A 72,089-nucleotide genomic window follows, 5' to 3' on the forward strand; every position below is an offset into this window, starting at 1 on the left:
AGTGGAATATAGAGTGTCCTTTATTGTAAGTCAAGTTCATTTCGATCATAAAATCATTGGATCCGCCCCTGGAAAACATCACTTAAACTGACAAACCTGATGGAAACACTTGCACTGCCACAAGGAAAGAAAAGGTCAATTCAGATCAGTTGCATTTGAACATAATCTGTAGTTATTTCAGTCTAATTAATTCCTTTTCCATCTCGATCACTATCTCAGAAATAGTTTAGTTCGGGTGCCGTACGAATATAATCAGACAGTGATATCCACCATAATGTTAGAACGGGTTTTAACGATCAGAGTATGCCATTTAATGACATTTTTAGCGGTAGTCACTTATTCAGCAACTCATTTGAACGGAAGCGATTTCATCTGTGGTGATCCAAACCGCCACAACTCCATTGTCCTTCATAAAACACTGATGCCTGGTTTTTAAATTGTAGCTGATTGACATCCGTCCTTACCGAAATATTAGATGGAGTCTCTTGTTTGCTTAAATCAGCAATCCTGCAAAAAAAAGTCTTTCTGATTCTTGGAATTTGTCCTTAACGACTATTTTGGCTTCGGAGACTACCTAAGGGCTGAGTTAAGTATAAGATAGTACTGTATCCCACTATTAAAAAAATAAGATAGTATCCCATAATTTAACAAAATAAGATAGTATCCCATAATCTTAACGAATTAGCTAGTATCCTAGACACTCGTCACCGGCTATTCGTTGAGGGGATGATATACACCCAGTGTGGGTGATTCTCTCATATGCTAGTCGAAGAAAAAATTACAATTATAAGGAGTGAAAAGATGATGTGTTTCCCGATAATTTTCAATGAAATAAGCCATTTAACACTTTCAGAGTATACGTTCGGACGAAAATTATAATACTGAGAATGACTTTAAATTAAGTATACTTGGAAACATTTGGAGGTTAACTCTCTAGCTCTAAGATCCAAAGAGTCCTCGAGATCTAGAACTGTTTGTGACTAGCAGTAAAAATAATGAGATCTGATCATGAAATACCTGAATTGAAACTGTCTGAAGGTCACCGATAGGCTTAGATAAATTTTACCGGCATAATTTGGGGAACAATGATTAACATACTTCCGGTATGAATACTAACATTCTTGATCGTAAATGTGTCAAATGCGTTTCTATTACTTTAAAAAGACGTTTTGGGGTCCTTTTCAGCATATAAGTTTCAAACGCCACTTCTCAATACTACTCTTCTCACACTTTTTAGACTAGGTTACCTTATTAAAAGCTTGGCTACTGCCTCGCTTGCTCAGTAAGACATAAATACGTGTAGCCTAAGAATTTGGTTCAATAAAATGATCATTTTTCGTGCGAAGTTGCAGTAAGCCGCTTTGAACACTCTGTTTTTATTACCTGTTAGTGGCTTTAGGCATAATACTACATTTTGAGGGGTCACGTTGAAAAGTACAATGCTCAAAGTTTCGAATATGATATATCTGGCCGCAATCACTGATTAGCTGCTCATTTATCGTTGACGTTAAAATCGTTCTTTTTTGAAAGGTTTAGTTTTCTGACGTTTGACTGCTGACGTAAACACTATTTCGACACTGTATTGCGAGACTGCTAAATATGCCGTGTTTCTTTGCATGTGATCAGGGAGCCTTCGTGAACGGCTGTGACTTTTATTTCTGTGGAACGAATCGTATTTCCAAGTTACTTTGGAGGCTCTTTTTTTACTATTTCATGCTGAACATTGCTGTATTTTCTTTACTGGCTGTCACTGGGCAGAATGCCCATTGTCAAAACGCACCAGTTTTGAGCGCAATTTCGACTGAACGTCTTCAAACTAAAGTGGATAAAGTTTCCCTTTGGCCAATTTTCAAAATTAAAACAGATTCTGTTAGAGTAAAGACTCATCAGTCTGTCATTTGCCGTGCGTTTATTTTTCGAGGATAGTAATGTTTTTCAGAAATCGCTCTTGAAAATGACTTTCACACTAAAAATGCCCGAGTTTAGTGTATTTTCAAGAGTAAAATGACAATACTTCTACTTGAAATAAATCGTTTATTTTAGGTGTAATATTGTAGATACATCTGTAATCTCAAAAAAGCCGTGCGCTCATTGAGAAGCAAACAATTCTAAAACTTGCAAGAATGAGTTTTACGAACTCTTGTGGGCTAATTTTGTGGGCTAAACTTTTATAGATAACGCTTAGTTTACGCTGGACTAAGTGTCAGCAATAAGGCGTTGGTTGGCACGATTTGATTCTAATCACTGTTCTTTGAGAAATTTCCAATTCACCTGCACGGCGACTTATAGGAAATGATCCATCACTTTCATGTTTCAATCTTTAAGGGCTTCCTTTTTACAGATTCCCTCTCATTCGATGAGCGCTCAATAAGCATATGGCATGGCCAAATTCGGAAGTGTCAATCACACACATGATATACCTTTCCTCAAATTTTATTGCTTCCTCTTAACTTCGACGAAATCTATCTCGCTGTGAACGAAATATTCAACCTTCGAACAGGAGCGCGTGGGTCAGTGTGTAAAATGGTTGTATCAGCATCCTGAAGGCCTCAAAAACCCAACAGTTCGCAATCTGGAATGAAGTTTAGCATTTAGGGGAACTCAGCGCATTGTAACACAGAGCTACACAGGAGAAAGGACTTTATTTGCGGCTGACTGCCATGGTAACGGCACAAAACTATTCTATTTACAGTGTACGACACATCACTCTATTGACATTCTCGATCTTCGGAGCAAGCAATTTCCAAAACCGCTCCTGTGAAACGGTGTTTTCACAAAAAAGAGTTGCATTTAGGTAATCCTACCCCGCGGATTGGTATCGGATAGACAAATTCCACAAGCACGAAAATTGCCCAAGGTCAGCTTTGCAGTTTTTGCTATGTCACCAGCGTTGTAACAGACTAGGAACGGCAGTTTTATTGAGTAAACTGGAAGCGAACTCATGCGGTATCAGGAGTAATTTATGGACGGTGTAGCTAATCGCCAAATTATAAAGTTGAGAGGAAACAAATTATGATTTGATTCTTGGAAGTTGTCCGTCATGACTGTTTCGGTTTGAGCCTAGAAAAGTGCTAATTCAAATAAAAATTAGATAGGAAGACGTTTCTTTTAATATCCCAGATATACGTGCCACTTTATTCGCAGAGGGGATGATATACACCCAGTCTGAGCGATTCTCTCGTATGCTAGGCAGAGAAAATTCTAATTGTAAGAAGCGAAGAGACGGTGTGTTTCTAAATGAAATGTGCGTTTGGGCTAAGAATGATTTTAAAGTTAACATATTTAGAAACATTTGGAGACTGACCTCGCAGTCTTCAGATCCAAAGAGTCTTTGAGATCCAGAACTAACGACTGTAAAAATAGTGAGATCTGAAAGACCTTAATTCAAGCTATTTGACGGTCACGGTTAGGCTCAAATGAATCATACCGGCATAAGTTTCTGTATAATACCGTAGTCAGAGGATCGAGCGTGATTCTGGCATAATTACTAAAAAATTCTTGGGCGTAAATGTGTCAAACTGCGTTGCAAAAAGTCAGTGACATCTTGACTTATTTGTAAATATATTAACCTTATCAGGGAATCTTATCTTTAGAAGTTGCATGGCTACTTTCAAACCTGGTCAACCAATTATGTTTAAGGCACTTCCTAGAATAAACGCTTGAGCACTTCTTCAAAATCTTGGATGAAAAATGGAGAGCTTATCGGAATGAGGGTGCTTTATAGGAGTGGCAACTTATTAAGAAATTATTAGCTTGTGCAGATTCAGCTGTAAAAAGTTGAGGATAAAGTGGTGATAGAAACAAGTTTTATTTGCGTTAAAGAAAGCGAGGGAGGAGAGGAGGTGGGGGCAAGTTGAGAGCTTTATGTAACAGCGCATTTTAAACTTTCTCACTTGATGATTCCTTTTTAACTGGGTAAATAAAAGCGAGAGTTAAGTAGGTTTCGGGCGCATTAATCATTACGTGAATTAGTTTAATTCGTCTTGGTCACAGTAGTTTCTGCTTCGCTGAAGATAATCGTTAATTGATATCACTCAATCTTGCCCATCAGCTTAATGTGGACTCTACTGTAATGTAGACCGCGAAATAGGTCAAATGCTCCCCAATAACAGCCTTTTGCGAAGCTGAAACATGTGTTCATGAGCAGGCGACACATGAAACGGGCGGCGGTAATGGATGAGATAAAATATTTTCTAGCGTAGATAACTTGTATCGCTCTCCTCTTGTTTCGGCTTTACTTTATTGGAAATTTTCAGAGTCAGTCTTAAAAATATACAATATTTCACTGATTTCTCTCCCTTTTTTTTTGTTTTTGAACAAACGTAATTCCAAACTCGGAGATGCGTTTGCAGTGAAACGTTGTTTTCTTTTTTTTAGGACTGAGTCTGGCAATTTCTGAGGGTTTTCCCGGACTTTCGTCTAAGACCTGAATTTATATATTTCGTTAACAGTTGTATTGCACCGCACAAAAGAAGGGAATCATGATTTATCACGTTTCCCAAAACATTGAGATATGAGTCATGTTCTTCAACTGATCTCTGGGTTTCAATGCCCAGAGTCTGTGCAGCCGAGGTATAGAAGCAATCCCCGTATTCAGGCGGATTGAATGTCACTTCAAACCCTAAATTCTCCAGTTTATTTTCAATATCTAGCATGCCAGCTTTCAAAAGACATCCAACAAATCGAGACAAAGATTAATTAGACAGTAACACACTGACAAAAATCCTTCCCCTCGAACTTTATAACGCACTGAAACATGCGCAAGTAGAAAAGAAGACACGCGCGAGTTAACTTTCGGACATTTCTGACATGTAAAAATAAGAAAAAAAAAAAAAACTAAATGAATAGATAATAGAGAGCGATTACTCTTCTTAAACCCTTGACACTTTACCCTTGACTTTCGGCAAAAACCTAAACTAAATTTCTTTGGAGGCCGCAAACTTGATGTCTGTTTCAGTTAACGAATTCAAAGGGTATGTAGTTTTATATGTGCACGATCCTTCGCAGTAAAGCACTATTTGAGCAATAGTGAAAATCTTGATCAGCAGGGATTTGCTAAAGCAAAGGCATAGAAAAAACCAGGAAAGATTTATTACTCGACGTTTCGGGGTCATCGTGACTCCATTATCAAGAGACTAGTTTAAAAACATGCAAATAAGGAAAGGTACAAGAATAGCATAAATTAGACTGAACGGCTTAAACAAACACCTTGGCGCGGATGGAATCCGTTTGCACGTTCAGTGTTGGCTTACGCATGCGAATATACAACATTTCATTAACAAGGCAATCAAATTTGCCGTTACATTTCGTGATGACGTTGAATTGCTCGATCAAGCGTTCAGGCATTTCACTATTGTGCTGGAGGTGGTAGTGTTTGTAGATAGAAGATGATTTCCTTTTGTGCCCTTCTACGCGCTCGTGTAAGTGACCACGAGTATAGCCCACATACCCTGCATCACACAGGTTACATTTAAATTCATAAACGATACATTGTTGGTTAACAATAGGGGGCTTAATTTCGTGTTGCTTAAGCTGTTGATCGAGCTTAGGGCTAACGAACACTGGTTGGACAGTCACGCTTAACTTCGAGCTTAGACTGTTCAGTTGTTGTTTAACATGATTAGCTGACGACTGGTCCTTGAAGGGTAACACTAATCTCACAGTCTCCGATGGTACGTCTGGTGATGGACAGGGTTCTGCAGATGAAATCCTTCTCTCAACGAACCGCTTGATTGTAGTTTCAACCAGTGGCTTTTGGTATTTTAAGTTATGAAAAACCCCTCTAAGGCGGTCACATTCCTCGGAGAAGAAAGACCAGTTAGAAGATAATCGATAAGCGCGATCCACCATGGTGTTAACTAGGCTGCGCTTGTACTTAATGTCAACATGACTCTGGAAATGCAGAAGGAGACCCGTGTTGGTTCTTTTGATGTAGACCTTGCTCTCAATCTTTGGTGCACGGTTAAGCAGTTCAGTTCCTAGAAAGGGAAGGGATCCTTCCCGTTCGACTTCCATGGTAAACTGGAGGGAGGGATGGGTAGAGTTAAGGGTGTCTAGAAACTGGCCAGCGGTCACCCTATCAGGCATTACGGTCAGGGTGTCATCGACGTACCTCCGGTAATAGCGCGGAAGTTGACCGTGTCGTTCGAGGTTTTCCTCAATCGAGCACATGAAGACGTTAGCCAGCAACGGTCCAAGGGGAGAACCCATAGCGACCAAGGCTCGAAGTTAAGCGTGACTGTCCAACCAGTGTTCGTTAGCCCTAAGCTCGATCAACAGCTTAAGCAACACGAAATTAAGCCCCCTATTGTTAACCAACAATGTATCGTTTATGAATTTAAATGTAACCTGTGTGATGCAGGGTATGTGGGCTATACTCGTGGTCACTTACACGAGCGCGTAGAAGGGCACAAAAGGAAATCATCTTCTATCTACAAACACTACCACCTCCAGCACAATAGTGAAATGCCTGAACGCTTGATCGATCAATTCAACGTCATCACGAAATGTAACGGCAAATTTGATTGCCTTGTTAATGAAATGTTGTATATTCGCATGCGTAAGCCAACACTGAACGTGCAAACGGATTCCATCCGCGCCAAGGTGTTTGTTTAAGCCGTTCAGTCTAATTTATGCTATTCTTGTACCTTTCCTTATTTGCATGTTTTTAAACTAGTCTCTTGATAATGGAGTCACGATGACCCCGAAACGTCGAGTAATAAATCTTTCCTGGTTTTTTCTATAGTGAAAATCAGACCTGAAAAAAATTTCAGGCCTGTACGGGATTCGAACCACTGACCTCTGCGATACTAGTGCAGCGCTCTACCAATTGAGCTAACAAGCCAACTGGGAGCAGGCCATCAAATTAATTCGACATAAACCCGTAGATGATAAATCAAACAACAACAAACATATGAAACATATGTATGAACTGCGGTTATGAAACGTATATGTGCACGATCCTTGTTGTTTGATTTATCATCTACGGGTTTATGTCGAATTAATTTGATGGCCTGCTCCCAGTTGGCTTGTTAGCTCAATTGGTAGAGCGCTGCACTAGTATCGCAGAGGTCAGTGGTTCGAATCCCGTACAGGCCTGAAATTTTTTTCAGGTCTGATTTTCACTATTGCTCAAATAGTGCTTTACTGCAAAGGATCGTGCACATATACGTTTCATAACCGCAGTTCATACATATGTTTCATATGTTTGTTGTTGGTATGTAGTTTTGTTAGATTTTGGCGAGAATTGGCGGAATATTGGTCGAAATATTTTCTTTTTTCCGACTTCACTATCGATCGATTCTCTCTAGAACCAATAGGAATATCAAAAAAGCCTCACATCTCTTTTAGCCTTGTCCAGTTTGTTTAGATGTCTGTGAAAGCTTGAAGGCTGGTAATTCCGTTAAACAAACGCCGTCAATTTTATTAGGGTTTCACCGGCCGAACCAAAAAAAGAAAACCATCAAAACTCTTGTTATTTTCAAAGTCTATACGCTATAAGCACTAGTTTTGGAAGCGCGTTCATAATTTCCTCATACTGTTATTTAAGAGTTTGTTTCTCACTCATTTTCCTGTTTATATGAAGAATATGTTTTCACTCCGGTCCTCTTCCTATGATCTTCATGGTAACTAAATTCTTTCACTTAGTAAACCTAAAACAACTACCTTTGGTCTTAATTCCTTTACTTACTTCTCAGCTAAGCAGTGGAATGCACTGCCGGACTATTCTCGTAATAATCATTCTAAGCAACATATGGCAATCTGCGGTCTTTCCTTATACTTAGGTAGCACGGAAAGCCGTAAAACTCTTCAACAATAGCTCATCTTTTAAACCGGCATTCTAAATCCCACAGGTATCAACGAACGCTTTTCATTCCACTAATTTATTCGTGTTTTTCTCGTTGCCATGTTCCCACCAATAACGTAGCTCCATTTTCTGCCTTTGAAAGGACATACAACCCACAATTCCTCTAGTCGCTCCGAGAGGGGCTAACACTCGAAACGTGAGCTTTTGCAATCGTTACAGTGGCCAATTTACCATTTCAACCTTGTTCATATATCCAAATTATTTCGTTACCCCCACCAACGCAGCCCCAAACGGTTTCTTTACGAACTATCAGCCTTTATACTTCACCACTAAATTTTCTCCGGTTATTATTGGATTAAATCGATCACGTGACGCGATAGTGTTCATCCGTGGAGAGACCCTATCAGCCCATAGTGCCCGTCCGCGGAAAATACCTGGATTGATAGTACTCATCCGTGAAAAGTTTTGAATAGTTTGACGGCCGTGAAGTTAGGCAGATCGAAAAACCAGCGACTTTTCAATTCTGACAGGTATAACGTATTATTTAGCCAATGTATGGTTGCGAATTATTGACATTTGTGACAAGCTGTAGGCGCGGAAGAAAATTTCGTGGTGAACAATAAAAACCAAAGAGTGTTTATATCTCGGAACTATCGGTCTGATAGTTCCCCTTGGAAATTTAATGTTCTTAAAACTAGCATATTTTGTAGCTGTCGTCTATTCATAAAACACACGCCTCAAGCATCTTGTTCTCCAATTTATCATGTGAAAAAACTTGCAAGTTTCTATGTATAGGCTATAATTCGGCAGGATTTCACTTGGAATAACTCACTGAACACTAAGACTAAAAACTTCAGGCAACCCGCACTTCTCTCCGTGTTGACCGGTAAAGGGCTCCCGATTAGCACGCTGCTTTTCTTTAATGGTGTATATGACAGAATTTTTACATTTTTGAGAAGATCTTGTTGTTTTTGTTGCTGCAGCAAACGAAGAGATTTATTAAACTGAAAATCAGCTTCTATACTGAAGACCACTGATCTAAAATTGCCATTTTTCAAAGCAGTTTCGGTAATGGATATACTGAACCGCAGGAAACAACCTTCACTCTGAATTCGTTCCATCGACTCTCTTCTACAAAATCCATGTGCTGGCAAATAGCTAAGGCAACTAGTTTTTTTTCTATCCACTTGATTTGAGAAATAAGTTTGTAGTTAAGTCAAGTAGTCCTACATGAGAGCTAATCAATTACTATTAAAAGCGGACACCCACAAGCGTTAGCTCTCTTCAGGATATTGCCAATAAGATAGCATTCGTACAAAGCATGTTGTTTCCATTTGTCTCAAACTTTTGTGGTTGAGAAAATTAGATGTAAACATCGCCAAAACTCACAGAAAAAGAGTTGACGCTGCCATATTCTCTTTATATAACATCTATAATTCAAAACCCCTAGCATAGTGTTTCATCACGTCCCCTACAGCCACCTACCAAGAAGGAAAATAGAAATAAAGACCGCTTCTTTTCTACCTATATCCTTTCCTTTCCTGCAGCCACCTGTCCATAACAAAATTATAAATGGAGATTGCTTTCTTTTTATCAATAATCCTTCCTCCTTTCCTATCAATAACCCTTTTCCCCTTAATACACGATGACAGTCCGACATGTAAAAGTGAAGAAATAAAGGGAACTGATTCAGTTGTATTTGAGTAATCTCTAGTTATTTAAGTCTAATAAATTCCTTTCTCATCTTGATCGCCATCTCAGAAATAATTAAGCACGGGTGTATTACAAATATAACCTGACAGTGACATTCCGTTGACAGTCCGATATGCAAACTTGAATAAAAAAAAGTGAACTGATTCAGTTTTATTTGAATAATCTCCAGTTCGTTATCGCTCTCTCAGAAATTACGAACTCTTGTAGGCTAATTTTGACTCATTCTTCTCTAATCTAGGACTCTTCACGTTCAAATTTTCCACTTTATCGTTAATGAATAGTTATTGACGTCCACGCATTCTGTCCGATGATAAACTTTGCATAAAAATGACAAACATTTAACTCATATAACCTGTCCAAGTATCCATGGCGTGATGTGGGACTCTGTGATGATATAAACACTAGGTTCCAGGCAAGCAGTTAGTTGAAATAGTCTCAATCCTACCGCACTTTTCTTCTAAGAGTTTGGAAAGCGTTAATTACAGAAATTACCTTGTTTTTGGCTAAGATTTTTCTAGGAAAACCGAAAGCTGACTTGTCCACATGCTACGTTCGGCTGAAAAAAGGGTGCGCATATTGGAATGAGGACGCTAAATGGAGGTGGGAGGTGGGGCGAGTTTAAAGCTTTACCTTACTACACATTTCTAACTTTCTGATGTGAACATTTCTTTTTGACAGGGACTTATCCCATAATCAATTAAAGGACTTACCCCCAGGAGTTTTCATCACTGTTCGGTATCTCGAAAACCTGTAAGTACCAATGAACATAAGTCTCTATTCACTACTGTAAACATCCACACAAGTGAGTCGAGGGCTCATAACTGTCTCATGCAGAAATCCAACAGCTGCAAATGATAAAATATACAATCGGGGGAGAAAAGAAATCCACAGTGAGCAATAAAATACCATCTCATTCATCATCTATCCTCCCCCTCCCCTCCCCACTTCTTTTTGCAAAAATCATCATCCGCCAAACGAGGACTAGAACTTTGCCCAAAAATCAAACTCAACCTTGTATGGGGGGGGGGGGGGGGGGTTGGGTAGGGAAAGCAAAGACCAAGCAACCAGGTAGGTTAAAGTGAACCAAGACTTTTTGCCATCTTATCTCAGGATATTAGTGGTTTTTAGCTCCCAAGAGCAGTCCTTACCAGAGCTCAGTTTCGACATGATAATCTTCTCAAAATTGTTCACCCAAGGTTACGGTTTCTAGAAAACTAACGGTGTGGATTAAAAAAAAAACCATTGCGTTAGAAAATATAGGTCAAAAAACGTTGTGAAATATTTTCCCTTCCTCAGTATGCAGTTACATCTGTAAACTAAGAGAGAGAACTTTGTTCAATATATTGATTTAATTAATTCATGATCTTTAAACAAGAGTTCTGTCAAGAGGTCTTGTCACATAATTGATTTCTACTAAATCTGCCCATTTGTTGACTGCTCATTTACAATGTCATAAAAATTTCACTTTCTAAAAGTAAAATTTTGTTCGGAACCTCATTTTCTACGGTTTCGTGGAGAGGTATAGGACAGGTCACCTTCCATAACGTTGAAGTCCTTTGGCAGACAAAGAAAGAGAGGGGTCAAAAGCATCTCCCTAAACTTTTTCGTGTCTACCTCAACACCAATCTTTTAAAACTGTTCACTGATTCCATATACGTTACTTTGGAAAAATTGTGGAAATTGTTGGGAGCCACAGGCATGTACAAAGTCGAGAGAAGCTCTTCGAAACATTTTCTTTTGTCGAACTTCAATAAAGATTCTCTCTGGAACCAAATGAAATATTGGAAAAGGCTCACATTCTTTTTTAGCCTTTCATCAGCTGAGTGTTACAGTTTAGTTTGTTTGGATATTCGCAGTAACGCGAAGGCTTGTAATTCAGTTCAAGAAACACCGTCAGTTTTGTCTTGGCTTGCTCGTTCAAACTCAAAAAAAACCTAGCTGTCAAAACTTTTGTTATTTCAGAGTCTATACGCCATAAATGCTATCTTTACAGTAATATATCCGAAATCGAAGATCCGGCGAGAAAATCTAGCGGATTCTCAGAATTGGACCGTCGTGACTGTTTCGGTTTTGAAGACTAGTAAAGGCTGAGAAAATTTAAATAGTAAGAGAGCATAAGGTTACTTTAATTTCATTTTCCAAAGACATGTGTCAGTATATTTGCTTAAGAGATGATATACACCTAGTCTGGGCGATTCTTCTTCCTGCTAGACAGATGTTGAAACTTTCCTTGCAAATCTGTCTAGAAAGATGTTAGCCTTAAATAACTTCAATTGGCCACACGAAAAGGTGCACTACATGGGAATTGTGACCATCGCTTCTGCCACAGTTAAATAGAAAGTCTCCTTGATGGAGAGTTCAATTAAAATCGATCATAAAATCACAACGGAGAAAAATTATCCAATGGGCAAAAAATTACTTGAGCAAATTTAGCGGTGAGAGACGATCAACTTCAATGATTTACAGCGCAAGAGTAATTTTCTTCTGATACATCGCTGATATATCCTCCCAAAATATCTCTACAACGATATGAAAAATAGCACACAACTTAACCATTCTTGCCAAAGTGGCAGCAATAAAATATTTCACGGAGGAGGGAGTGGCTTTTGAAGTGGACTATGATCTCTAATACGCTATTGACTTACTTATTTCTGTAGCTATTTAAAACAGTGGTCGATGATGAATGAGGATGAGGGGGGAGGGTAGGGGGGGTTATCACGAGCCGGTAGGTTCATATCCATCACGGTGAGACAAAAATGATAAAAGTCTAAATTTCCAAAAATCTTGAATTATCCGTCTAAATAATACTTCTAACAAAGAGTTTTATCTTGGCTAGTTGTATAACGATTCCAAATTCATATTCAACTAAAAAACCTTCCCTCAAATCTACTCGATCAATGTTTTTTGACTGCATGAAAAGCCGAATATAAGGAAGTGTAATGAAGTATCATAAATTGTGTATACGGAACGATATACTGATGTATAATGATTTTGTTGAATAAGGATTGTATACTGTTCAGTATATTTCTCTTTCTTACCCATGTGTGTACTGAAAATTATACTTTCCTTACACAAAATGTAAGGTGAAGTACACAGGTAATTTAACATACTTAGAAAAAAGCTCTTAACTGGGCATATTTAGTATATGTAGACTGTAAAATGGAAGAAGCCAAATGACCCTGTAGATCGTAGCAGTCTATAATGCATTCACTTGGGCTACATTGTACCTAAAAAATAGAAATTTCAGATTTTATTTTGTTGAACCGATGCCGAGTTAATAATTTGGGTAAAAAAACCATGTGAAGTGTTCTCACTTCCTCAGCATGCGGTTACATCATGATTACGAATCCCGCGGTTTGGTTAGTTATTTTAATCTTTTTCAATTTTATTTGTGTATCAGTTACCTTATACGTTGTAGGGAGTTAAATAGGTTTCGGGCGCATTAATCATCACGTGACTCGGTCACTCTTCTATTTTACTTGGTTGGAAATTTCGACGCAAACTTGGTTTACTAATTTTGAATGATCGTTGATATTGATTGATATTATTTAATCTTTCGCGGCAACTTAGAGGATTGTCCAAAATCACCGATCATAACGATTCGTAAGACTGAATTGTCGATTTGGGCGATCCGTGTGGGTCGTGTAATTTATTCACGAGTCGATAAAAAAAACCCTCAACTGGCGTAACTGTTAAAATTTATAGAAATTATGATGAGAGCTGAGCGACTGCGGCCATACTGGGGTCCATCTCGACTAGGTAATCATGGCGATATCCGGTCATAGCAGTGATGCAAGCCTCAGAAATTTTATCGTCCGCCCTTTGAGTAAACAGCTAAGAGCTTGCTCTGATATCCTTTCTGATGCGTTAAGTGCAAGGCCATATCGGTCACTGCAGCCGAGTTCTACGGCGCTATCATCCCGAGCATTTTTCACGTTCCTTTGAATCCAGCTGTCGTCCATTCATAAAACACACGGCTCGAGCATTTTGTTCTCCAATTTATCATGTGAAAAAACTTGCAATTTTCTATGTATAGGCTTTAATTCGGCTGGATTTCACTTGGAACAACTCACTGAACACTAAGACTAAAACTTCAGGCAACCCGCACTTCTCTCCGTGTTGACCGGTGAAGGGCTCCCGATTAGCACGCTGCTTTTCTTTAATGGTGTATATGGCAGAATTTTTACATTTTTCAGAAGATCTTGTTGTTTCTGTTGCTGCAGCAAACGAAGAGATTTATTGAACTGAAAGTCAGCTTCTATACTGAAAACCATTTAAAATTGCCATTTTTCAAAGCAGTTACGGTAATGGTTATACTGCACCGCAGAAAACGAACTTCGCTATGAATTCGTTCACTGGACTCTCTTCTACAAAATCCATGTGCAGGCAAATAGCTAAGGCAACTAGTTTTTTTTCTATCCACTTGATTTGAGAAATAAGTTTGTAGTTAAGTCAAGTAGTCCTACATGAGAGCTAATCAATTACTATTAAAAGCGGACACCCACAAGCGTTAGCTCTCTTCAGGATATTGCCAATAAGATAGCATTCGTACAAAGCATGTTGTTTCCATTTGTCTCAAACTTTTGTGGTTGAGAAAATTAGATGTAAACATCGCCAAAACTCACAGAAAAAGAGTTGACGCTGCCATATTCTCTTTATATAACATCTATAATTCAAAACCCCTAGCATAGTGTTTCATCACGTCCCCTACAGCCACCTACCAAGAAGGAAAATAGAAATAAAGACCGCTTCTTTTCTACCTATATCCTTTCCTTTCCTGCAGCCACCTGTCCATAACAAAATTATAAATGGAGATTGCTTTCTTTTTATCAATAATCCTTCCTCCTTTCCTATCAATAACCCTTTTCCCCTTCATACACGATGACAGTCCGACATGTAAAAGTGAAGAAATAAAGGGAACCGATTCAGTTGTATTTAAGTAATCTCTAGTTATTTGAGTCTAATAAATTCCTCTGTCCTCTTGATCGCCATCTCAGAAATAATTAAGCACGGGTGCATTACAAATATAACCTGACATTGACATTCCGTTGACAGTCCGATGTGCAAACTTGAATAAAAAAAGGTGAACTAATTCAGTTGTATTTGAATAATCTCAAGTTCGTGATGGCTATCTCAGAAATTATTCAGTTCGAGTGTCATACAAATATATCCTGACAGTGATATCCATTGAAATGTTAGACCAGGCTACAAAGATCAGAGTTTTACATTTCATGTCACTTGTGCGAGTGTTTCTCGCACTTTTAACGATCGCCATTTATCTAACAGCAAATTCGCATGGAAGCAATTTGAGGTTACAGAATAAAGAATGGAAACCACCGACACCTCTTTTAATTTGTCCTTAATAATACACTGACACCTGTTTTTTAAATAGTAGCTGATTGACAGCCGTGATAAGCTCAGATGAATTAAACCGGCATAAGTTTGTAATACTGTAGTCAGAGGATCGAGCATGATTCCAGCATAAATACAAAAATTCTTGAGCGTAAATGTATCAAACTGTGTTGAAAAAACTCAGAGCAATCTTGAATTATTTGTAAATTCAGTACTGCTACCAGGGAGTCATATCTTGAGAAGTTCAATGGCCTCTGTTAACCAAGTCTGTCTAACGTACTTCCGCGAATAAGCGCTTGGGCACTTCTTCAAAATCTCGGCTGAAGAAAGGGGAGCTGATTGGAAGGAGGGTGCTTTTTAGAAGTGTAACTTATTCAGAAATTATTAGCTTGTACTGATTCAGCTGTAAAAGGTTGTAGATAAAGTGGCAATGGAAAAAGGTTTAATTTGTGTTCAAGTAAGCGAAGAAGGGGGGCTGGGGGGTGGGAGCAAGTTGAAAGCTTTATAAACAGCGCATTTCAAACTTTCTCACTTGATGATTCCTTTTTAAACTGGGTAAATAAAAGTGAGAATTAAGTGGGTTTCGGGCGCATTAATCATGTCAATCGGTTTAATTCGTCTTGGTCGCAAAAGTTTCTGTTTCACTAAAGATAAGCGTTAATCGATACGATCATTCAATCTTGTGCGTCAGTTTAATATGCACTCTACTGTAATGTCTATCGGTATTTGTCATCCCGATCCGGCCTTGGTCTTTCTACTAGAATTATAACAATCCTTTAACAGTTTTTTCACTTTTTATGACTAGAAGTGAATTTATTTAAGCGTCTTCCATCATTTCAACATTTCTTTAAGTTACCCTAGCAACGCAATATATCTGAGAACTCAATCACTATGCACAATAAAGTGTTGGCTTCGAATGCGCAGCATCGCAGGCTCACTCGACTTTCATTCAGGTGAGCATTGTCAAACTCGCACCGATCTATATACCAAGAAAGAGAACTTTTTTCAATATATTTATGTAATAAATTCATGATCTTACAACAAGAGGTCTGTCACATATGTAATACTAATTGAATTCCACTCAATTTGCCCACTTCTGAGCTATTCATTTACACATGTCTTAACACTTTTATTTCTAAAAATAATTTTTTTTCCGAACCTCATTTTCAACGGTTTCGTAGAGAGGTATAAGACAGGTCACCTCTCATAATGTTGAAATCCTTTAGCAGACAATAAAGAAAGGGGTCAAGAGTTTTTCCTTTAACTTTTAAATCCTGACTATACTCTCAACAACAATCTTTTCCAGCTGTTTACTGATTCCATATTCATCACCCAGGAAAAATTGTGGAAGCTGTTCAGAGCCACAAAGATTTAGAGAGTCGAAAAAACCTCTCTCGACAGGGTAGAGACACACACCCTAGAAGTACTTTTCAAGGCAAATGATTGTGATATGGTACTTTCTGTCATGTCGATGTCTAATCACAACTGAACCCCCATAGCTAGTTTACCCATTTTCATATGTTGCAATTTCATTACTCGTGAGCTTTTGTGAAGGGTTTGATATTATATTAAGACGTCGCGTGTCAATCATTCAGAGAGTAAACTGCACTCTTATCGATGATTTTTGTTCATTAGATTAAGATTTTTGTTAATTAATTTTGACTGCACACCCTGGCACTCTGAGTAAAGCTTGATTTTTGAAACACTTGTTGAGAACAGTACAAAAAAATTACCTTAAGAGGTCCTTACAAATGAAAGAATGTTAACAGAACGGTAACAGAATGTTAATCTTTCTGTAGAGAATTGTGAAGAAATATCGTAATATGTCCTAATTGTAGTCTTTTTTGGAGCACAACCGATGAAAACTTTGCGGAAAAATACAGCGTAACGCCAAACCGATAATGTGTTGTAGAGCGTTTCCAAAGCTTGATATTTCAAGCATTTTTAGGTTTACCTTTTGTTTTATTAAGTCTCGCCTTTTCGCCCCTACGTGCTATTTTGATGAATCTATAGTTTTGATCATTTATTTTTAGTGTGTGCTTGAACTTGGCTCAGCACTTACCGTGCTAGACATTTTAATCCCTTGTTATGGTTCAAGATAACTAGTTTGCTAGGTGGTCATGTTTGAGTTGGTAAAACTGACCTTGAGTTTTACCCACACTGAACATCCTGTTTTGGAAGTTCCCACGGTTAGCTAACCCAAATATGTCTGTGATTTTTGTATTTAATACTGGAGCACTCCTTGCTGAAAGTAGTAGAAATAAGCAGTGGAACAAGAGAGAGAATAAAGAAGAAAATTACAGAGTCTCAGTACCTCTTGTTAATTCGTCAAGCGAGTGGTAAAACCCCTCAACAAATTTGGTGGAGGACCCGTCTTCAACAACACCGGTGGAGCACCCATTATCTACAAGTTAGTAAAGTACGCTTTTGGAATTCCTCGCTGTGAACGAAATATTCAACCTTCGAACAGGAGCGCGTGGGTCAGTGTGTAAAATGGTTGTATCAGCATCCTGAAGGCCTCAAAAGCCCAACAGTCCACAATCTGGAATGAACTTTAGCATTTAGGGGAACTCAGCGCATTGTAACACAGAGCTACACAGGAGAAAGGACTTTATTTGCGGCTGACTGCCACGGTAACGGCACAAAACTATTCTATTTACAGTGTACGACACATCACTCTATTGACATTCTCGATCTTCGGAGCAAGCAATTTCCAAAACCGCTCCTGTGAAACGGTGTTTTCACAAAAAAGAGTTGCATTTAGGTAATCCTACCCCGCGGATTAGTATCGGATAGAAAATATCCACAAGCACGAAAATTGCCCAAGGTCAGCTTTGCAGTTTTTGCTATGTCACCAGCGTTGTAACAGACTAGGAACGGCAGTTTTATTGAGTAAACTGGAACCGAACTCATGCGGTATCAGAAGTAATTTATGGACGGTGTAGCTAATCGCCAAATTATAAAGTTGAGAGGAAACAAATTATAATTTGATTCTTGGAAGTTGTCCGTCGTGACTGTTTCGGTTTGAGCCTAGCAAAGTGCTAATTCAAATAAAAATTAGATAGCAAGACGTTTCCTTTAATATCCCAGATATACGTGCCACTTTATTCGCAGAGGGGATGATATACACCCAGTCTGAGCGATTCTCTCGTATGCTAGGCAGAGAAAATTCTAATTTAAGAAGCGAAGAGACGGTGTGTTTCTAAATGAAATGTGCGTTTGGGCGAAGAATGATTTTAAAGTTAGCATATTTACAAACATTTGGAGACTGGCCACCCAGTCTTCAGATCCAAAGAGTCTTTGAGATCCAGAACTGACGACCAGTAAAAATAATGAGATCTGAAAGACCTTAATTGAAGCTATTTGACGGTCACGGTTAGGCTCAAATGAATCATACCGGCATAAGTTTCTGTATAATACCGTAGTCAGAGGATCGAGCGTGATTCTGGCATAATTACTAAAAAATTCTTGGGCGTAAATGTGTCAAACTGCGTTGGAAAAAGTCAGTGATATCTTGACTTATTTGTAAATATATTAATCTTATCAGGGAATCTTATCTTTAGAAGTTGCATGGCTACTTTCAAACCTGGTCAACCAATTATGTTTAAGGCACTTCCTAGAATAAACGCTTGAGCACTTCTTCAAAATCTTGGATGAAATATGGAGAGCTTATCGGAATGAGGGTGCTTTATAGGAGTGGCAACTTATTGAGAAATTATTAGCTTATGCAGATTCAGTTGTAAAAAGTTGAGGATAAAGTGGTGATAGAAACAAGTTTTATTTGCTTTAAAGAAAGCGAGGGAGGAGGGGAGGTGGGGTAAGTTGAAAGCTTTATGTAACAGCGCATTTTAAACTTTCTCACTTGATGATTCCCTTTTAACTGGGTAAATAAAAGCGAGAGTTGAGTAGGTTTCGGGCGCATTAATCATTACGTGAATTGGTTTAATTCGTCTTGGTCACAGTAGTTTGACCTAGTTTCTGTTTCGCTAAAGATAATCGTTAACTGATATCACTCAATCTTGCGCATCAGCTTAATGTGGACTCTACTGTAATGTAGACCGCGAAATAGGTCAAATGCTCCCCAATAACAGCCTTTTGCGAAGCTGAAACATGTGTTCATGAGCAGGCGACAGATGAACCGGGCGGCGGTAATGGGTGAGAGAAAACTTTTTCTGGCGTGGATAACTTGCATCGCTCTCCTCTAGTTTCGGCTTTACTTTATTGGAAATTGTCAGAGTCAATCCTAAAAATATACAATATTTGGATCATTATCAATAGCTGGGAACAGACCCTTATATAAAACTACCATGACATTTTATTCAAAACCCCCTTATGTAAATCATCATCGCTACATAGCGACAATATAGAGGTACAAATATAAAACCCCTGGATTTCAAGCACAGTTCTGACCTTCACGATCGACGATCGACGATCGACGATCGATATCAACATCTGCGCGCAGACTCCTAGATGTAACATTTTACCATCGCAATAAACAACTGGACACACGTTTAACATGGATGTGACATTTTAAGTTCAATTAATCAATATCAACATCTGGGCACAGAATACGCACTCTATGTAAAGAGTTACGATCAACACAGACCCCTAACCGTAAGATACTAAGATGAAACAACAAACATATGAAATACATATAAATGAACTGCGGTTATGAAACGTATATGTGCACGATCCTTCGCAGTAAAGCACTATTTAAGCTATTTAAGATTTTCACTATTGCTTAAATAGTGCTTTACTGCGAAGGATCGTGCACATATACATACTAAGATAAGTTGCAACATCTGCCTACAGCTCATCATGTAAGACACATTGATTAAAACCCATGGATGTAAGAAACAACGAACAATATCAACATCTGGGCATAGCCCACTCGTGTAAGACACACTGATATAAACCCCTGAACGTAAGGACCAACGGTCAATATCAACATCTGGGCATAGACCATTCGTGTAAGACACACTGATATAAACCCCTGAACGTAAGGAGCAACGATCAATATCAACATCTGGGCACAGCCCATTCGTGTAAGACACATTGATGTAAACCCCTGAACGTAAGGAACAACGATCAATATCAACATCTGGGCACATTCTTTCATATAAAACACACTGATATAAACCCCTGAATGTAAGACCCCTGATTGTAAGAACCCCTGATTTTAAGACCCCTGACTGTAAGACCCCTGATTGTAAGAACCCCTGATTGTAAGAACCCCTGATTATAACACCCCTGATTTTAAGAACCCCTGCCTGGAAGACCCCTGATTGAAAGAACCCCTGACTGTAAGAACCCCTGATTGTAAGAACCTCTGACTGTAAGACCCCTGATTGTAAGAACCCCTGATTGTAAGAACCCCTGATTGTAAGAACCCCTGACTGTAAGAACCCCTGATTGTAAGAACCCCTGATTTTAAGACCCCTGATTGTAAGAACCCCTGATTGTAAGAACCTCTGACTGTAAGACCCCTGATTGTAAGAACCCCTGACTGTAAGACCCCTGATTGTAAGAACCCCTGATTGTAGTAACCCCTGATTGTAAGAACCCCTGATTTTAAGACCCCTGATTGTAAGAACCCCTGACTGTAAGACCCCTGATTGAAAGAACCCCTGATTGTAAGAACTCCTGATTGTAAGAACCCCTGATTGTAAGAACCCCTGATTGTAAGATTTCCTGACTGTAAGAACCCCTGATTGTAAGACCCCTGTTTGTAAGAACCCATGATTGTAACAACCCCTGAATGTAGGAACCACTGATTGTAAGAACCCCTGACTGTAAGAACCCCTGATTGTAAGAACCCCTGATTGAAAGAACTCCTGATTGTAGGAACCCCTGACTGTAAGAGCCCTGATTGTAAGAACCCCTGATTGTAAGAACCCCTGATTGTAAGAACCCCTGATTGTAAGAACCCCTGACTGTAAGAGCCCTGATTGTAAGAACCCCTGATTGTAAGAACCCCTGATTGTAAGAACCCCTGATTGTAAGAACCCCTGATTGTAAGAACCCCTGATTGAAAGAACTCCTGATTGTAGGAACCCCTGACTGTAAGAGCCCTGATTGTAAGATCCCCTGATTCTAAGAACCCCTGATTCTAAGAACCCCTGATTGTAAGAACCCCTGATTGTAAGAACCCCTGACTGTAAGAGCCCTGATTGTAAGAACCTCTGATTATAACACCCCTAAATGTAAGGCAATCCCTGAGTGGAAGGCTTTGATCTGGTTGTAAAGTATGAATTTGAAGCTCCAACATAAATCAGAAAATTACAACTCTTATATGATCTGTATTAAGACCCTTGAAGATGTGAATCAAACATAAAACCCTGAAAGTATGGTACACATTGTAGGACCAATGGGTTGAATACAATCACTTTTCATGTATTTGTTGAGAGGTCAAGGTTTAGGGTTAACAATAGTTTAAAATGTATATGAAAATGTTGCATATTCGAATCCATTGTTTGTAATATTGAAAAGCACAGAAACCCATTTGGGATCATAACTATTGTCAGTAGCAAACCTGCTCATTCTCACAGTCTATCAGGCAAAAGGCAAAGAGATTGGAATAAACCTAGTAAGTAATTAAAAGGGTCATTGCAAATAAGTTTCCAAAGTTTATTTGAAATTTATTAAAAAATTACAGATATTGAATACACTTTGCCTGGTGCTAAACCTGGACCTTATTCACTTTGATTATATTTGTATTGACAGCATTAAAATACATGCAAATAACCAAACCATTAATAATATATCTCATCACGTTTTTTGAAGAAAGGAAGGGAAATGAGGTTTAACTTGGATCAAACACTCATCTACCACTTGCATTACAACTAAGTTTGTTTGAAAAATTTATCCATGCAATATAAACAAAAAGAGTTTGATGTTTTCTACAGATTAATATTGAGATGATGACACTCAATATAGGCACAGTGCCTACTTCCTAACAACCTATGAGCCACTCATTCTTTAAGACACTCAACAAACTCCTTACATCTGAAATTTATGTCATTAAAAATAAGCAAGAGGTAAATAGTTAATGCTTTAAAAAAAATGTGTGAATTACAATATGGGTATTGAATAAATATTTCATTAAAAGGAAGTACAAGGGTTAATCAAAATCAAAAATTGACAACTTCTTTAGCATATTTCCATTATAATAAAATTTCCACTCTTTGAAATTATAGGGGTACCATGAGAGACCTTTATGATGGATTAAAAATTTGCTTCTATTCTTCGTAGTATATATGTATTTGTTGATTCTGGAGAATTAAGTTCCTAGTTTTTACATCAATTATGGATAAAAAGCTCTCTCTGTCTATGTGATGTATAGACTTTATCAACAAGTATTTCTGAGTGTAGCACATCTGCAGTTATTTACAATACACATAATTTCCACTCCTCTCCACCCAGATTTAATTACATGTATTTGGATTATTTAAAATTTGGTAAAATCAAATAAGGCTGAAGAGTTAACCAAACACTAAATTTGGCCTGTCCTATACTATGGATGTAACATTAACGAGTATAAATTAAAATGAAACAAAGGTAGCTTTAAATTCAATCATGTCAGGGAGGTATGAATTAGCTTAGTGTATTGCCAATTAATCCAGCCAAATCATCATGCTCACGTTCTGGAGACAAATCTTAGTTATTAAATTTGATGCAAAAATCTTGTTAGACTTTCGACATCATCTCAATATTTGTTTTCAATTTTTTTAAGATTTCATTGAGGGATGCAGTCTCATTATAGAATTGCATAATTCGATAAAAACTTGCATTTTGATGGTTCATAAAGCGAGGGATTTAGCGTGGAATTGTGAGTGGAAAACGAGGCTCAGTGATACTGTTTTGCATCTTTTGTTTTGCACTCAGGACAAAAAAAGTATATCATTGCTGTTTTCTTTACTTCTTATTAATTTTTTTTCATCCATATGATTCAAGGGAAAGCCATACTTGACTCACCAATTCCACATCAAATTGCATGCCAAAAACTAATATTGCACAAATTGCAAATTCCCTCATCAGGTAATTAATTTTCCTATAGTAGCTCTTTCTAAAGTTGAGGAGTGAAGAAATTCAATTCAATTCAAATAGTATTACAAGCTTCAATTGAAATAGTGTTACAACTTTAGGATGAAATTTCTTTAATCCTCAACAATTTCGGGTACTAGCATCTCTAATTTCATTGTTGCATGTGTTGTGTTTTGAGGCATTTTATTGGCAAGCCTCACCATCTTGCCTTCTGACAGTTTCACAACAGGCACTATGTAAATTCTTGCCTTGTCACCAGCTTTCCTCAAGGTACAACTGTTGATAAACGAGATAAATGCCGTTACATGACAATGAAATAAGTGTATGAAACGTTCCTAATGACATAGTCTGTCAATTAACTGCCTCGAGTACAGGGTATTTAAGTGATTACATTCATTCCTAACAAGCCACCTTTTGAACAAACCAGGGCACAAATCCACACCCATCCCTTAGCACAAAAGTGCTCTTTACTTATTTCTCCCAATTCTGAGGATATTTTCGGGCAAATCAGTGCTCCTCGCCTCAATTTATGTCTACAGTTTTATTTCTTGCACATACCTTAACCACTATCTAATACTGTGAAGTTTAATTCATAGTGGGGCTCCCATGTGCACAAAGCGCGTGTGGGGCAGACCCCCATACCCATGGAATAATTATGGTTAACCTCTTTTCGTTTGTTTTTCACGTGCCTGACCGAGCGTACGTACGTACATGCGTACGTGCCTTCAACTTCCACAGGTAGGGTAGGGGAGACTATCAAAACGAAGGGAGGGGGGTCTCAGGCAAGTTCTGGCATTTGCACTTCTTTTATGTTATCATTAATATTATGAACTTGGGAGCTCTGCTTTTAGGCTTGGCTAAATCTATATATTACGAATAAATGGATCGGGAGTAAGAGAATGTGTATTCTCAAGTCTAATTTTGCTCTGCTTACCAGGCAATTATCTAACAACATGTTACCCTTTTTGAGAGACAAAAATGAAATTTATGCGAAAATATGGCACTAAGGTCAGACAGGGGCCCTCTCCCTCCCCTAAGTCTCCTAATGTATCTGATGTTCTTCAACTATATCAAGGTTCTCAAGTCGTTGATAATAAACTCATAAAGGCTGAAATTTTCTAAAGAAACTGTTTGGGGCTGCGTCGGTGGGGGTAACGAAATAATTTGAATATATCAACAAAGCTGAAATGGTAAATTGGCCACCATTACGATTATAAAAGCCGATGTTTCGAGCATTAGCCCTTTGTCGGAGTGAATAGAGGAATTGTGGGTTGTGTGTGCTTTTGAAGGCAGAAAAAGGAACTACATGATTGGTGGGAACATGGCAACGAGAAAAACACGAATAAATCAGTGGAATGAAAAGCGTTCGTTGATACCTGTGGGATTTAGACTGCTGGTTTGAAAGATGAGCTTTTGTTCAAGAGTTTTCTGGCTTTCCGGGCTACCTAAGTGTAAGGAAAGACCGCAGATTGCCATGTGTTGCTTAGAATGATTAGGTAAAAGCAACGTAATCGTAACGGTGGCCAATTTACCATTTCAACTTTGTTGATATATTCAGATAATTAACTCAACCTGTTTTAATTAAATAACCGCAGTTCCTGAAGTTTAAATTTTGGATGTGTCAATTTTTTTTGGAGCCCATTTCTCTTGGTGCACGAAGATCGTTCTGAGAAAGTGTGTGGACAAAACGTGGCCTACCCTATGGCCCACCCTATGGCCTACCCAATGGCCTACCCTATGGCCTACCCTATGGCCTACCCTTTGGCCTACCCTTTGGCCTACCCTATGGCCTACCTATGGCCTACCGGTGGTCAGATCTTTAAAAGGATAGCATTGCTGGAAACATTTCAACGTTTTCCTGAGTACTGTCTTACCAACGAATTTCTTCTGTTGTTTTGGGCGCCACATTCCAATCAAAATTTCTTAACCTTCTGATAGAATAACGAAATCGAGGAACAGAAGCCGGTTAAACGCAACTTTTGGGCAAGCATCATCATATCAGCTCTCCTTTCAAATTAGTGTAATACTGGCCCTTTCTTTGGAAAAAGCAAGTAAAGTTTGCGAAATGTTTACGACGGCGATGCGTGCGTGTCCCGGGGTGCTCGTTGCAAATTCAATACTCTACAGCACTTAAAAAATTGGCCTGGCACGTTATATTAGCTTTTTCTTACCCGGATATGCTCTCCGATATAACGCCGTTCCTGATTACATTTTTACACTAGCACTCCACTATATGTCACCAACTGACCGCCATTTTGCATATCCTCTGCGACGCAATTTTCCCTTTCGTAAACGACCGTTGCCATTTTGAAACGGTCGTTGCCATTTCCGAGAACAGTCGTTTCCATTCATTACAAAATGGCAACGACTGTTTCGACAAATGACAACGACCGTTTCAAAATGGCAAAATTGACCTTTTCATATGGCAACAGCCGTTTAGGAAAGGAAATACGCCCCTGCGACCACGCAATATATTAGCCCCACCTCTCCCCTCCCCCTTAACCTACCGGTATAGTTGAGTGCTGTGATATTTGCAGTGTTTCGTTCCCTCGGACGTTGAAAATCGTGTTAGCGACCTCTTAGTATACCCTTTTGTACGCCAGCGTATTCGTTCGACTCTTACTGATTTTATTTTTATGTTCTTAAAAATCTGCCTACCGGTTGGCCATACGTTAGGCCTTAGGGTGGTCCACAGGGTAGGCCATGGCTTAGGCCACGTTTTATCCACACCCTCTGACTGAAGTTTATTTGCTCTCAGTAATGAAACTAGGATACATAGGGTCTACTCTGCAGCAGCAACTGACTCTGATATGTTCATTGTCAAGATTTAGAAACTTACCTCACAGATACGCACGCTGAATCAGCACCTTGGGAGTACTGAAGATAAGTGCAGTCATTGGTGTCGACCAGGATACACCACTGTCTCTCCCACTTTTCAAATATTGGAGAGCGCATTACTGCATTCGGCTTTGCTGCGGGTAATGTCCAGGTGAATACAGTAACCATTCCATTTGGTGTTGGTTTTATGTTTTGTGGTACCTGAAAAAAGAAAATAATATACATACTTTTGAGATAAAACATATGGAAAACATTTCATGTAAAGTAATGTGCCTAGCGAGTTTCGTAAGGATTTTCGTATGTTCCCAGGCGCTCCCTATTTTTAGGAGCTCCGTAGACTTAAAGGCGAGGAAAATCTAGGGCGATGAGCAAAATGTACCACATGTTACACCAGGGAATAAGGGATTAATTATTCTATCATTATTTCAAACCAGTACTTTGGCTATTAGTTGTCGTAATAAAACCCTTAGCCTTTTTGCAGTATTGCATCGATCGCCTAGGGCGTGGGCGAAAGACGAAAACGACGCGCACAAAACCACGATATTATGGTCAACAAAATGGCCAACGAAACGGCTCGTTGCTTACAAAAGCGAATTTTTAAGGAAACGGGGGCAAAAATTGATCCTTAAGAGTAGCTATTTTATTTCTTAGCTCGTGGGGGAGGAAGATTGCGTGACGAGCCCAAAGAACGTCTGCGTAGAAGGCTATTGCAACGCGAGCTTTGTTAAAAGTGACTGAAACTGTTTAATTATATATGATACATTTAAAGGAAACAAATTTCTATTGCATTAAAAAACTCCAACCCAAATTATGGCTTTTTTGAGTTAAGAGCAAAAAGAAAAAAGAGAAAAACGCTAACAGCCGATACCCACGCCTCCTTTGTTTGCACATTTTATCATCCACCTACCTTAGCGAGGACGTTCCAGAGAAGTTTCTGGCGTTCCTTGGTCATTAGGGACAAATGTTTTCTTTGGTTTCCCTCCATGTGTTCCTCCTTGTTTTTCCTTCGTATTGCCTTTTCGCAACCTTTCATAGCGCAGATACACATTCTTTCTCCACAATCAATCGAATGAGATGGTATTAAACACCTTTTGAAATAAAAAGAAACCTTGTCAAAAATGACATGCAGTATTAATCATCTCACATCCTTATGCCGTGTTTTGCTTCTTACTGGTACAGCTTGTAACACCAGGCTGTTTGAGAGCTGAATGATTAATACGTTACATAACCTCTAAGCAATCAGGCTACTCGGAATATAGTACGTTGGTACTATTGCCAGAACATTTTCGAAAACGGCTTCCAGCCCGCGCCAATCTCGCCACATGTGTTCGTCAAGGAAATCCTGGATGTCACGGTCCCCTTGGCGGATTCCTTTCTCCCTCTTTACGTGGTACTTGACGCGCGCCCACGCCGACTCTGCCTCTTGCGTATGTACGCCAGTAACGGGATCAACGAAGTTGTTCTGATGGACAACTATTCTGTGCATGGTCACGTTAGGAACGTACAGATGAAGGTTCCTGTACGCAGCCCAGTCGTCAGTGTGCACTTCTGACCCAGGCAGGAGGACCCTTTGAAGAATATTGGACAATGCTCGGCGGTCTCTTCTCCTTACAACTTGAAAGTAGCCGCGACAAGGACTGTGTTCCGTAGAGATCACGCCAAACATCCACACTTCTTCGCTGGCCCTGCGACCTCTTTGATACTATAACGATTAAATTTTTAAAACGGATATTTATATTGGCATTCATGCTTGTCAAAATAACGATTAACTTTGACTTGATGCGTGCGAAATCAAGCACCCTCCTGGCATATAAACCCTCCTTCTTACCAGATTTAATGGCGGGTGTTAGGCGTTCTTGTATCATGGGCACGGTAGCTAGAAAAACGGACAATTCTTCAACCTGGCTGTGCTCGCGAGCACATGTATGACTTGCAGCAAGAAAAAATGCTTGCGGATCAAACCCTATTAATATTTCGTGGTAAAATAATTTTTCCGTACGGAGAGTTGGATGTGTCTGATACTTGGCGGAAAATCTATAGACTACTCTGATTTTGGGATGTTGTAAGCTATTAAAGGCGGGCGTATTACAAGGGGGCAATCTTAAAAGGGGGCGTAACCTCTGTCAAACCATAAGCAAATAAATAAATGAGACTTGGCGAGCCCGGAAATTGATAGATTTCCTTTAAAAGTTGTCAAGAAGTTGCTACAAAACTAAGTTTTCAAACAGAAGCCTCCGTTTGAAATGAAAATTACAGTGCACTTACTCACCTTCGATTTGTGCTTGAATTGACTTTCGTCACACTTGACCACGTACACACGCCCGCCAAATGGGGTGACTGGTCTATCTTCTATATCTCTCTTACAAATGAAGCGGAGCGTGGCAAACACACGTCCAACGGTGTTTTTTGTCAATCCAACCATGGAAGAAACCCTAGAGCGCAACTCGCGCTGACTCCACAGATAGATCACAATTAGGAGTTTTTTCAGAGGAATCCGGGGAAACTCGGCGAAAAAACTGCCTTCTCTCAGAGACTTTTTGCCTCTACAGCCTTTGCATCTCCTTATAAAGAAAAATATTTAATAATTATAGACAAGGATCGATTGTTAGTCATTTTGCTTAAATTTGGAAAAGGGAAAGCAGTGGTCTAACTCGTTAGGAATTCCGATTTATGATGATCACTTATTTCAATGCTAAACTACCTAGTAGTATGTCGGTGATAGAAAGTAGATATTTAAAAAAGTTTAGTATTGGTAATGTCTATTCTTACCACACATATCCATCTACGTGGTCTGGATTTCTCTCTACTAATTCCATTCCTCTATTGCATGGCACGCATCTCAGAGGACTAGCTATCAAGTTCTGCCGCTGTAGCCAGGTTATTACATCGAGGACTGGACCATCAGTAAGCCTGTTAATGTCCATGAGATTCATCTTGATGCTTTTCGGATGCTTGATTTGCTGTATTTTACTACTTATTTTGTGACTGCTAAGAAACCGCTACTGCTGCGAAAACGAGAGGCGGAGCTGCGGCCCTTTGTTCTGTCGTTCTTTGAAATAAAATTTTCGCACTTTGTTTGTGGCCTTTTCACAATAACCATAGAAATTCTCATGCCCTCATTGGTCGAGAGTCATTTTCAATCTTCGCCACGAAGACTAAACCATTTCTCTCGTGAAACAAATGCACATTTCTGAAATTTGGACAATGACGAGTGTCCGAGTTCCAAGATTGGCATACTCGGAGAGATTTTTTAAGAGGAACTTGTCGAAGTGAAAGAAGTACGTGGCGAAAGAAAATCTTCAGAAAAAAAGTGCTGGTTCTTGGTTCGCAAGGAGGAAAGAGGGCGACCTTGTGAAAATACTTAGAGATGCCGAAGTGAAGGGCACAAAAATAAAAATGAAGTGGGTGATAACAAAATTCAGGGTAAAAGATTCTATCAATTCACTACTTAACACGAGGTAGTGAGTCTCATCGCCTCTTTGGTTACACTGTCAACAACACACACGTGAAAAAAGCAACGATCGATCATGTCACGTGCGGGTGATTTTCGGAAAACCTTGGCGCATGAACTGTACCTAAGAGATAATAATCTATTTCTACATAGATTGTGCTCAAAATATAGGTTTAGAGCACATATCAAGCGCGAAAACGTCAAAGTTCACGGAAAACTTAAATTTATGCGAATTTCTTGAATATTTATCAACTACTAATAATAATAACAACAATGGTAATAATAATAAACTTTATCTATATAGCGTCTATATCACTAATTGCTCTAGGCGCGTAAAAGTATCACAAAATGTATTTAAAAACACTGAAAAATCTAACAGCTACATTATATAAACATGGAAATTAAACAGAAATATATTTACAAATCAAAAAAGCTTGGCGAATTAAATATGTCTTTTTTGGAAGAATTCAAGGAATCGGCATTTCTTAAAGATGCGGGTATGCTGTTCCACAATTTAGGTCCTTGAGTAACTTATTCGAACAAGAACGCAAAGAGTAGGAGCTGGTAAAAAAGCTGAGAAAATTGGATATAAATCTTGGTGAATCTCCAAGGGCCTCTAAGGATATCAGTTTTTGTAACTTTAGGAGTTACCAGATAGAATGAAATATATGAAGTTCATATATTTTGAACTGCGGTATTAGATACGTATGATGCACGATCTTCGCAGTAGATAGCGCTATTTAAGCGATAGCGAAAATCAGACCTGAAAAAAGTCAGGCCTGTATGGGACTCGAACCACTGACCTCTGCGATACTAGTGCAGCGCTCTACCAATTGAGCCAACTGGGAGCAGGCCGTTAAGTTGATTCGTAATAAACCCGTGAAAGTGATAAATCAGATAGAATGAAATATATGAAGTTCATATATTTTGAATTGCGGTATTAGACACGTATGATGCACGATCCTCGCAGTAGATAGCGCTATTTAAGCGATAGCGAAAATCAGACCTGAAAAAATCAGGCCTGTACGGGACTCGAACCACTGACCTCTGCGATACTAGTGCTTATTATGAATCAACTTAACGGCCTGCTCCCAGTTGGCTTGTTAGCTCAATTGGTAGAGCGCTGCACTAGTATCGCAGAGGTCAGTGGTTCGAGTCCCGTACAGGCCGGATTTTTTTCAGGTCTGATTTTCGCTATTGCTTAAATAGCGCTATCTACTGCGAGGATCGTGCATCATACGTATTTAGGAGTTACCCTAGCTAAATAAAAGTATTTACTACTACTAGATTACTACAGTTAAGAAAATCCTCCCCTCCGAAAGCAAAGAACCATCTCCACAACTCAAAGTCGACGGTCAAGTTATAACTGAAAAGAGCTCAATCGCAAATTATTTCAACAATACATTCATAAATACAGCTGTCAACCTTTGCAAATCGTTTGTAAATGCTGCATCGAAACTCTCGTGAAGTATATCTTTAACAGAAGCTACGAACGCTACTTTTCTGTTTACTGACAGTTCTGAAACTGCTGTTCAGTCGGAAGGCCGACGACTTCAATCAGGCAAAGCAGTGGGCTTAGATAACATTCCACAAAGACTTCTAAAGGACGCTTCTGCAATTGTCACAAAACCTATTAACAGTAATAATTAATAAAGGCTGATAGTTTCGAAAGAAACTGTTTGGGGCTGCGTCGGTGGGGGTAACGAAATAATTTGGATATATCAACAAAGTTGAAATGGTAAATTGGCCACCGTAACGATTACAAAAGCTGACGTTTCAAGCAATAATTAATGCTTCACTGTCTCAGAGCAAAGTTCCTGACGACTAGCTTTTGTGGACTTGCGTAAGGCATTCAACACAATAGATCATTCTTTCTTTTTCAGGAAACTGCGCTATTTTGGAATCAAAAGCAAAGAACTGAACCGATTTGAAAACTATGACTGGCCACACCCAAGTTTTAGCAATGCCGGACTTCTGGATAATTTTCAAAGAAGGGCATCCAAAATTGTTTCAAAATCTAACGATAGTGGTCAAGCTTTAATGGATCTTAAATGGCCTTTCAGTAAATGTTATTACAGTCGAACAGTCGAGAAGAGACGAACATACTTTTAAAGTGGTTAATAAATGTATTTTTGGTAATTGTCCTCTAAACCCAACCCCAACCCTAATAATACCAGAACAAGACAGGGAAATTTGCTTCATTTGCCTCGCGCTAGAACTGAAACAGCCAAGAGATCTTTTTTTTATCATGGATATGTTGTTTATAATAGTCACGTTAATTAGAATTTTCTGTAATATTATATTGAATAAGACTTTTTTATTATTTTATATTTATTTTTGGATCCTATTCACCAGGGCTCCTATTGATAGCAGAGCTTTAAGTTCTGATGGGACTACCCTGATGTTGGGATTTCTATTTATTTTTATTTTTATCTATTAAAATGGGAGTTATATGTTCATACTTCTTTGTAAATGTTACAATGCGCGCTGCCCTATTCTGCACTAGCTGTAGGCGGTTTAAGAGAACTTTAGGTAATCCATATAAAATAGCAGTACAGACTGTAGTCCAAGTTAGTGGTCACAAAAGGATGAATAATTGCTTAAGCAGATTCACGATCCAAATATGTACTGATCTTACTGATATCAGTTAGATGGAAATGACATTTTTCGAAAATCTTTTTAATGTGGTCTTCCATATCAGCACTGAGATCGAGTATCACTCCAGGATTACGAACAGAAGAGGAGAATTGAATAGTTTCACCTCCAACATACAAGAACAAATTCCAATTTCGCCCATGTCAGTGCGAACCGAGCTCTGTCTAAGTTCCAAGCTATTCTTGACTGTTGTTAAAAGTTATTGTGATCAACGAAAACTAAAGTTTTATTTTAACGTTGATATAAAAGTATCAAACATTTATGTGGCGAATTTTGATATTTAGGTAGCCGGACAATTTTTTAGAAAGTTTTCGGCATTTCAATGAGGGACTTTCCAGCAACTTTACTAACCCAATCGAGACAGGCTTAGTTTGTCCTCCTACCATTTACCAAGTGTAATTACAAGGTGCTACATCTTTTCGTTTATTACAAAGTGCGATGGTCTGTTCTTTCCACCTAATTGCACACTCCCCCTGTTGGGGCATGGCATTGATAGGTGTATCAACAGTAGCTGTATATTTCATGAATAAAAATTGTGCTGCAAGATAAAAATTTACAGCAGTGATGAACATGGCTGAAAACTGCAAACCATATCCGTTATCAGCAAATGAAACAATTTTATGATTGTCATAGTGCCAGAAATGTTTTTTTGACATTATCAAATTTGTTAATTGAGAAACTAAACGTTTTCACATCTGCCTGTGGTGCATCACTTTATTTGATGTAATATAAAACGATTGTAAAGAATTACTTTCCGAAAACATAGCTATATTAGAACTATTGCTGCAATGACCACAGTGTAAATGTAAATACATTTTGTAAATACATTTTGTATATGTAAACACATTACCCTTTTCTTTGAGGAAAAAAAAAATCCTGCAGAGAAATCAGGAGGGAAAAAATATCCCGCAGAGCATTTAGAATGGAAAAATATCCTGCCCAGCAGATTGCTAGAAAAAAATTTTTCATGACCAGAAATCACCCCCCCCCCCCCTTCCCCTCTCCTCAAAAGTTAAATGGTCGGCCGCTTACTTCAATTCAAAAGCCTGGAACGAAAGCCATTTGTAGCACACGAAAGTCGTTTCTGTTTGCATTATTTTGATTATCACCTAGCAGTTTTTGCGTTTCCATCGCCGAAATTGCCCAAGAATTACGAAAATAGTTCTAATTATTTTTTTATTTCATGCCCGAGATCAATGCAGGCAATCCCAACCGGGCAAGATCGGCCCATCTTGCCTACTCCGGTAGCCAATCAGAACACAAGGTTCACTTCATCTTGCCCACTGGCGCTGCAAGCGATGTAGTAAAGTCTGTTACTACAAAGTGCAACAGCTTTTTCATTACAGAGTGTGACAAGTGTAATTATAAAGTGCGACAAGTGTTATTACAAAGTGCGACAGATATAGCAAAGTGTGACAATTGTTGCAAAATTGCGACAAAACAGCCCTTCAAACACCTTTTTCACGATCCTATGAAGCTGAATAATTTGACATTTGGCCATACCATCCAAGAATCAATTGTGTTCTAAAATGTTGAAAACTGAACAGACACGAATTAAAGAGCCAGGTGAACAAGGAATGCACCAAAATAGAGGGAGGACCGTATATTCCATCCGATGATGGAAAAAAAAAAATGTCGATACGTGAAGGATCGAACTTATAAAAACTCTCATCGGAAACATCTGACGGTGTATCAAAATTCATTAAAGTATGAAGACTATCAATCGTATGTTCTCGTTTGAAAGTGGCAACTTTGATATGATGTGCATCCTTAAAAGGAGCTTGTTTCTTGACCCCTCCTTGATCAAATTAGCATTCAATAATGTGGATCACAATAATTATTATCCAAACTGATTGCAGTTTTATTTTATTAAACGGCCCATTTAAAGGTGATTGTTCACAATGGAACGTCTACATGTGATCCCAATGGATCCAGATAGCCGTCAAAGTGAGAAAAATATTCATTAGCAATTATGAGATGTAAGTTTTCAAATGTCATATCATTTACCGGCGAGTACATTTAAAGCGCTTCGACTCTCTAACATCTTTAATTTATTTCGACCGTTTTTGTTGATAAAGTACTCAAACAGCAATGTCGACGGACAGGACAAGACGATCAAGAAGTATGAAACGTTCTTTCATATTGCTACGCTACTACGATCAGCTGAAGGTAACGCGTCCCAACATCCAGCGGGTGTTGGAAAGTAGTGGAAGAGTCACCCAGCTGGAATTTCCGAACAACTCCAGTACAGCTAATCTGCAAGAGATCGTATTGAATGGTTTCAGGCAGCATCTAAATAGTAGGGAGGCGTCGAGGTAAAGCTGACAAATAGTTAATAGGAAGTAACAGATTTCTGGCCCAGAAATATGTATTATGTAGCGGTTAACCGTTTTTTTTTTTTTTAGATTGCTCTTTTATCGAACTGTCAGTAGTTCTAACCTGTTGACCCTGGCTGGCACATGGGATGATATGTGCGGGGATACAATGAAGGCAATGTTCAAAAGCCGCTGTAGAGTGTTCATGCGATTAGATCGAGGTAAGATAACTCTTAAAGAAAAGGGCAAGTCAACTTCGTAGTTAGAAAAGGCCCTAGGGAAAGAAAACATTTGCATAACGACAAGACATGCCCAAGTCGCAACAGCAGTCCCGATAAACTTTTAACGAGGATTACTGGAAAATTCGAACCAAGTCTTCCGACATAACTTTTAAAAGTATGCTGAAGTTTGGAGATAGAGCACGTTGCGGTACTTCATGCTTCACGCGAGCGACGATGCGCAAGTGGCGGGGTCTGGCCCGAGTTGAATCGAGTCTTGACTCACTAGTCCACGGTACAAGTGCTGAAGAGATCTTCTGCTTACAACGTAGAAAATGCATTTTTACAGTGTATTCGGAAAAGTTCGTCTGTTCACGGGACTGAAGAACAACAATGTCTAGTAGAATTATGGTTACGAATATCTGTCTCATTCAAGGAGTACTCATGTTAATCTGCACCATATTTAACTATGTCTGCACTCGGCTCAACTACATCAGACCGTTTCTTTGAAATGTAATGAATAACGTCGTCTTTCTCTCTTTTTCAGATAGCACGAATCAAGATCAGGATGGCGAAGCAGGTGATTATTAATTAGTGAAAAGATCAATATCATATTTAAGCATTAAAGGTTTTTCGAAGAAGATCGAGCACCCGCCATATACCGGTAATTGTAGAACTTTCCTTGCCTCCTTGCCAAGGACGTGATTGAAATTCATTCCTAGCTTAATTGATTGTGATGTTCTGATAGTAACTGCAGTTTCCATGAAAAGATGATCTTAAGTGATTCATGATGTGCTGAACCTGCACTCGGCTAAACTACATGATTCAGTTTCTTTTAAATTAACTTAATAACGTCGTTCTCTCTTTTTCAGATAACACGAATCAAGATCGAGATGGTGCAGCAGGTGATTATTAACGAAAAGTTCATATCATATTTATGCATTAAAGGTTTTTCTTAGACGATCGAGCACCCGCCAATTATCGGTAATTGGAGAACATTCCTTACCGATTGAAATTCGTTCTTAGCTTAATTGACTGTGATGTTACCATGAGTAATTGCAGCTTCTGTGAAAAGATGATGTTAAGTAACCTAGAATACTTTCCAAGAGAATCACTTTATTTCAACCCGATCGTTCTTTTCTTTAATGCTTGATACAACAGGGCAATCAACATCAGGAACTGGAAATGTTGGAATTGGGGTAGCGAGAGCCCCCAACGAGGTGGTTGTGGTAGACCCTCCAGAAGGTACATGACATTATGTGTTATGATTAATAACTACTAGGATAGTCAGAAATGAAACTTGATTTGGTACCAATAAATGGGGCTGTAACGCGAACATGTCAACTGGTGTTTAGATGAGAGTATACAAACACGTAAAAACTTGTGTTAACATTTAATTTAGGTGGACCCTAAAATAGCCATCCATATATTATTTGATTTCAAATAATTTTTATGGCCACTGCCTCCTATGGAGGTGAGGCCATAATGTTGACTTGGTTGAGTGAGTGATTCGAAAGGATAGATGGATAGAGGAATGGTGAGGTTCTTGAGGTAGCCACTATAATTTTTCATTTCTCTTTGATATTATTATCATTATTTTAATCATTAATTTATTATTATGAATGACTATTTGTTACCATCTATTGGGTACTCAAAAAGATGTGGGATGTAATAGTAGTAGCCATATCCAGTCTTAACTGCCTATTTTTTTTACTTCAGATGAAAACACAAGTGATGAGGAACTTGGTAGACCTATCTTCACTTCATCACCAATAGTACATCAAGTACCCATTGTAGCAGGTACATGTAGGTATACTTTCCACACTTTTTCTGTCTGGAGAACTAAAGTGTAGGGTAGCATTGCTCTTGCAGCTTTAATGAACTTGTTTTCCTTTTTTTCTCTTTTTCGTTTCCTTTCAATTAGGTGACCAGAAAAGAGCAGAGATGTTTGTTGAAAGCCTATATGGTAAAGATGAAGGAAGTTCAATATGTAATTATTTCTGGAGTTGAGTTACAAACGGGATGGGCATAATTATATTGCACAAAGAGATATTAAGAATGAAATACCCACTTGAAAAGACTATGAGAGTTGTAATAACTTGAAAGACAAAACTTATAGCTGAAAGTAGTCAATTCATGCTGTTTATAGTCTTTGTAATCATTCATCCTAAAGTTGTTCTCAATCTCCTAGAGTCAGTAGTCACATGCTGTCCTATGGCAATGGATGGCCACATTTTGGCTGCACAGGCAGTACAAGGTAATAGTGTAATCCAACAATTATATACAAATTTTAAAGGTCAAATATTGGCTTGTCAATCCTAGTTCAAATTATATTTTGATAGGTTTTGAACATGAATATTGTAAAATAATGTAATAGAAGAAAGGGAGAATAAGATAAAAAAAGACATGTAATGTTTTTCAGTGGGAACAGTGGAAGAGGAGGTGGATCAACTGGTTGGTGCAGAAGCGAGTAAGTAAAGACTTGGAATGAATCATCTTAATCTGGTCCTGCAAAGAAGTTATGTGCACAATTGATTCTACATTCTTACTGTTAGACCCAAGATGTGGACCAGCCTATGATTTACAGCTTCTAAGAAAACTAATGGTAGCACATGATGTGCCCCCAGTGCTACCATTCCTGTGCATAAATGCACGAGAAGTAAGTGTGTGAAGGTTTGTAGGGATGATTTTTTAGATAAGAGTTGCATACAAAGTCTCTTCAGGTTATGATGGACAAGTCACAGTTGGCCTAGTCATAAGCATGTGAAACTTCAGATTGTGTTGCAGTCAGGTTCATGACCTTGCCATATGTCAGGGGGTTTTGTGTTTGAATGAAATACATTCTTTCTCAAAGTGCTTATTTCCAGCCTGCACCATTAATGACAACCAGAAAACTTGCAGGGAAACCTAATCAAATGCTGGGGATTAACCTCTTAGGAGCCAACAGCTATACATGACCTTGTTTCTTGAGCTAACCGCCTCCCAGTTAGCTCAACCGCCTCCCGGTTAGCTCAATTGGTTAGAGCGCTGGACTGTTGTGCGGGAGGTCGAGGTCGATGGTTCGAGCCCCGGCCAGACCAACACTCAAGTTCTTAAAATAACTGAGGAGAATGCGCTACCTTTCTCTAATAAGAAATGGATAGAAATTCTAGTGTTCTCGGATAAGGACGAATAAACCGTAGGTCCCGTCTCCTGCATCTATTAATTAGATAATTTGGTTAGGCAGGGGACGTTAAAGAACCCACTCACGAGATTACTGTGATGTGGTCTGGCCTGTTTACTGGGAATTGGAGGGAGGGGGCATCTTCAAATAAGTTTCCTTCGATTGTTTGTAAAACTGCTGATGCAGTCTGGCCAAAGTCCCCCGAACATTGTTGTGATGCTCATTTGATCATATCGGCATGTTAATTTGCGCAATATAAATATTAAATTATTAAATAAATATTAAACTATTATTTCTTCATGGGACTCACATTTCATTAATTCTAAGTTCTAATGTTGCAATTTAGAATCAAGTGTAGTATTACAACTGACTGAGGTCTATCTTGGGTTCATAGTGTTTTTACATAATTGTATAAAATGTACATTTAACTTTGTGTTCATGTTTAGTTTTTTTAGCGCTTTGCGTCCGATTGTAGTGTTAGAATTGTGACATAAAACACGTCACTTAATGTTTTGACATTTCTAATAAATTCTTCCCATTCCCTAAATTATACAGTTGAGTCATCACTAGTTGAAGGTTACATACATCAAAATACACTGAAATGAAATGCATGTCTTATGAAATTAGAGGTTCTGCACGATATTGTTTGGAAGGGAAAGACGAAATTAATGTTGTGCATTTATACAATTAAAAGCAATTATTATTATAACATTCAAAAAAATCTTATTATCTAAATATTGAACTCAGATGAGAAAGCAGTGCCACCAGGACTGTATTCCTTTGGTGCTCATCCGCTACAAAGCTTTGCAAAAGGCCATGGATACCTTAAGGTACACCTCCTATAAATCTCTGCAATATAACTTCATAACAATCAGAGCAAAGAATTATACAGTGGTCATGCTTTGCATTTCATTTCATTAGGGATAAGTGATTCTAGTTAAGCATATTTCAATAATAGCTGAGATGTGCAAGTCATATTGTAGTATTGTATCCATCACTTCATTGAATATAGTACACACTACTGGTTCATTTCAGAGCTTTGTTGGATATATCAGATGTGTTGGGAACCTGCTATCTGTGTGCCTCCCTTCAAGGCAGCAATTTTGATAACAGTGGTAAGTGTTTAGGCTTGATTACCAACCTCTGTTATTATTATTGTTATTATTATTATTATTATTATTATAATTATTATAATTATTAGTTGTTGAGACACTGGTGGTTCTCCTGGTGACTCACATGATTATCAAGCTGTAACCCAAGGAAATCATTTTCAAATTTTTTTCCCACTTTTACCATGAAACAGCAGTTTATTGGACAACAAAAGTCAGCTCTCAAAAGGCATGTAACCTCAAACAGACTTTTCCATAGTTCATTGTCAATCACAACATTGTCTTGGAAAATAAAATTTAGGAAACAAACACAAATTAGTTGTTCAACAAAAATGCATGCAAAAGTAATATGTTTTGAACAGAACCATGCAAAAGAGACATTGTCATGTCCTCAGTAATGTAATGAATTGAATGTCTTATTTGCATAGCTTGTGGGAAACATCAACAATCTCAACAATCGAGTGAAGATGTGGAGGTCAGGGTGATGCACCCCACATTAACTTCCAACAGGATGATAGTTGGAAGTTTGATAGCAGGTCAGTGCAGGCATCTGAGCTTCCAATTTGTTGCTCAAATTGTAACCTATCAAAGGTATCCCATACATGGTAATCCTGTAGCTGACAATCATAATTTACAAAAATCTCAAATCTCCTGATTGTCTTCTGATTTGGGAGTTTTAAAAAACATTTACAAACAAACAAACCAAGAAATGAAAAAAATTCAAGTGTATGATGTTCTGTTAAATTATGCAATTTAACACTGATAATTATCTCGTTGTGTATTAATGGTATGGATGACTATGTCTTCAAGGAAATGAAAGTAGCCTTACAAGAGAGTTGGTAGAAGCAATACACCAAGGCAAGGAGGCTTCAAATGCTCTAAAGGCTCACAGGTTAATGTTGCAGTGTGCTATAACTAACTATTGTTCAGGTTGATCTCATTATAACCATAATGGTTTAAGTTTTGTAACTCAAACTACATTAATTTGAATTTACAGGGACCTCTTGGAAAGGGACAGAGCTATAAGATTACAGCAGGAAATTGAATTGCAAGCTTCTGTAAGTTTGGTAGATCACAGATAAATTGGCAACCATTAAATACACTGTAGATTCAAAATTGTGTAGCAAAGACAGTTAAATCTGCGTATACCACACCTACAGCACAAAAATTCCAATGCATGTACATTAGAAAAAGAAGTGTAAACTGCTTATAGAAAGAACTCATGGTGTATATCTTTTTGGTAGAAGAGAAAAATTAAAAAATACAAACAATAAGGAGGAAATTAACTGAAAATACCATTGTTGGCTTTCTGGATAAACCAATCAGACACCACAAAGATAGCACTATATGAACTAGGAAACAAATGTAGCTTTATTGATGTAAACAGCTGATAGAAAGAAATCATGATGTAATTTTTTTCTTTTTGTAGAAAAGAAAAATTAATATAAAAACGAGAATGAAGAAACTGCAAATACAATCGTTGGCTTTATTTGAAATGTATTTTATAAAGTGGTGCTTTGAATTACATATACTTTATTATGAATTCCACTTTTTCAGGAGGCTTTAGACAGGCAAAAGCAAACCACAAACAGAGGAAAGAGTAAGTTTAAGTTACTTTGTTGTATATTTTTAAAGATTTTTTAACCTTACATGAGCAGAATATCAACATGGTTCATTAACAGATATATTACTTCCAAATGAATTTCTAAATCTTGGCATGTCCATTTCCATTTATTCTAAATTCAATCACAGGCCCAAAGACCTCAGGACTTAGAAAATGAGGTAAATAATGCAAATGTTCCGGCAATTGTATTTATTAACAATAAATAAACCAGATAATATCTGAAAAGTAGTATTCCAAAAATCCACATCAACAGAAATGCGTATACCAGTAGTATGTATATATTAGTGTATAAGTGAAGGCATCTGTTTTTGCACAGAGTGAGATGTGGCTGTATATAGTGCTATTAAAAGCAAAACAGGAAATTGGGAAATTATCACTTTTATGCCCCATGTTAATTGTCTACTAAATTAAAATAACTCATTGTATATTACTTATATGGCAGGCTGATCTTGGTGAAGGTGAAAATTTGGATGAAACTGTGGTGGATTCTGCGGAGGTAATGTCTGTACTTCCTTGAAACTGCCAAAACTAATATGGCTTAACTGGCTAAAGTGCAAAATTGGACTTTGATTGATTTACTGGATATTCCCAGTTATGGCTTTTAAGAGTCCTAGATATATCTTTGTCTGCAATTGACGTGCTCGTCAATTGATGTTCCTAAAAAACTCTAATACGAGGAAAAATCCAGCAAACTCACTGGCGTGCAGTGAATTTGTTCTTCCATGAGTTTCTAAGTGTTGGTCAAATGCCAATTTCCTCACTGTACTTTGAATTTCAACTGCACGTGCAGCACTGCATGGTGATAATTATCAGCAAAGCAAGGTGAAATTTTTTGGGTTTAAATGATGATTATGATGGTTTCTTTGCAACTCTTTGAACACTGGAGAAATTATTGCCTTAATAAGTCTTAATAAGTCTTGGGAAATACTTTGATATGAGTAAAACTCCAATTAATCACTTTTGTTTAGGTCCGCAAGAGAAGGCTCGCAAGGGTTAGTGAAGGGGTAATTACTATTTATGATGTATTTCAAAAATTATCCATTGCAAGTCTTTTTTAAGTGAATAGTAAACCTTTCATTTTGAAAACAACTTTGAAGACATAGGTGGTCAAACACAAACAAATAAAACTTGATTGTTTTATATATTTTGTAGGAATCTTGTAAATATCCCCGTAATAATGACAGTGACTGTGATGAAGATAGTAGAATTGTAAGTATCGTAAGTGGTTTGAAATGAAGTATAGTTACTATTTCAAAACTTGAAGGAAAAAGTGCAGATCTTTTGAAGAATTTATTTGATTAAAATGTATTTTCTTTTTTTTTGCAGACTTTCAAGAATTGATAATTTGTATTTTTTTAGTAAAATCTCAATTGTTGAACTTAATCCATAAATTTTCATTTCTATTTAATTTTTAGTGATTTCTTCTTAATAAGTTATTATGTATTACCCATATTGTAATTCATATTTTTATAAGCAATACAACTATTTAAGTTGTGATACAAGTTGTGGATTGGTTTTATTCAAATTAAACTTCATTTCCCTTCCTTGATGTTGTTTTTTCTTCAAAAAAGGTATGAGATATATTATCAATAGTTTGTCTATTTGCATGTCTTTTGATGCTGTCAATACAAATAATGATAAAAGTGAATGAGGTCCAGGTTCAGCACTAGGCAAATATAAGTGTATTCAACATCTCTCATTGTATAATAATAAACTATAAGTGAATCTCGCAACTTGATTAACTGAATTAAACGGGAGGTGATGATTATTGCCAATGTGACACAAAGTAAGAAATCATTCGCTGAAAGCAAAACGGATGGGTTAGCTCAATGATGGTACAAATAGAGACTTGCACTCTCTAAATGAACTGTTTATTGTATCCATTAATTTCTTTTCTGGCAATAGATAGGTTTCACATCATTTTGATTTCAGTATCAACAAGATTACAAACAACTATGCACATGAAATGAAATGAAAGAAAAGTTCTTTTCGTCGATATGTAATGGTGGCCTTAATAATTTCTTCTTTCATACACTGTTGAGGGTCTTTAAAGCAAAACTGATTTTAAAAGGTTTGCTCAGTGATCATCTAAACAATAGAGGCTCAAACTCCCTCAGTTAATAGTTGATATTATCCATTCATTCATTTCTGATCATTAATATTGGTTCTCACAACTACAATACCCCCCTTCCTGTTAATCCAGCCGAACAACTGAAATAAATTTGAATTTATTCAATTTAGAGTTTATTTGCATTTGCACACGACCCCACAAGCTGTTCAGCTTTAAACATTATCGTGTCTAAATAAAGGTGTTATTATACTGTTGGCAGTTATGAAAAATTTATATAAGTAATTTTGATTTCAGTAATTTTGATTTTCAATTTACAATAAAGCGAAGCACTTGTCAAACTTGAAAAGTAGTATTTCCGTAATGAAATCGACACTGACACAAGAATTAATATCATTCCAAAGTTAAGCAAAGTTGAATTCGAAATCTGTCGAAGTTCTCTACAAATTCTCGGATGACGAATTTGCTCCACGTGATTTTTTAAATGCAAGCGTAAGAAAGGCAAATGTTGTCTTTCCATAAATTTTTTTATGCGGAGATGTATCCGTTGATAAGAGAAAAAAAAGAATAAATGCTGTGTACTGTAGGAATTCAGCTCACAACCTCTCGCTTTATGGGCTACCAGCTAGTTTTACAGTCAGGGGTCTTAAAATCAGGGGTTCTTACAGTCAGGGGTTCTTACAATCAGGGGTTCTTACAATCAGGGATTCTTAAAATCAGGGGTTCTTACAATCAGGGGTCTTACAGTCAGGGGTTCTTACAATCAGGGGTTCTTACAATCAGGGGTTCTTACAATCAGGGGTTCTTACAATCAGGGGTTCTTAGAATCAGGGGTTCTTAGAATCGGGGGTTCTTACAATCAGGGGTCTTACAGTCAGGGGTTCTTACAATCGGGGGTTCTTACAATCAGGGGTTCTTACAAGCAGGGGTTCTTACAATCAGGGGTTCTTACAATCGGGGGTTCTTACAATCAGGGGTCTTAAAATCAGGGGTTCTTAAAATGAGGGGTCTTAAAATCAGGGGTTCTTAAAATCAGGGGTCTTACAGTCAGGGGTTCTTACAATGAGGGGTCTTAAAATCAGGGGTTCTTAATCAGGGGTTCTTATATTCAGGGGTTCTTACAATCAGGGGTTTTTACATTCAGGGGTTCCTACTATCAGGGGTTCTTACAATCAGGGGTTCTTACAATCGGGGGTTCTTACAATCAGGGGTCTTAAAATCAGGGGTTCTTAAAATGAGGGGTCTTAAAATCAGGGGTTCTTAAAATCAGGGGTCTTACAGTCAGGGGTTCTTACAATGAGGGGTCTTAAAATCAGGGGTTCTTAATCAGGGGTTCTTATATTCAGGGGTTCTTACAATCAGGGGTTTTTACATTCAGGGGTTCCTACTATCAGGGGTTCTTACAAACAGGCGTTCTTACAATCAGGGGTTCTTACAATCAGGGGTTCTTAGAATCAGGGGTTCTTAGAATCAGGGGATCTTACAATCAGGGGTCTTACAGTCAAGGGTTCTTACAATCAGGGGTTCTTACAATCAGGGGTTCTTACAATCAGGGGTTCTTACAATCAGGGGTTCTTACAATCAGGGGTTCTTACAATCAGGGGTTCTTAGAATCAGGGGTTCTTAGAATCGGGGGTTCTTACAATCAGGGGTCTTACAGTCAGGGGTTCTTACAATCGGGGGTTCTTACAATCAGGGGTTCTTACAAGCAGGGGTTCTTACAATCAGGGGTTCTTACAATCGGGGGTTCTTACAATCAGGGGTCTTAAAATCAGGAGTTCTTAAAATGAGGGGTCTTAAAATCAGGGGTTCTTAAAATCAGGGGTCTTACAGTCAGGGGTTCTTACAATGAGGGGTCTTAAAATCAGGGGTTCTTAATCAGGGGTTCTTATATTCAGGGGTTCTTACAATCAGGGGTTTTTACATTCAGGGGTTCCTACTATCAGGGGTTCTTACAATCAGGGGTTCTTACAATCGGGGGTTCTTACAATCAGGGGTCTTAAAATCAGGGGTTCTTAAAATGAGGGGTCTTAAAATCAGGGGTTCTTAAAATCAGGGGTCTTACAGTCAGGGGTTCTTACAATGAGGGGTCTTAAAATCAGGGGTTCTTAATCAGGGGTTCTTATATTCAGGGGTTCTTACAATCAGGGGTTTTTACATTCAGGGGTTCCTACTATCAGGGGTTCTTACAAACAGGCGTTCTTACAATCAGGGGTTCTTACAATCAGGGGTTCTTAGAATCAGGGGTTCTTAGAATCAGGGGATCTTACAATCAGGGGTCTTACAGTCAAGGGTTCTTACAATCAGGGGTTCTTACAATCAGGGGTTCTTACAATCAGGGGTTCTTACAATCAGGGGTTCTTACAATCAGGGGTTCTTACAATCAGGGGTTCTTAGAATCAGGGGTTCTTAGAATCGGGGGTTCTTACAATCAGGGGTCTTACAGTCAGGGGTTCTTACAATCGGGGGTTCTTACAATCAGGGGTTCTTACAAGCAGGGGTTCTTACAATCAGGGGTTCTTACAATCGGGGGTTCTTACAATCAGGGGTCTTAAAATCAGGGGTTCTTAAAATGAGGGGTCTTAAAATCAGGGGTTCTTAAAATCAGGGGTCTTACAGTCAGGGGTTCTTACAATGAGGGGTCTTAAAATCAGGGGTTCTTAATCAGGGGTTCTTATATTCAGGGGTTCTTACAATCAGGGGTTTTTACATTCAGGGGTTCCTACTATCAGGGGTTCTTACAATCAGGGGTTCTTACAATCGGGGGTTCTTACAATCAGGGGTCTTAAAATCAGGGGTTCTTAAAATGAGGGGTCTTAAAATCAGGGGTTCTTAAAATCAGGGGTCTTACAGTCAGGGGTTCTTACAATGAGGGGTCTTAAAATCAGGGGTTCTTAATCAGGGGTTCTTATATTCAGGGGTTCTTACAATCAGGGGTTTTTACATTCAGGGGTTCCTACTATCAGGGGTTCTTACAAACAGGCGTTCTTACAATCAGGGGTTCTTACAATCAGGGGTTCTTAGAATCAGGGGTTCTTAGAATCAGGGGATCTTACAATCAGGGGTCTTACAGTCAAGGGTTCTTACAATCAGGGGTTCTTACAATCGGAGGTGTTACAGTCAGCGGTTCTTACAATCAGGGGTTCTTACAATCACGGGTCTTACAAACGGGTTCTTACAATGAGGGGTCTTACAATCAGGGGTCTCACAATCAGGGGTCTTACAATCAGGGGTTCTTACAATCAGGGATTCTTACAATCAGGGGTTCTTAAAATCAGTTGTTCTTACAATCAGGGGTTCTTACAATCAGGGGCTCTTACAATCAGGGGTCTTACAGTCAGGGGTTCTTACAATCAGGGGTTCTTACAATCAGGGGTTCTTACAATCAGGGGTTCTTACAATCAGGGGTTCTTAAAATCAGGGGTTCTTACAATCAGGGGTCTTACAGTCAGGGGTTCTTAAAATCAGGGGTTCTTACAATCAGGGGTTCTTACAATCAGGGGTTCTTACAGTCAGGGGTTCTTACAATCAGGGGTTCTTAAAATCAGGGGTTCTTACAATCAGGGGTTCTTACAATCAGGGGTTCTTACAGTCAGGGGTTCTTACAATCAGGGGTCTTACAGTCAGGGGTTCTTACAATCAGGGGTTCTTACAATCAGGGGTCTGACAGTCAGGGGTTGTTACAATCAGGGGTTCTTACAATCAGGGGTTCTTTCAATCAGGGGTTCTTACAATCAGGGGTTCTTACAATCAGGGGTTCTTAAAATCAGGGGTTCTTACAATCAGGGGTTCTTACAATCAGGGGTTCTTACAATCAGGGGTTCCTACAATCAGGGGTCTTACAGTCAGGGGTTCTTACAATCGGGGGTTCTTACAATCAGGGGTTCTTGAAATCAGGGGTCTTACAGTCAGGGGTTCTTACAATCAGGGGTTCTTAAAATCAGGGGTTCTTACAATCAGGGGTCTTACAATCAGGGGTTCATATCAGTGTGTTTTATATGGAGTGATGTGCCCAGATGTTGATATTGATCGTTGCTCCTTACGTTCAGGGGTTTATATCAGTGTGTCTTACACGAAGGGGATGTGTCTAGATGTTGATATTGATCATTGATCCTTACGTTCAGGGGTTTATATCAGTGTGTCTTACACGTGGGGACTGTGCCCAGATGTTGATGATGATCGTTGCTCCTTACGTTCAGGGGTTTATATCAGTGTGTCTTACACGTGGGGACTGTGCCCAGATGTTGATGATGATCGTTGCTCCTTACGTTCAGGGGTTTATATCAGTGTGTCTTACACGTGGGGGCTGTGCCCAGATGTTGATATTGTTCGTTGTTTCTTACATCCATGGGTTTTAATCAATGTGTCTTACATGATGGGCTGTAGGCAGATGTTGCTACTTATCTGAGTATCTTACGGTTAGGGGTCTGTGTTGATCGTAAGTCTTTACATACAGTGCGTATTCTTTGCCCAGATGTTGATATTGATTAATTGAACTTAAAATGTCACATCCATGTTACACGTGCGTCCAGTTGTTTATTGCGATGGTAAAATGTTACATCTATGGGTCTGCGCGCAGATGTTGATATCGATCGTCGATCGTCAAGGTCAGAACCGTACTTGACATCCAGGGGTTTTATATTTGTACCTCTATATTGTCGCTATGTAACAATGACGATTTACATAAGGGGGTTTTGAATAAAATGTCATGGTGGTTTTATATAAGGGTCTGTTCCCAGCTATTGATAATGATCCCAATATTTCACTGATTTCCCTTCCTCAATTATTTTTTTTGAACAAACGTATTTCCAAACTCGGAGATGCGTTTGCAGTGAAACGTTGTTTTCTTTTTTAGGACTGAGTCTGGCAATTTCTGAGGGTTTTCCCGGACTTTCGTCTGACCTCGATTTATATATTTCGTTAACAGTTGTACTGCACCGCACAAAAGGAGGGAATCACGATTTATCACGTTTACCAAAACATTGAGATATGAGTCATGTTCTTTAACTGATCTCTGGGTTTCAATGCCAAGAGTCTGTGCAGCCGAGGTGTAGAAGCAATCCCCGTATTCAGGCGGATTGAATGTCACTTCAAACCCTAAATTCTCCAGTTTATTTTCAATATCTAGCATGCCAGCTTTCAAAAGACATCCAACAAATCGAAACAAAGATTAATTAGACAGTAACACACTGACAAAAATCCTTCTCCTCGAACTTTATAACGCACTGAAACATGTGCAAGTAGAAAAGAAGACACGCGCGAGTTAACTTTCGGACATTTCTGACATGTAAAAATAAGAAAAAAAAAACTAAATGAATAGATAATAGAGAACGATTACTCTTCTTGAACCCTTGACACGTTACCCTTGACTTTCGACAAAAACCTAAACTAAATTTCTTTGGAGGCCGCAAACTTGATGTCTGTTTCAGTTAACGAATTCAAAGGGTATGTAGTTTTGTTAGATTTTGACGAGAATTGGCGGAATATTGGTCGAAATATTTTCTTTTTTTCCGACTTCACTATCGATCGACTCTCTCTGGAACCAATAGAAATATCAAAAAAGCCTCACATCTTTTTTAGTCTTGTCCAGTTTGTTTGGATGTCTGTGAAAGCTTGAAGACTGGTAATTCAGTTAAACAAACGCCGTCAATTTTATTAGGGTTTCACCGGCCGAACCAAAAAATGAAAACCATCAAAACTCTTGTTATTTTCAAAGTCTATACGCTATAAGCACTAGTTTTGGAAGCACGTTCATGATTTCCTCATACTGTTATTTAAGAGTTTGTTTCTCGCTCATTTTCCTGTTTATATGAAGAATATGTTTTCACTCCGGTCCTCTTCCTATGACCTTCATGGTAACTAAATTCTTTCACTTAGTAAACCTAAAACAACTACCTTTGGTCTTCATTCCTTTTCTTACTTCTCAGCTAAGCAGTGGAATGCACTGCCAGACTATTCTCGTAATAATCATTCTAAGCAACATATGGCAATCTGCGGTCTTTCCTTATACTTAGGTAGCACGGAAAGCCGTAAAACTCTTCAGCAAAAGCTCATCTTTCAAACCGGCAGTCTAAATCTCACAGGTATCAACGAACGCTTTTCATTCCACTAATTTATTCATGTTTTTCTCGTTGCCATGTTCCCACCAATAGCGTAGCTCCATTCTCTGCCTTTAAAAGGACATACAACCCACAATTTCTCTAGTCGCTCCGACGAGGGGCTAACGCTTGAAACGTGAGCTTTTGCGATCGTTACGGTGGCCAATTTACCATTTCAACTTTGTTCATATATCCAAATTATTTCGTTACCCCCACCGACGCAGCCCCAAACGGTTTCTTTACGAACTATCAGCCTTTATACTTCACCACTAAATTCTCACCGGTTATTATTGGATTAAATCGATCACGTGACGCGATAGTGTTCATCCGTGGAGAGACCCTATCAGCCCATAGTGCCCGCCCGCGGAAAATAGCCGGATGGATGGTGCCCGTCCGCGGAAAATACCTGGATTGATAGTACTCATCCGTGAAAAGTTTTGAATAGTTTGACGGCCGTGAAGTTAGGCAGATCGAAAAAACAGCGACTTTTCAATTCTGACAGGTATAACGTATTATTTAGCCAATGTACGGTTGCGAATTATTGACATTTGTTACAAGCTGTAGGCGCGGAAGAAAATTTAGTGGTGAACAATAAAGACAATAGAGTGTTTATGTCTCGGAACTATCGGTCTGATAGTTGCCCCTTGGAAATTTAATGTTCTTAAAACCAGCATATTTGTTTTAAGAACATTAAATTTCCGCGGGGCAACTATCAGCCGATAGTTCCTCGAAAGAAACACTCTATTGTTTAATTATTTTCGTAATAGTTTCTTTGCAGAGTTTAAAACCAAACTACAGGATGTTACCTTTAAGGAGATTATTTTTTGCTTGACATACGTAAACTTAAGATTGAGAATTTGAAAATGATATTTTCTTTTCTTTACTCTTATGTATTTTTATTATTATTATTATTATTATTATTATTATTATTATTTTTATCATTATCATTATTATCACTATTTTGTATACATATATTTATAGATTACCTTTTCATTTATCTATTACCTACATAGAGCCACTCTAAAATTCGAGTATATAGATAAAGTTTATGTATGTATGCATCATGGTTTATTGTATAGAGGCGCACGTGGGACGATGTTTCCGTGTGGGCACCCTCTCATGTTGACAGTAACCTTAAATCAGCAATCCAGCAAAAAAATCTAGTTGAGTCCCAGAATTAGTCCGTCTTGACCATTTCACTTTTGAAGACTAGTAAAGGCTGAGAAAATTTAAATAGTAAGAGAGCATAAGGTTACTTGAATTTCATTTTCCCAAAGACATGTGTCAATTTATTTGCTTAAGAGATGATACACACCTAGTCTGGGCGATTCTTCTTCCTGCTAGACGGATGGAATGTTCCCCAAACCAGAGTTCTCAAAAATAAGCCAGTTAACATTTTCTGATTACGCGTTAAGTCTAATATTGTAATACCGAGAATGACTTTTTAGAAAGTGAATATGATCGGAAACATGGAGACTGACTTTTCAGTCTTTATAATTAGATCCAAAGATTCCTCGAGATGCAATCATCGTGGGATCCCAGACCGTTAGCAACATTGTGGAAACTTTCTTTAAAAATCTGTCTAGAAAGATGTTAGCCTTAAATAACTTCAATTGGCCACACGAAAAGGTGCACTATATGGGAATTGTGACCATCGCTTCTGCCACAGTTAAATAGAAAGTCTCCTTGATGGGGAGTTCAATTAAAATCGATCATAAAATCATTACGGAGAAAAATTACCCAATGGGCAAAAAATTACTTTAGCGCATGTAACGGTGAGAGACGATCAACTTCGGTGATTTACAGCGTAAGAGTAATTTTCTTCCGATACAATGATTGTAAATGAGACAAAACACCAGGCTATAGTCTTGGGAAAAACAGGCCACTCCTTCTCTTTTCCATTAAAAGATTCTTTGGATATATTTGGAATAAATATTAACAATAGGTTGCGTTTTGATAATTATATATCAACTATTTGTAAGAAGATAAATGGCCAGTTCAATGTAATGCTAAGATTTCGTAAACTTATCTCTAAAGATACTCTACTAAGATTGTATAAGGCTTTTATTATGCCACATTTTAACTATTGTTCGTCTGTATGGCACTTTTGTGGTGCACGTAGTACTGAGAAGATAGATACTTTAAACAAGCGAATTCTTAGAGTTATCTTGCAGGATTATAATTCTCCCTATGACTCTCTACTCAGCAAAGTTAACTCCAAATCTCTGTATAAAAGACGCCTTCAGACTTTCTTAATTATATTGTACAAGAGCTTGTTTTTTAACTGCTATCCAGGCTATCTAAAGAATATGTTTAGTTTCCGGTCTGTATCCTATAATCTACGCGGAAATTATATTTTGTCTCTACCGTCTACAAAACCTACTACTTATGGTCTTCACTCCTTTTCATATATGGCTTCAAAACTATGGAACTCTCTTCCGGACTCTTTTAGAACGTCTGGCTTTTCTGATTTCAAGCGCAAGATTCTACAGTATGACTCTTTCTCATAGTTAAATTTTAGAATGTTACAATTTTACATTTTACATTTTACATTTTAGTAGTATTTAGAATTATACTTGTAACTCGAAGATACTAGCTAATTCTTTAGCTACTCCAAATTCGAGATTAAATAAAGTATATGTATGTATGTATATGTATACATCGCTGATATATCTTCCCAAAATAGCTCTACAGCGATTTGACAAAGAGCGCACATTCTTGCCAAAGTGGCAGCAATAAAATATTTCACAGAGGAGGGAGTGGCTTTTTAAGTGGACTATGGTCTCTAATACCCTGTCGACTTACTTATTTCTGTAGCTATTTAAAACAGTCGTCGATGATGAATGAGGGTGAGGGGGAGGGTAGGGGGGCTATCACGAGCCCGTAGGTTCATATCCATCACGGTGAGACAAAAATGATAAAAGTCTAAATTTCCAGAAGTCTTCAATCATCCGTCTAAATAATACTTCTACCAAAGAGTTTTATCTTGGCTAGTTGTATACCGATTCTCAATTCATATTCAACTAAAAAACCTTCCCTCGAACCTACTCGACCAATGTTTCTTGACTGCATGAAATGCCCAATATAAGGAAGTGTAATGAACTATCATACATTGTGTATACGGAACTAGATATTGATGTATAATGATTTTGTTGAATAAGGATTGTATACTGTTCAGTATATTTCTCTTTCTTATCCATGTGTGTAATAAAAATTATACTTTCCTTACACAAAATGTAAGGTGAATTATACAAGTAATTTAACATACTTAGAAAAAAGCTCTTAACTGAACATATTTAGTATATGTAGACTGTAAAATGAAAGGAGCCAAATGACCCCGTAGATCGTGGCAGTCTATAATGTATTCACTTGGGCCCCATTGTACCTAAAAAATAGAAATTGCACATTTTATTTTGCTGAACTGATGCCGAGTTAATAATATGGGTAAAAAACCTTGTGAAGTGTTCTCACTTCCTCAGTATGCGGTTACATTACGAGTCCCTCGGATTCGTTATTTCAATCTTTTTCAATTCTATTTGTGTATTAGTTACCTTATACGTTGTAGGGACTTAAATAGGTTTCGGGCGCATTAATCATCGCGTGACTCGGTAACTCTTCTATTTTACTTGGTTGGAAATTTTGACGCAAACTTGGTTTACTAATTTTGAATGATCGTTGATATTGATTGATACGCGGTACCTTAGCGGATTGTCCAAAATCACGGATCATAACGAGTCGTAAAACTGAATTGTCGATTTGGGCGATCCGTGTAATCTATTCACGAGTCGATAAAAAAAAAACCTAAACTGGCATAACCGTTAAAATTTATATAAATTATAATGAGGTCTGAGCGACTGCGGCCATACTGGGGTCCTTCTCACCTAGGTCATCATGGCGATCTCCGGTCATAGCAGTGAAGCAAGCCTCAGAAATTACATCGTCCGCCCTTTGAGTGAACAACTAAGAGCTTGCTCTGATATCCTTTCTGATGCGTTAAGTGGAAGGCCACATCGGTCACTGCAGCCGAGTTCTACGGCGCTATCATCCCCAGTAATTTTCATGTTCTTTTGAATCCAGCTGTCGTCCATTCATAAAACACACGGCTCGAGCATCTTGTTCTCCAATTTATCATGTGAAAAAACTTGTAAGTCTCTATGTATAGGCTATAATTCGGCAGGATTTCACTTGGAACAATTCACTGAACACTAAGACTAAAAACTTCAGGCAACCCGCACTTCTCTCCGTGTTGACCGGTAAAGGGCTCCCGATTAGCACGCTGCTTTTCTTTATTTATGTATATGCCAGAATTTTTACATTTTTGAGAAGATCCTGTTGTTTTTGTTGCTGCAGCAAACGAAGAGATTTATTAAACTGAAAATCAGCTTCTATACTGAAGACCACGGATCTAAAATTGCCATTTTTCAAAGCAGTTATGGTAATGGATATACTGAACCGCAGGAAACGAACTTCACTATGAATTCTTTCACTGGACTCTCTTCTACAAAATCCATGTGCTGGCAAATAGCTAAGGCAACTAGTTTTTTTTCTATCCACTTGAATTGAGAAACAAGTTTGTAGTTAGGTCAAGTAGTCCTACATGAGAGCTAATCAGTTTCTATTAAAAGCGGACAGCCAGAAGTGTTAGCTCTCTTCAGGATATTGCTAATAAGATAACATTTGTTCAAAGCCATGTTCTTTCCATTTGTCTCAAACTTTTGTGGTTGAGAAAATTAGATGTAAACATCGCCAAAACTCACAGAAAAAGAGTTGACGCCTCCATATTCTCTTTATATAACATCTATAATTTAAAACCCCTAACATAGTGTTTTATCACGTCCCCTGCAACCACCTATCAAGAAGGAAAATAGAAATAAAGACCGCTTCTTTTCTACCTATATCCTTTCCTTTCCTGCAGCCACCTGTCCATAACAAAATTATAAATGGAGATTGCTTTCTTTTTATCAATAATCCTTCCTCCTTTCCTATCAATAACCCTTTTCCCCTTAATTATTATTATTATTAAATTTAAATTTATACCGCGCAGTTTCTATAAAAATATTCAACTGCGCCTTACAATAAATATTAAATCAAAAATAAAATAGAAGTTAAAAATTACATTTCTAAAATTCTATAAATAAATAAATAAAATAATTCATCAATAATGCAATTTAATCATAACAACTATAGTAACTAATTAAACGCCCAATTAAATAAGAAAGTTTTAAGTCTAATTTTAAAAATATCTAAACTGGAAATAGATCTTATTGTGATAGGAAGCAGATTCCAAAGTCTAGGGGCGGCACAGCTAAACGATCTATCTGCCAGGGTCTTCTTGGATATTATTTTCGGGAAAGTTAATAAAGCTGCGGAGTCATCGTTGCGCGATGACAGTCCGACGATGACAGTCCGACATGTAAAAGTGAAGAAGTAAAGGGAACTGATTCAGTTGTATTTGAGTAATCTCTAGTTATTTGAGTCTAATAAATTCCTTCCTCATCTTGATCGCCATCTCTGAAATAATTAAGCACGGGTGCATTACAAATATAACCTGACAGTGACATTCCGTTGACAGTCCGATATGCAAACTTGAATAAAAAAAGTGAACTGATTCAGTTATATTTGAATAATCTCCAGTTCGTGATCGCTATCTCAGAAATTACGAACTCTTGTAGGCTAAGTTTGACTCATTCTTCTCTAATTTAGGACTCTTCACGTTCAAATTTTCCACTTTATCGTTAATGAATAATTATTGACGTCCACGCATTCTGTCCGATGATAAACTTTGCATAAAAATGACAAACATTTAACTTATATAAGCTGTCCAGGTATCCATGGCGTGATGTGGTACTGTGTGATGATATAAACACTAGGTTCCAGGCAAGCAGTTAGTTGAAATAGTCTCAATCTTACCGCACTTTTCTTCTAAGAGTTTGGAAAGCGTTAATTACAGAAATTACCTTGTTTTTGGCTAAGATTTTTTCTAGGAAAACCGAAAGCTGACTTGTCCACATGCTACGTTCGGCTGAAAAAAGGGGGCGTATATTGGAATGAGGGCGCTAAATAGAGGTGGGAGGTGGGGCGAGTTTAAAGCTTTATCTTACTACACATTTCTAACTTTCTGATGTGATGATTCCTTTTTGACAGGGACTTATCCCATAATCAATTAAAGGACCTACCCCCAGGAGTTTTCAGCACTGTTCGGTATCTCGAAAACCTGTAAGTACCAATGAACATAAGTCTCTATTCACTACTGTAAACATCCACACAAGTGAGTCGAGGGCTCATAACTGTCTCATGCAGAAATCCAACAGCTGCAAATGATAAAATATACAATCGGGGGAGAAAAGAAATCCACAGTGAGCAATAAAATACCATCTCATTCATCATCTATCCTCCCCCTCCCCTCCCCACTTCTTTTTGCAAAAATCATCATCCGCCAAACGAGGGCTAGAACTTTGCCTAAAAATCAAAGTCAACCTTGTATCGGGGGGGGGGGGGGGGAGTTGGGTAGCGAAAGAAAAGACCAAGCAACCAGGTAAGTTAAAGTGAACCAAGACTTTTTGCCATCTTATCTCAGGATATCAGTGATTTTTAGCTCCCAAGAGCAGTCCTTACCAAAGCTCAGTTTGGACATGATAATCTTCTCAAAATTGTTCACCCAAGGTTACGGTTCCTAGAAAACTAACGGTGTGGATTTAAAAAAAAACAGTGCGTTAGAAAATATGGGTCAAAAAACCTTGTGAAATATTTTCCCTTCCTCAGTATGCAGTTACATCTGTATACTAAGAAAGAGAACTTTGTTCAATATATTGATTTAATTAATTCATGATCTTTCAACAAGAGTTCTGTCAAGAAGTCTGTCACATAATTGATTTCTACTAAATTTGCCCATTTGTTGACTGCTCATTTATAATGTCATAAAAATTTCACTTTCTAAAAGTAAAATTTTGTTCGGAACCTCATTTTCTACGGTTTCGTGGAGAGGTATAGGACAGGTCACCTCCCATAATGTTGAAGTCCTTTGGCAGACAAAGAAAGAGAGGGGTCAAAAGCATCTCCCTAAACTTTTTCGTGTCTACCTCAACACCAATCTTTTAAAACTGTTCACTGATTCCATGTACGTCACTTTGGAAAAATTGTGGAAACTGTTGGGAGCCACAGGTATGTACAAAGTCGAGAGAAGCTCTTCGAAACATTTTCTTTTGTCAAACTTCAATAAAGATTCTCGCTGGAACCAACTGAAATATCGGAAAAGGCTCACATCCCTTTTTAGCCTTTCATCAGCTGAGTGTTACAGTTTAGTTTGTTTGGATATTCGCAGTAACGCGAAGGCTTCTAATTCAGTTCACGAAACACCGTCAGTTTTGTCTTGGCTTGCTCGTGCAAACTCGAAAAAAACCTAGCTATCAAAACTTTTGTTATTTCAGAGTCTATACGCCATAAATGCTATCTTTACAGTAATATATCCGAAATCGCAGATCCGACGAGAAAATCTAGCGGATTCTCAGAATTAGACCGTCGTGACCGTTTCGGTTTTGAAGACTAGTAAAGGCTGAGAAAATTTAAATAGTAAGAGAGCATAAGGTTACTTTAATTTCATTTTCCAAAGACATGTGTGAATTTATTTGCTTAAGAGATGATATGCACCTAGTCTGGGCGATTCTTCTTCCTGTCAGACAGATGCTGAAACTTTCCTTGCAAATCTGTCTGGAAAGACGTTAGCCTTAAATAACTTCAATTGGCCACACGAAAAGGTGCACTACATGGGAATTGTGATCATCGCTTCTGCCACAGTTAAATAGAAAGTCTCCTTGATGGAGAGTTCAATTAAAATCGATCATAAAATCACAACGGAGAAAAATTATCCAATGGGCAAAAAATTACTTGAGCAAATCTAACGGTGAGAGACGATCAACTTCAATGATTTACAACGTAAGAGTAATTTTCTTCCGATACATCGCTGATATATATTCCCAAAATATCTCTACAACGATATGACAAATAGCACACAACTTAACCATTCTTGCCAAAGTGGCAGCAATAAAATATTTCACGGAGGAGGGAGTGGCTTTTGAAGTGGACTATGATCTCTAACACGCTGTCGACTTACTTATTTCTGTAGCTATTTAAAACAGTCGTCGATGATGAATGAGGATGAGGGGGGAGGGTAGGGGGGGTTATCACGAGCCGGTAGGTTCATATCCATCACGGTGAGACAAAAATGATAAAAGTCTAAATTTCCAAAAATCTTGAATTATTTGACGGTCACGGTTAGGTTCAGATAAATTATACCGGCATAAATTTGTGTTTAATACCGTAGTCAGAGGATCGAGCATGATTCTAGCATAATTACTCAGAAATTCTTGGGCGTAAATGTGTCAAACTGCGTTGCAAAAAGTCAGTGAAATCTTGAATTATTTGTAAATAAATTAATCTTATCAGGGAATCTTATCTTGAGAAGTTGCACGGCCACTGTCCTGAACTGGTCAATCAATTCTGTTTAAGACACTTCTTGGATTAAACGCTTGAGCACTTCTTCAATATCTTGGCTGAAAAGTGGAGAGCTTATCGGAATCAGGGTGCTTTATAGGAGTCGCAACTTATTAAGAAATTATTAGCTTGTGCAGATTGAGCTGTAAAAAGCTGTGGATAAGGTGGTGATAGAAACAAGTTTTATTTGTGTTAAAGGAAGCGAGGGAGGAAGGGGGTGGGGGCAAGTTGAAAGCTTTCTGTAACAGCGCATTTCAAACTTTCTCACTTAATGATTCCTTTTTAACTGGGTAAATGAAAGTGAGAGCTAAATAGCTTTCGGGCGCATTAATCATTACGTGAATTGGCTTAATTCGTCTTGGTCACAATAGTTTCTGTTTCGCTAAAGATAATCGTTAATTGATACCACTCAATCTTGCGCATCGGCTTAATGTGGACTCTACTGTAATATAGACCGCCAAATAGGTCAAATGCTTCCCAATAAGAGCCTTTTGCGAAGCTGAAACGTATGTTTATAAGCAAGCGACAGATGAAACGGGCGGCGATAATGGGTGAGATAAAACTATTTCTGGGGTGGATAACTTGCATCGATCTCGTCTAGTTTCGGCTTTACTTTATTGGAAATTTTCAGAGTCAATCCAAAAAAAATACAATGTTTCACTGATTTCCCTTCCTCATTTTTGTTTTTTGAACAAACGTAATTCCAAAAGAAATGCGTTTGCAGTGAAACATTGTTTTCTTTCTTTAGGACTGAGTCTGGCAGTTTCTGAGGGTTTACCCGGACTTTCGCCTAAGATCTCGATTTGCATATTTCGTTAACAGTTGTATTGCACCGCACAAAAGAAGGGAACCATGATTTATCACGTTTCCCAAAGCATTGAGATATGAGTCATGTTCTGCAATCTCTGGGTTTCAATGCCCAGAGCCTGTGCAGCCAAAGGTATAGAAGCAATCCCCGTATTCAGGCGGATTGAATGTCACTTCAAACCATAAATTCTCTAGCTTCTGTTCCATATCTAGCATCCCAGCTTTCATAAGACATCCAACAAATCGAAACATAGATTACTTAGACAGTAACACACTGTCAAAAATCCTTCCCCCACGAACTTTATAACGCACTGAAACATGTGCAAGTAGAAAAGAAGAGACGCGCGAGCTAACTCCTGAACATTTCTGACATGTAAAAATAAGAACAAAAAAAGTAAATGAATAGATAATAGATAGCGATTACTCTTCTTGAACCCTTGATACTTTATCCTTGACTCTCGACAAAAAGCTAAGCTCAATTTCTTTGGAGGCCGCAAACTTGATGTTTGTTTCAGTTAACGAATTCAAAGGGTATGTAGTTTTTTCAGATTTTGACGAGTATTGGCTGGAATATTGGTGGAAATTTTTTATCTTTTGTCCCACCTCACTATCGATCGATTCTCTCTGGAACCAATAGGAATATCAAAAAAGCCTCACATCTTTTTTAGCCTTTCATCTGCTAAGGTATACAGTCCAGTTTGTTTGGATGTCCGAGGTAGCTTGAAGGCTGGTAATTCAGTTAAACAAACGCCGTCAGTTTTATTAGGTTTTTACGGGCCGAACCAAAAAAAAAAACCATCAAAACTCTTGTTATTTTTAAAATCTATACGCTATAAGCCTTAGTTTTGCAAGCGCGTTCAGAATTTCATCATACTGTTATCTAATAGTTTGTTTTTCGCTCATTTTCCTGCCTACATGAAGTTATGTTTTCACTCCGGTCCTCTTCCTATGATCTTCATGGTAACTAAATTCTTTCACTTAGTAAACCTAAAACAACTACCTTTGGTCTTAACTTCTTTTCTTACTTCTCAGCTAAGCAGTGGAATGCACTGCCAGACTATTTTCGTAATAGTTTCTTTGCAGAGTTTAAAACCAAAATACAAGATGTTACTTTTAAGGGGATTATGTTTTGCTTGACATACCTAAACTTAAGATTGAGAATTTGTAAATAATATTTTCTTTCGTTACTTTTATGTGTTTTTATTATTATTATTATTATTGTTATTATTATTATTATCGTTATTATCACTATTTTGTATACATATATTTATAGATTACCTTTTTATCTATACATTACCTATATATAGCTACTCTAAAATTCGAGTATAGATAAAGTTTTTGTATGTAGGCATCATGGTTTATTGTATAGAAGCGCTCGTGGGACAATGTTTCCGGGGAGGCACCATCTCATATTGACAGTAACTCTAAATCAGCAATCCAGCGAAAAAATTCTAGCTGAGTCTCAGAACTAGTCCGTCTTGACCGTTTCACCTTTGAAGACTAGCAAAGGCTGAGATAATTTTAAAAGTTAGAGAGAATAAGGTTTTCATTAATCTTAACCGCTGACGTAAACCACATTAAGACTTCTTACAGCCCGCAGGGGTTATCTTTTCCTTTAATAATTAACTCGCTTGGACCACTCAGAATTAGTCGTTCACGTTGGGTATATTCATATTATATGAATAAATAAATAATAAGAGAAAAATGGACACAAATCAAAAGAAAAATGTGTCATAAAACGTACGATGTTTACTGGAAAATGGCACTTCATCTGAGAAGGTCTTGTCCATAGTGGCGAGTAAAAAATAGACGCGTAATTGTTGCGAGAAAGTACAATATTTAGTTCACGGAGAACTTTTAGAGGCTAAAAAAACGGATATTAGCAAGGGATTCGACGCAGAAATTAAATATAACTTGTTGGTCTTTTTTACCTTTGTAACAAGAGCAACCACGAGGCAAAATTAGATTAACAATCAAATATAGTTTGTGCAAATGCTTTTCGCAACTTTTACCTGAGTCAGCAAACTAGCCCTTCCAAAACTTTGTCTGCACTGTTGGTGAAGGACAGTGCACAAAACACGTTTTTACCTGTACTAATGGTGGAAAAATTCCGGCCTGACGAGTATTCTAATCTTGACCAGTCACATCGAAAAAGTTCTCACGAAGGACATGAACCATTACACTGGGTAGATGAGCTCACAATTCTTGTTAATGCCACTCTTGGCTGTGTGTTAATGTTGGGTTGATTCCATCGCAACCTATCCTGGTACCCTAGTTTTCTGACTTGATAGGCATAAGGGACAGCTTTCTGAATTGTGCAAGCACACCCCAATGCTGTGATTTGGTTGGTACGTGATTCATACCCTAATGCGGCAGTCTGATTGGTTTGTGATAGAACAAAAATGCGGCAATCTGATTGTTGCGAGTGATATACCACTCTTTACGCTGACATATAGTTTTTTTTTAATATTTTAAAAATCATAAAAGGCTAAATTTTCACTATTACCTTTTGTAGTATGGAGTTTTTTTGGATCTTGATGAAACTTGATCACGGAGGGTCGAGGGTTCAAGTCCCATCTGGAGCTCGGATTTTTTCTATTACACTAAAAATTGTTTCATCTTTACATGCTCACTTTGGAGGTTGGTTGGCCGCATCTTGATATGCCTTAATGTGACAGTGTGATGCTGTTAGTGAGTTTTCACAGGTGCTTACCAATACTTGGCTGTCTAGCCGCTCGATGCGGTTCCAGTCAAGGCCCACAAACTGACCCTTGCTCACCATAGAGTCTCCAGTAGCTCAGTGGTTAGAGCATCCGACTAGATCACGGTGGGTCGTGGGTTCAAGTCCCATCTGGGGCTCGGATTTTTTCTATTACACTAGAAATTGATGAAACTTGGTAAGAATATTCATTGGATACTAACGCACAAAAGCGTGTGAGGTTTTAACGAAACTTAATTTTTTTCTTTTGTCCAACTTCAATATAGATTCCCTCGCGAACCAATTAGAATATTGGAAAAGCGTCACGTCACTTTCTAGCCTTTCATTTGCTGAGGGATACAATCCAGTTTGTTTGGTTGTCCGCGGTAACGCAAAGGCTGGTAATTCAGTTAAACAAACACCGTCAGCTTTGTCTTTAAAGGCTTGCACACGCCTACCAAAACAAACCATCAAAACTTTTATTTTCGCAACCTATGCGCTATAAGCGCTAGCTTAACCGTGATAGGTAGTTTTTCACGGTTCCTTTTAAAGAAGCACACTTTGCACGATTTTTCCGGAGGCTACCTTAAATGAACAATCCGGCGAAAAAATCTAGCTGACTCTCAGAATTAGTCCGCCTTGACTGTTTCGGTTTTGAGGACTAGCAATGGCTTAGAGAATTTAAAAAGTAAGGTAGTGTAAGGTTTCTTTAATTCAGTTATTTTGTCAAAGACATGTGTCAATTGACTTACTTAGGAGATGATATACAGCTAGTGTGGGCGATTCCTCCATATGCTAGACGAAGGAAGCATTCTAAAGAGGGAAAGGATAGAATATTTCCTAGGCACAGTTTTCAGTGAAATAAGCCATTTAACATTCTCCGATTGTGCCTTTAGGCGAATATTATAATACTGAGAATGGCTTTTAAAAAGTGAGTATAATAAGAAGCCTGGAGGCTGGCTTTTCAGTCTTTAGATCCAAAGATTCCCCGAGATATAGGACTGTTTATAAGCAGCAGTAAAAATGGTAAGATCTAGAAAAACCTTCAAACTGATCATTTGAAAGTTACCGATGAGCTGCGTTTTTCGTGTTTGGCGCCAAAAATCTTTCTTCATTAAGAGTTTAATTTGGGAAAGTTAAACACTGTTTATGCCGCAGTGGAATATAGAGTGTCCTTGATTGTAAGTCAAGTTCATTTCGATTATAAAACCATTGGATCCGCCCCTGGAAAACATCCCTTAAACTGACAATCCTGATGGAAACACTTGCACTGCCACAAGGAAAGAAAAGGTCAATTCAGATCAGTTGTATTTTAACATAGTCTCTAGTTATTTCAGTCTAGTTAATTCCTTTCCCATCTTGATTGCTATCTCAGAAATAATTTAGTTCGGGTGCCGTACGAATATAACCAGACAGTGATATCCACTAGAATGTTAGACCGGGTTTTAACGATCAGAGTATGCCATTTAATTACATTTTTAGCGGTAGTCACTTATTCAGTAACACATTTGGACGGAAGCGATTTCATCTGTGGTGATCCAAACCACCACAACTCCATTGTCCTTCATAAAACACTGATGCCTGGTTTTTAAATTGTAGCTGATTGACATCCGTCCTTACCGAAATATTAGATGGAGTCTCTTGTTTGCTTAAATCAGCAATCCTGCAAAAAAATAGTCTTGCTGATTCTTGGAATTTGTCCTTAACAACTATTTTGGCTTGGAGACTACCTAAGGGCTGAGTTAAGAATAAGATAGTACTGTATCCCACAATTAAAAAAATAAGATAATATCCCATAATCTTAACGAACTAGCTAGTATCCTAGACACTCGTCACCGGCTATTCGTTAAGGGGATGATATACACCCAGTGTGGGTGATTCTCTCATATGCTAGGCGAAGAAAACATTACAATTATAAGGAGTGAAAAGATGATGTGTTTCCTGATCATATTCAATGAAATAAGCCATTTAAAATTTTCAGAGTATACGTTCGGACGAAAATTATAATACCGAGAACGACTTTTTTTAAGTATACTCGGAAACATTTGGAGGTTAACTCTCTAGCTCTAAGATCCAAAGAGTCCTCGAGATCTAGAACTGTTTGTGACGAGCAGTAAAAATACTGAGATCTGATCATGAAATACCTGAATTGAAACTGTCTGAAGGTCACCGATAGGCTTAGATAAATTTTACCGGCATAAAATGGGGAATAATGATTAACATACTTCCGGTATGAATACTAACATTCTGTATCGTAAATGTGTCAAATGCGTTTCTATTACTTTAAAAAGAGGTTTTGGGGTCCTTTTCAGCATATAAGTTTCAAACGCCACGTCTCAATACTACTCTTCTCACACTTTTTAGAATAGGTTACCTTATTAAAAGCTTGGCTACCGCCTCGCTTGCTCAGTAAGACATAAATACGTGTAGCCTAAGAATTTGGTTCAATAAAATGATCATTTTTCGTGCGAAGTTGCAGTAAGCCGCTTTGAACACCCTGTTTTTATTACCTGTTAGTGGCTTTAGGCATAATACTACATTTTGAGGGGTCACGTTGAAAAGTACAATGCTCAAAGTTTCGAATATGATATATCTGGCCGCAATCACTGATTAGCTGCTCATTTATGGTTGACGTTAAAATCGTTCTTTTTCGAAAGGTTTAGTTTTCTGACGTTTGACCGCTGACGTAAACACTATTTCGATACTCTATTGCGAGACTGCTAAATATGCCGTGTTTCTTTGCATGTGATCAGGGAGCCTTCGTGAACGGCTGTGACTTTTATTTCTGTGGAACGAATCGTATTTCCAAGTTACTTTGGAGGCTCTTTTTTTACTATTTCATGCTGAACATTGCTGTATTTTCTTTACTGGCTGTCACTGGGCAGAATGCCCGTTGTCAAAACGCACCAGTTTTGAGTGCAATTTCGACTGAACGTCTTCAAACTGAAGTGGATAAAGTTTACCTTTGGCCAATTTTGAAAATTAAAACAGATTCTGTTAGAGTAAAGACTCATCTGTCTGTCATTTGCCGTGCGTTTATTTTTCGAGGGTAGTAATGTTTTTCAGAAATCGCTCTTGAAAATGACTTTCACACTAAAAATGCCCGAGTTTAGTGTATTTTCAATAGTAAAATGACAGTACTTCTACTTGACATAAATCGTTTATTTTAGGTGTAAAATTGTAGATACATCTGTAATCTCAAAAAAGCCTTGCGCTGATTGAGAAGCGAACAATTCTAATACTTGCAAGAATGAGTTTTACGAACTCTTGTGGGCTAATTTTGTGGGCTAAACTTTTATAGATAACGCTTAGTTTACGCTGGACTAAGTGTCAGCAATAAGGCGTTGGTTGGCACGATTTGATTCTAATCACTGTTCTTTGAGAAATTTCCAATTCACCTGCACGGCGACTTATAGGAAATGATCCATCACTTTCATGTTTCAATCTTTAAGGGCTTCCTTTTTACAGATTCACTCTCATTCGATGAGCGCTCAATAAGCATATGGCATGGCCAAATTGGGAAGTGTCAATTACACACACGATATACCTTTCTTCAAATTGATTGTTTCCTCTTAACTTCGACGAAATCTATCTGGCTGTGAACGAAATATTCAACCTTCGAACAGGAGCGCGTGGGTCAGTGTGTAAAATGGTTTTATCAGCATCCTGAAGGCCTCAAAAACCCAACATTCCACAATCTGGAATGAGCTTTAGCATTTAGGGGAACTCAGGTCGTTGTAACACAGAGCTACAAAGGAGAAAGGACTTTATTTGCGGCTGACTACCATGGTAACGGCTTAAAACTATTCTATTTACAGTGTACGACACATCACTCTATTGACATTCTCGATCTTCGGAGCAAGCAATTTCCAAAACCGCTCCTGTGAAACGGTGTTTTCACAAGAAAGAGTTGCATTTAGGTAATCCTACCCCGCGGATTGGTATCGGATACACAATATCCACAAGCACGAAAATTGCCCGAGGTCAGCTTTGCAGTTTTTGCTATGTCACCAGCGTTGTAACAGACTAGGAACGGCAGTTTTATTGAGTAAACTGGAAGCGAACTCATGCGGTATCAGAAGTAATTTATGGACGGTGTAGCTAATCGCCAAATTATAAAGTTGAGAGGAAACAAATCATAATTTGATTCTTGGAAGTTGTCCGTCGTGACTGTTTCGGTTTGAGCCTAGCAAAGTGCTAATTCAAATAAAAATTAGATAGCAAGACGTTTCTTTTAATATGCCAGATATACGTGCCACTTTATTCGCAGAGGGGATGATATACACCCAGTCTGAGCGATTCTCTCGTATGCTAGGCAGAGAAAATTCTAATTGTAAGAAGCGAAGAGACGGTGTGTTTCTAAATGAAATGTGCGTTTGGGCGAAGAATGATTTTAAAGTTAGCATATTTAGAAACATTTGGAGACTGGCCACCCAGTCTTCAGATCAAAAGAGTCTTTGAGATCCAGAACTAACGACCAGTGAAAATAGTGAGATCTGAAAGACCTTAATTCAAGCTATTTGACGATCACAGATAGGCTCAAATGAATCATACCGGCATAAGTTTCTGTCTAATACCGTGGTCAGAGGCTCGAGCGTGATTCTGGCATATTTACTAAAAAATTCTTAAGCGTAAATGTGTCAAACTGCGTTGCAAAAAGTCAGTGACATCTTGACTTATTTGTAAATATATTAATCTTATCAGGGAATCTTATCTTTAGAAGTTGCATGGCTACTTTCAAACCTGGTCAACCAATTATGTTTAAGGCACTTCCTCGAATAAACGCTTGAGCACTTCTTCAAAATCTTGGATGAAAAATGGAGAGCTTATCGGAATGAGGGTGCTTTCTAGGAGTGGCAACTTATTAAGAAATTATTAGCTTGTGCAGATTCAGCTGTAAAACGTTGAGGATAAAGTGGTAATAGAAACAAGTTTTATTTGCGTTAAAGAAAGCGAGGGAGGAGAGGAGGTGGGGGCAAGTTGAAAGCTTTATGTAACAGCGCATTTTAAACTTTCTCACTTGATGATTCCTTTTTAACTGGGTAAATAAAAGCGAGAGTTAAGTAGGTTTCGGGCGCATTAATCATTACGTGAATTGGTTTAATTCGTCTTGGTCACAGTAGTTTCTGCTTTGCTGAAGATAATCGTTAATTGATATCACTCAATCTTGCGCATCAGCTTAATGTGGACTCTACTGTAATGTAGACCGCGAAATAGGTCAAATGCTCCCCAATAACAGCCTTTGGCGAAGCTGAAACATGTGTTCATGAGCAGGCGACAGATGAAACGGGCGGCGGTAATGGATGAGATAAAACTTTTTCTAGCGTGGATAACTTGTATCGCTCTCCTCTAGTTTCGGCTTTACTTTATTGGAAATTTTCAGAGTCAGTCCTAAAAATATACAATATTTCACTGATTTCTCTTCCTCTTTTTTTTTTTGAACAAACGTAATTCCAAACTCGGAGATGCGTTTGCAGTGAAACGTTTTCTTTTTTTAGGACTGAGTCTGGCAATTTCTGAGGGTTTTCCCGGACTTTCGTCTAAGACATTGATTTATATATTTCGTTAATAGTTGTATTGCACCGCACAAAAGAAGGGAATCATGATTTATCACGTTTCCCAAAACATTGAGATATGAGTCATGTTCTTCAACTGATCTCTGGGTTTCAATGCCCAGAGTCTGTGCAGCCCAGGTATAGAAGCAATCCCCGTATTCAGGCGGATTGAATGTCACTTCAAACCCTAAATTCTCCAGTTTCTTTTCAATATCTAGCGTGCCAGCTTTCAAAAGACATCCAACAAATCGAAACAAAGATTAATTAGACAGTAACACACTGACAAAAATCCTTCCCCTCGAACTTTATAACGCAATGAAACATGTGCAAGTAGAAAAGAAAACACGCGCGACTTAACTTTCGGACATTTCTGACATGTAAAAATAAGAAAAAAAAAACTAAATGAATAGATAATAGAGAGCGATTACTCTTCTTGAACCCTTGACACTTTACCCTTGACTTTCGACAAAAACCTAAACTAAATTTCTTTGGAGGCCGCAAACTTGATGTCTGTTTCAGTTGACGAATTCAAAGGGTATGTAGTTTTGTTAGGTTTTGGCGAGAATTGGCGGAGTATTGGTCGAAATATTTTCTTTTTTCCGACTTCACTATCGATTGATTCTCTCTGGAACCAATAGGAATATCAAAAAAGCCTCACATCTTTTTTAGCCTTGTCCAGTTTGTTTAGATGTCTGTGAAAGCTTGAAGGTTGGTAATTCAGTTAAACAAACGCCGTCAATTTTATTATGGTTTCATCGGCCGAACCAAAAAATGAAAACCATCAAAACTCTTGTTATTTTCAAAATCTATACGCTATAAGCACTAGTTTTGGAAGCGCGTTCATAATTTCCTCATACTGTTATTTAAGAGTTTGTTTCTCGCTCATTTTCCTGTTTATATGAAGAATATGTTTTCACTCCGGTCCTCTTCCTATGATCTTCATGGTAACTAAATTCTTTCACTTAGTAAACCTAAAACAACTACCTTTGGTCTTAATTCCTTTTCTTATATCTCAGCTACGCAGTGGAATGCACTGCCAGACTATTCTCATAATAATCATTCTAAGCAACATATGGCAATCTGCGGTCTTTCCTTATACTTAGGTAGCACGGAAAGCCGTAAAACTCTTCAACAAAAGCTCATCTTACAAACCGGCAGTCTAAATCCCACAGGCATCAACGAACGCTTTTCATTCCACTAATTTATTCGTGTTTTTCTCGTTGCCATGTTCCCACCAATAACGTAGCTCCATTTTCTGCCTTTGAAAGGACATACAACCCACAATTTCTCTTGTCGCTCCGAGAGGGGCTAACACTCGAAACGTGAGCTTTTGCAATCGTTACGGTGGCCAATTTACCATTTCAACTTTGTTCATATATCCAAATTATCTCGTTACCCCCACCGACGCAGCCCCAAATGGTTTCTTTACGAACTATCAGCCTTTATACTTCACCACTAAATTTTCTCCGGTTATTATTGGATTAAATCGATCACGTGACGCGATAGTGTTCATCCGTGGAGAGACCCTATCAGCCCATAGTGCCCGTCCGCGGAAAATACCTGGATTGATAGTACTCATCCGTGAAAAGTTTAGAATAGTTTGACGGCCGTGAAGTTAGGCAGATCGAAAAACCAGCGACTTTTCAATTCTGACAGGTATAACGTATTATTTAGCCAATGTACGGTTGCGAATTATTGACATTTGTGACAAGCTGTAGGCGCGGAAGAAAATTCAGTGGTGAACAATAAAAACGATAGAGTGTTTATGTCTCGGAACTATCGGTCTGATAGTTGCCCCTTGGAAATTTAATGTTCTAAAAACTCGCATATTTTGTAGCTGTCGTCTATTCATAAAACACACGCCTCGAGCATCTTGTTCTCCAATTTATCATGTGAAAAAACTTGCAAGTTTCTATGTATAGGCTTTAATTCGGCAGGATTTCACCTGGAACAACTCACTGAACACTAAGACTAAAAACTTCAGGCAACCCGCACTTCTCTCCGTGTTGACGGGTAAAGGGATCCCGATTAGCACACTGCTTTTCTTTAATGGTGTATATGCGAGAATTTTTACATTTTTGAGAAGATCCTGTTGTTTTTGTTGCTACAGCAAACGAAGAGATTTATTAAACTGAAAATCAGCTTCTATACTGAAGACCACTGATCTAAAATTGCCATTTTTCAAAGCAGTTACGGTAATGGATATACTGAACCGCAGGAAACGAACTTCACTATGAATTCTTTCACTGGACTCTCTTCTACAAAATCCATGTGCTGGCAAATAGCTAAGGCAACTAGTTTTTTTTTTTCTATCCACTTGAATTGAGAAACAAGTTTGTAGTTAGGTCAAGTAGTCCTACATGAGAGCTAATCAGTTTCTATCAAAAGCTGACAGCCAGAAGTGTTAGCTCTCTTCAGGATATTGCTAATAAGATAACATTTGTTCAAAGCCATGTTCTTTCCATTTGTCTCAAACTTTTGTGGTTGAGAAAATTAGATGTAAACATCGCCAAAACTCACAGAAAAAGAGTTGACGCTTCCATATTCTCTTTATATAACATCTCTAATTCAAAACCCCTAACATAGTGTTTCATCACGTCCCCTGCAACCACCTACCAAGAAATAATAGAAATAAAGACCGCTTCTTTTCTACCTATATCCTTTCCTTTCCTGCAGCCACCTGTCCATAACAAAATTATAAGTGGAGATTGCTTTCTTTTTATCAACAATCGTTTCTCCTTTCCTATCAATAACCCTTTTCCCCTTAATTATTATTATTATTAAATTTAAATTTATACCGCGCAGTTTCTATAAAAATATTCAACTGCGCCTTACAATAAATATTAAATCAAAAATAAAATAGAAGTTCAAAATGACATTTCTAAAATTCTATAAATAAATAAATAAAATAATTCATCAATAATGCAATTTAATCATAAGAACTATAGTAACTAATTAAACGCCCTATTAAATAAAAAAGTTTTAAGTCTAATTTTAAAAATATCTAAACTGGAAATAGATCTTATTGTGGTAGGAAGCAGATTCCAAAGTCTAGGGGCGGCACAACTAAACGATCTATCTGCCAGGGTCTTCTTGGATATTATTTTCGGGAAAGTTAATAAAGCTGCGGAGTCATCGTTGCGCGATGACAGTCTGACGATGACAGTCCGACATGTAAAAGTGAAGATATAAAGGGAACTGATTCAGTTGTATTTGAGTAATCTCTAGTTATTTGAGTCTAATAAATTCCTTCCTCATCTTGATCGCCATCTCAGAAATAATTAAGCACGAGTGCATTACAAATATAACCTGACAGTGACATTCCGTTGACAGTCCGATATGCAAACGTGAATAAAAAAAGGTGAACTGATTCAGTTGTATTTGAATAATCTCTAGTTCGTGATCGCTATCTCAGAAATTATTCAGTTCGAGTGTCATAGAAATATAACCTGACAATGATATCCATTGAAATGTTAGACCAGGCTTCAAAGATCAGAGTTTTACATTTCATGACACTTGTGCGAGTGTTTCTCGCACTTTTAACGATCGCCATTTATCTAACAGAAAATTCGCATGGAAGCAATTTGAGGTTACAGAATAAAGAATGGAAACCACCGGCACCTCTTTTAATTTGTCCTTCATAATACGCTAACACCTGGTTTTTAAATAGTAGCTGATTGGCAGCCGTGATAAGCTCCAGTTGAATTAAATCGGTATAAGTTTGTATGTAATACTGTAGTCAGAGGATCGAGCATGGTTCCAGCATAATTACCAAAACTCTTGAGCGTAGATGTATCAAACTGTCTCGAAAAAGCTCAGAGCAATCTTAAATTATTTGTAAATGCAATAATCCTATCAGGGAATCTTATCTTGAGAAGTTCACTGCCTTCTGTTAACCAAGTCTGTCTAAAGTACTTCCGCGAATAAGCGCTTGGGCACTTCTTCAAAATCTCGGCTGAAAAAAAAGGGGAGCTGATTGGAATCAGGGTGCTCTATAGGAGTGTAACTTATTCAGAAATTATTAGCTTGTACTGATTCAGCTGTAAAAAGTTGTAGATAAAGTGGCAATAGAAAAAGGTTTAATTTGCGTTCAAGAAAGCGAAGAAGGGGGGCTGGGGGATGGGGGCAAGTTGAAAGCTTTATAAACAGCGCATTTCCAACTTTCTCTCTTGATGATTCCTTTTTAACTGGGTAAATAAAAGTGAGAATTAAGTAGGTTTCGGGCGCAGTAGTCCATTATGTGAATCGGTTTAATTCGTCTTGGTCGCAAGAGTTTCTGTTTCGCTAAAGATAAGCGTTAATCGATACGATCACTCAATCTTACGCGTCAGTTTAATATGCACTCTACTGTAATGTCTATCGGTATTTGTCATCCCGATCCGGCCTTGGTCTTTCTACTAGAATTATAACAATCCTTTAACAGTTTTTTTCACTTTTTATGACTAGAAGTGAATTTATTTTAAACGTATTTCATCATCTCAACATTTCTTTAAGTTACCTTAGCAACGCAATATATCTGAGAACTCAATCACTATGCACAATAAAGTGTTGGCTTCGAATGCGCAGCATCGCAGGCTCACTCGACTTTCATTCAGGTGATCATTGTCAAACTCGCACCGATCTATATACCAGGAAAGAGAACTTTTTCAATATATTTATGTAATAAATTCATGATCTTACAACAAGAGGTCTGTCACATATGTAATACTAATTGAATTCCACTCAATTTACCCACTTCTTGGCTATTCATTTACACATGTCTTAACACTTTTATTTCTAAAAATAATTTTTTTCCGAACCTCATTTTCAACGGTTCCGTGGAGAGGTATAAGACAGGTCACCTCTCATAATGTTGAAATCCTTTAGCAGACAATAAGGAGAGGGGTCAAAAGTTTTTCCTTTAACTTTTAAATCCTGACTATACTCTCAACAACAGTCTTCTCAAGCTGTTTACTGATTCCATATTCATCACCCAGGAAAAATTGTGGAAGCTGTTCGGAGCCACAAAGATTTAAAGAGTCGAAAAAACCTCTCTCGACCGGGTAGATACATCTCCATTTTGAATAAGATAGCAGACACACCTTAAAAGTGCTTTTCAAGGCAAATGACTGTGATATTGTACTTTCTGTAATGTCGTTGTCTAATCACAACTGAACCCCCATAGCTAGTTTACCCATTTTCATATGTTGCAATTTCATTACTCGTGGGCTTTTGTGAAGGGTTTGAAATTATATGAAGAAGTCGCGTGTCAATCATTCTGAGAGTAAATGAGTTAACACTGCACTCTTATCAATGATTTTTGTTAATTAGATTAAGAATTTTTTAAATTTATTTTGACCGTCACACCCTGGAACTTTGAGGAAAGCCTAATTTATGAAACATTTTTTAAGAACAGTAGAAACAATTAACTCAAGAGGTCATTAAAAATGAGAGTGTTAACAGAAAGTTAACAGAGTGTTAATATTTCTGCACAGAAGTGTGAAGAAATATCGAGAAATGTCGTATTCTCGTCTTTTTTGGAGCGCGACCGATGAAAACTTTACGGAGAAATACAGCGTAACGCCAAAGCGATAATGTACATGGTAATTGAAAATGACTGGTGCTACGAAAATGACTAAGAGTTTAAGAAACTGAGACAACCCATATGATCCAAACTATTACATATCGACGAGGAACGGTTAAGCGATAGTGAGGAGATTTATATATAGCTTTCATGTATAACTCAGTTTACGCTGGGCTAAGTGTCAGCAATAAGGCGTTGGTTGGCACTACTTGATTTTAATCACCGTTCTTTGAGAAAATTCAAATTTACCTCCACGGCGACTTATAGGAAATGATCCATCATTTTCTTGTTTCAGTCTCAAGGGCTTCAATTTTACAGATTCCCTCACATTCAGAGGGTGATCAATAAGCACATGGCATGTCCACATTGGGAAGTGTCAATCGCACACATGATACACCTTTCTTTAAATTTGGTTGTTTCCTCCTAACTTCGGCGAAATCCCGCTGTGAACGAAATGTTCAACCTGCAAACAGAAGTGTCTGGGTCATTGTATAAAATGGTTGTATCAGCATCCTTAAGGCC

The 72,089-nt window shown here is 38.1% G+C and overlaps 4 protein-coding genes across 10 annotated transcripts; 1 reads left to right on the forward strand and 3 right to left on the reverse strand.

The window, feature by feature from the left end:
• Nucleotides 1–5,027: 5,027 nt before the first annotated feature.
• LOC148743071 (uncharacterized) lies at nt 5,028–6,210 on the reverse strand. Its single transcript, XM_088762315.1, has one exon. It carries the CDS (start codon nt 6,208–6,210, stop codon nt 5,197–5,199), a length of 1,014 nt encoding a protein of 337 aa, XP_088618441.1. The 3' UTR covers nt 5,028–5,196.
• Nucleotides 6,211–21,485: 15,275 nt separating this feature from the next.
• On the reverse strand, nt 21,486–26,833 carry LOC148743072 (uncharacterized). 2 transcript variants are annotated; one of them, XM_088762320.1, is made up of 3 exons: nt 26,661–26,833; nt 25,755–25,954; nt 21,486–23,191 (listed from the first exon to the last, which is right to left on the reverse strand). In XM_088762320.1, exons 1-3 carry the CDS (start codon nt 26,799–26,801, stop codon nt 23,029–23,031), a joined length of 504 nt encoding a protein of 167 aa, XP_088618446.1. In that variant the 5' UTR covers nt 26,802–26,833; the 3' UTR covers nt 21,486–23,028. The 2 variants fall into 2 exon arrangements, 1 of the variants encoding a protein (XP_088618446.1); XR_016002176.1 differs by lacking the exons at nt 25,755–25,954; nt 26,661–26,833 and adding an exon at nt 25,087–25,380 and having other exon boundaries at nt 23,012–23,191.
• Nucleotides 26,834–26,984: 151 nt separating this feature from the next.
• On the reverse strand, nt 26,985–29,707 carry LOC148743073 (uncharacterized). Its single transcript, XM_088738562.1, has 3 exons — nt 28,523–29,707; nt 28,023–28,314; nt 26,985–27,455 (listed from the first exon to the last, which is right to left on the reverse strand). Exons 1-3 carry the CDS (start codon nt 28,684–28,686, stop codon nt 26,985–26,987), a joined length of 927 nt encoding a protein of 308 aa, XP_088594688.1. The 5' UTR covers nt 28,687–29,707.
• Nucleotides 29,708–34,290: 4,583 nt separating this feature from the next.
• Nucleotides 34,291–42,613, forward strand: LOC148743074 (uncharacterized). Of its 6 annotated transcripts, none has more exons than XM_088762328.1 (19): nt 34,298–34,395; nt 34,940–34,972; nt 35,265–35,297; nt 35,554–35,637; nt 36,112–36,198; nt 36,317–36,358; nt 36,584–36,649; nt 36,815–36,862; nt 36,948–37,051; nt 38,303–38,385; nt 38,591–38,670; nt 39,093–39,200; nt 39,475–39,556; nt 39,662–39,722; nt 40,222–40,264; nt 40,417–40,446; nt 40,731–40,784; nt 41,257–41,292; nt 41,441–42,613. In XM_088762328.1, the coding sequence occupies exons 1-16, from the start codon at nt 34,329–34,331 to the stop codon at nt 40,443–40,445; spliced, it is 1,050 nt and encodes a 349-aa protein (XP_088618454.1). In that variant the 5' UTR covers nt 34,298–34,328; the 3' UTR covers nt 40,446; nt 40,731–40,784; nt 41,257–41,292; nt 41,441–42,613. The 6 variants fall into 6 exon arrangements, with proteins under 6 accessions (XP_088618465.1, XP_088618458.1, XP_088618454.1 ...); XM_088762333.1 differs by having other exon boundaries at nt 36,112–36,192; XM_088762332.1 differs by lacking the exon at nt 41,257–41,292 and having other exon boundaries at nt 34,297–34,395.
• The last annotated feature ends 29,476 nt before the right edge of the window (nt 42,614–72,089 follow it).

Source organism: Stylophora pistillata, chromosome 1 (genome assembly GCF_964205215.1).
Source record: "Stylophora pistillata chromosome 1, jaStyPist1.2, whole genome shotgun sequence".
Lineage (NCBI taxonomy): Eukaryota > Metazoa > Cnidaria > Anthozoa > Scleractinia > Pocilloporidae > Stylophora > Stylophora pistillata.

Coding starts and splice junctions, on each gene's coding strand:
- LOC148743072 (XM_088762320.1), bottom strand. CDS start 26,801: ATGTGTATCTGCGCTATGAAAGGTTGCGAAAAGGCAATACGAAGGAAA. Junction 25,955..26,660: donor TCTGGAACGTCCTCGCTAAG/GTAGGTGGATGA, acceptor TTCTTTTTTCAG/GTACCACAAAACATAAAACC. Junction 23,192..25,754: donor TCAGCGTGCGTATCTGTGAG/GTAAGTTTCTAA, acceptor GTTTATCAACAG/TTGTACCTTGAGGAAAGCTG.
- LOC148743074 (XM_088762332.1), top strand. CDS start 34,329: ATGTGCGGGGATACAATGAAGGCAATGTTCAAAAGCCGCTGTAGAGTG. Junction 35,638..36,111: donor TGTGGTAGACCCTCCAGAAG/GTACATGACATT, acceptor TTTTTACTTCAG/ATGAAAACACAAGTGATGAG. Junction 39,201..39,474: donor AGTTGGAAGTTTGATAGCAG/GTCAGTGCAGGC, acceptor TATGTCTTCAAG/GAAATGAAAGTAGCCTTACA.
- LOC148743073 (XM_088738562.1), bottom strand. CDS start 28,686: ATGAATCTCATGGACATTAACAGGCTTACTGATGGTCCAGTCCTCGAT. Junction 28,315..28,522: donor CACGTAGATGGATATGTGTG/GTAAGAATAGAC, acceptor TTTCTTTATAAG/GAGATGCAAAGGCTGTAGAG. Junction 27,456..28,022: donor AATTCAAGCACAAATCGAAG/GTGAGTAAGTGC, acceptor TAATCGTTATAG/TATCAAAGAGGTCGCAGGGC.
- LOC148743071 (XM_088762315.1), bottom strand. CDS start 6,210: ATGGGTTCTCCCCTTGGACCGTTGCTGGCTAACGTCTTCATGTGCTCG.